We start from the raw sequence: 65,331 nt of genomic DNA, 5'->3' as shown, positions 1-65,331 counted from the left end.
AGGCCTGAGCATCCCTGGGGTGGTCTCAGGAGCATCCCTGGGGTGGTCCAAGGCCTGAGCATCCCGGGGGTGGTCTCAGGAGCATCCCTGGGGTGGTCCCAGGAGCATCCCTGGGGTGGTCCAAGGGCTGAGCATCCCTGGAGTGGTCCCAGGAGCCTCCCTGGGGTTGTCCAAGGGCTGACCCTCCCTGGGGTGCTCCGTGTGGGGACCAAACTGGCCAGTTCCCAGCCCCTCTGGCTGAGATGGACACGTTTCATTAACCAGCCACGTCTGGTCCCTGGCAGAGCCTCGATTTCCCCCGGTGCTGGATGTGGAGCTGCAGGTCGTTGCTGCCTGTGCTGCAGCAGCTTTGCCCTCCCCCAAATCCCATCCCTGCCCCTCCCCCACCAACGGGCACTGGTTTATTTTGGGAGCCTGAAGGCTGCACCCTGGCAGCTGAGGAGCGTATGGCACTCATCCTGCCCTCTATGGCACTCATCCTGTCTGGTGCTCATCCTGCCCTGGCACTCATCCTGCACTGGTGCTCATCCTGTCCTCTATGGCATCCTGCCCAGGGACTCATCCTGCTCTGTATGGCACTCATCCTGCCCAGCACTCATCCTGTTCTGTATGGCACTCATCCTTTCTGGTGCTCATCCTGCCCTCTATGGCACTCATCCTGCCCAGGAACTCATCCTGTTCAGTATGGCACTCATCCTGCCCTGTTTGGCACTCATCCTGCCCAGCACTCATCCTGCCCAGGGACTCATCCTGCTCTATATGGCACCCATCCTGCCCAGCACCCATCCTGCCCCCGAGGTGCTGCTGCTGTGCATTACAGCATCCTTGAGCGAAGGAGGCTCATTGGAGTGGCTGGTGCCCAGCGCTGCCTCGTTGCCTCCCAGGTGCCTGCCACAGGGTGCTACCGGTGCTGAGCACCCCTGGGGCCGTCCCAGTGCTGTGCCATGGCTGTCACTGTGCTGGAAAGGCCCCAGAAGGGGGGTTTGTGTGTGTGTGTGTGTGTGTGTGTGTGTGAGGTGTTTTCCCCCCTTGCACCCTCCCAACAGGCGCTGAAGGACAAGATGACGGAGCTGCTGCCCCTGCTGCCCGTCCTGGACCAGTACAAGGCAGACACCAGGCTGATTGTGCACCTGAAGGACGAGGTGAGGAACCTCTCTGGGAGCTTGTTGGCCATCCAGGAGGAGATGGGTGCCTACGACTACGAGGAGCTGCAGCAGAGGGTGCTGCTGCTGGAGGCGAGGCTGCACGCCTGCATGCAGAAACTGGGTATGATCCCCCTTCCCTGCTGCTCTGGGTGGGCACCTACAAACCCCCCACTCACAGCAATGTCCCCCCACTCACAGCATCACCCCCCAACTCACAGCAGCATCCTTACAGCAGCATCCCCCCACTCACAGCATCACCCCCCAACTCACAGCAGCATCCTCACACAACAACCCCCCACTCACAGCAGCATCCCCTACTCACAGCATCACCCCCCAACTCACAGCAGCATCCTCACACAACAACCCCCCACTCACAGCAGCATCCTCACATAACATCCCCCCACTCACAGCAGCATCCCCCTACTCACAGCATCACCCCCCAACTCACAGCAGCATCCTTACAGCAGCATCCCCCCACTCACAGCAGCATCCTCACACAACAACCCCCCACTCACAGCAGCATCCTCACACAACATCCCCCCACTCACAGCAGCATCCTCACACAACATCCCCCCACTCACAGCATCACCCCCCAACTCACAGCAGCATCCTCACACAACGTCCCCCCACTCACAGCAACGTCCCCCCACTCACAGCAGCATCCTCACAGCATCACCCCCCCACTCACAGCATCACCCCCCAACTCACAGCAGCATCCTCACACAACAACCCCCCACTCACAGCAGCATCCTCACATAACATCCCCCCACTCACAGCATCACCCCCCCACTCACAGCAGCATCCTCACACAACATCCCCCCACTCACAGCATCACCCCCCAACTCACAGCAGCATCCCCTCACATGCAGGGAAGCCCTGAGGTCTCTCCATGGGGTCTCTCCTTGGAGTCTCACCCTGGGATCCCTCCCCAGGCCACTTTCCCCCTATGCAGAGGCCAAAGCATCTCCCCCTCTGCTGCCTCACCTTCCACCCCCTGAGACTTCTAGGGGGGCTCTTTGGGGTTTAAGGGGGTCCCTGCAGGGCTGGGCACTGCCCCAGCTCCCTGGGCAGCCTGGCACAGGGGCTCACACCCCTCTCAGGGACACAGTTCTGCCTCAGCTCCAGTCTCAGCCTCCCCTGGGGCAACTCCAGGCTGCTGCCAGGGAGCTGCAGAGAGGGCTCCTGGCTGCCCTCAGCCTCCTCTTCCCCAGCCCCAACACCCCCATTCCCTCAGCCCCTCCCCAGCCCCCTTGTGCTCCAGCCCCTTCCCTTCCCCAGCTCCAGCCCCTTCCCCAGCTGCAGCCCCTCAGTGTCCCTCTGAGTTCCCCCCTTGCTGCAGAGGGGATTTGGGCCATGGCACGATGCTGGATGCTCAGCCCTTCACTCCAAAGTCTTTCCCCCCTCCAGGCTGTGGGAAGCTGACGGGGGTCAGTAACCCCATCACCATCCGGGCATCGGGCTCCCGCTTCGGCTCCTGGATGACGGACACGATGACGCCCAGCGCCGACAGCAGGGTGAGGGGCACTGCCAGGGGCACTGCCAGGGGGCACAGCCAGGGGGCATTGCCAGGGGGGCACAGCCAGGGGGGCACTGCCAGGGGCACTGCCAGGGGGGCACTGCCAGGGGGGCACTGCCAGGGGGGCACAGACACAGGGCACAGCCAGGCGGGCACAGCCAGGGGGCATTGCCAGGGGGGCACTGCCAGGGGGGCACTGCCAGGGGGCACAGCCAGGGGGGCACTGCCAGGGGCACTGCCAGGGGGCACAGCCAGGGGGGCACTGCCAGGGGCACTGCCAGGGGGCACTGCCAGGGGGGCACTGCCAGGGGCACTGCCAGGGGGCACAGCCAGGGGGGCACTGCCAGGGGCACTGCCAGGGGGCACTGCCAGGGGGGCACAGCCCTGCAGGGGCTTCCTGGGGCTGCCTCCACAAGCAGAGGTGGGTTTGCAGGGGGGAGGTTGTCTCACTGGGGGTGGGAGCCCTGTTTTGGTTCTTACTGAATGTGGGAGCCCTGTTTTTGGTGTCTCACTGTGGGTGGGAGCCCAGTTTTGGCTCTCACTGTGGATGGGAGCCCAGTTTTGGCTCTCACTGTGGGTGGGAGCCCAGTTTTGGCTCTCACTGTGGGTGGGAGCCCAGTTTTGTCTCTCACTGTGGGTGGGAGCCCTGTTTTTGGTGTCTCACTGTGGCTGGGAGCCCAGCTTTAGCTCTCACTGTGGGTGGGAGCCCAGTTTTGGCTCTCACTGTGGCTGGGAGCCCAGTTTTGTCTCTCACTGGGGTTGGGAGCCCAGTTTTTGGTGTCTCACTGTGGCTGGGAGCCCAGCTTTGGCTCTCACTGTGGGTGGGAGCCCAGTTTTTGGTGTCTCACTGTGGCTGGGAGCCCAGTTTTGGCTCTCACTGTGGCTGGGAGCCCAGTTTTGGCTCTCACTGGGGTTGGGAGCCCTGTTTTTGGTGTCTCACTGTGGGTGGGAGCCCAGCTTTGGCTCTCACTGTGGGTGGGAGCCCAGTTTTTGGTGTCTCACTGTGGGTGGGAGCCCAGTTTTGGCTCTCACTGTGGCTGGGAGCCCAGCTTTGGCTCTCACTGTGGGTGGGAGCCCTGTTTTTGGTGTCTCCCTGTGGCTGGGAGCCCAGTTTTGTCTCTTACTGGGATTGGGAGCCCAGCTTTGGCCGAGCATCCCTAACCGAGCGCGCCGCAGGTCTGGTACATGGACGGTTACTACAAAGGTCGCCGAGTCCTGGAGTTTCGCACCCTGAAGGACTTTGTGACGGGGCAGAACTTCGTGCAGCACCTCCTGCCTCAGCCCTGGGCCGGCACAGGCCACGTGGTGTTCAATGGCTCCCTCTATTACAACAAGTACCAGAGCAACGTGGCCGTCAAGTACCACTTTGGCTCGCGCAGCGTGCTGGTGCAGCGCAGCCTGGCCGGCGCCGGCTACAACAACACCTTCCCCTACTCCTGGGGAGGGTTCTCCGACATCGACTTCATGGTGGATGAAAACGGGCTCTGGGCCGTCTACACCACGAACCAGAACGCTGGGAACATCGTGGTGAGCAGGGTGGACCCCCAGAGCCTGGAGGTGCTGCGGAGCTGGGACACGGGTTACCCCAAGCGAAGCGCCGGCGAGTCCTTCATGATCTGCGGCACCCTCTACGTCACCAACTCCCACCTGGCCGGGGCCAAGATCTACTTTGCCTACCACACAAACACTTCCAGCTACGAGTACACAGATATTCCCTTCCACAACCAGTACTCCCACATATCCATGCTGGACTACAACCCGAGGGAGAGGGTGTTGTACACCTGGAACAACGGCCACCAGGTCATCTACAACGTCACGCTCTTCCACGTCATAAAGACGTCGGGGGAGCTGTGACCCCTGCTCTGGACTCCTCTTGCTTCTCCCTCCTCCCCAGCTCTTCTTTTTCTACACTTCAGGCATTGTCCCAAGGGGAAGGAGCCTTCCTCCTCCTCCTCCTCCTCCTCCTGGGTTCTGTTCTGCCATGGCTTTGCTTTCCCGGGCGGTTCGTGGCGCATGGACCTTCTCTCCTGTGCTTTCATCTGAGCTGAACCTGCTCTGGGTTTGGCTTTTTGGGGTGGTTTCTTTTCTGTTGTTGTTGCTTTTCCTTCGGTTTCTCTTTTTCACTTGACACCTTTATTATTTGGATGGCAAATAAAACCAGTCTCTTGGACATTTGGTGCTGCCTGGGGGGTTATTTGGGACGTGTGTGTGTGTGTGTCTGTCTGTGTGTGTCTGTGTGTGTGTGTGTGTGTTCCCCCTCCCTCCTTTTCCTGTCCCCCCTCCCCTTTTCCTGCACCTCCTCTGTCCCCCCTGGCTGTGATCTGCAGCCCCTCTCCAGATGCAGCCAGCAAAGTTGTTTATGGGCATGTTTAATGCATGTGGGTGCAGCACAGGGGAAATGACAGCAGAGCTGGGCAAGGCAGAGAGGAGGAAGGGAAGGGAAATGAGAGTGCAGCTGCGATGAGAGAGGGGGGAGCAGAACCTGCTCAGCCTAAAATGAGCAGCCAGGGAGGCTGGAGCAGCAGGATGCTGGCCCTGAGGGGGAGCAGGAACCTGCTGTTCTGGGGGAAGGGGATGGAGGAGGTGGGGGGAGGGAGGGATGTGGGAGCTGTGGAGGAGATGGAAGGGCTGGAGGAGATGGAAAGGATGGGGGAGGCAGACTGGCAGAGCTGTGTGGGGATGCTGGCAGGATGGGGACAGGCACAGGGTGTGTTAAAGTCTGCAAAGGGCACATCAACCCTCCTGATTCCCTCTCACAGCCCCCAGGACCTTTGCAGGTTATGGGCAAGGAAAAAGGGGTGTGTGTCCAGCCCTGGAGCCACATCCCTGCCCTGGGGACAGCACCATGGCTCCAGCACCTGGGCTGAGAGCATAAAATCAGAGCAAGAAGCACCTTGTCATGTTTATTCTCCTCCAGAGAGAGGAGTGCAGAACAAGAGGATAATCCCTGCTAATCCCATCAGCTGTTTCCATGCAAGAGGAGAGAGTTTGGAGGGCTGTGCAGGTGCTGGGTCTCAGCATCCTCCCCCATGGTGATGTGTTTGGGGGGGCTGGGAAGCTCAGCTCACTCCTGGCTTAGGGGGAGGCATCTTGAGGGAGCAGAAGACCCTCGTGTGCCCCTTCTGCAGAGCCCCTTGGCCCCAGCACTGTCTGGGTGATGGGGATGTGCCTGGGTTCGGCTGCTGAGCTCCCACCCTGTGCAGGCAGCACTTGCTGAAGGACATCCCCGTGTTTTCCAGCTCCGTTCCCTCATCCCGCTCAGGCTGTGGCCGCGGGCAGCGATTAACCCCTCGCTGCCAGCCCCGTCCCGGCTCTGCCTCAGCCCCTGCGAGCAGGGGAGGGGAGGGGAGGGGAGGGGGAGGGTGACGGCCAGCTCGGCCAAACCCCCTCCGGGAGCTTTTGACGCTGTGGCTCGAGTTTCCTATCACGCAGGGAGTTTAATTTGCCGTCGGAAGCACGTGTGGGCCGGCGGCCAAGAGCAAGCACCGGCTTGGCACGGCGAGGATGGGCATTAGCAATGCCAGGAGAGGAGGAGGAGGATGGATGGATGGATGGATGGATGGATGGATGGATGGAGGGCTCTGCACCGTGCAAAACGTGTGCACCCCGCAGCTACACGCCGGGCAGGGGCTGGCAACACCCCCCCTGCGGCGCTTATTGAGCAATTAGTGCCTGAACAAGGCTCCCTGGCTGGATAGAAGAGGCTGTATCCAAGCGACTGAGAGATGAATCCGGGCTGAGCCCAGGGCACGGCTGCTGCTCGTCTGCTCCCGTCTCACCCCATGGCTTTGGGGTGGTTTGGTGGGGTTTTATCCCCCCTCCTCCCTCCCAGCAAGAGGGATTCAGGGACCAGCACAGGGCTGGGAGCAGGAGCCTTCCCACCCCCCCACCCATCCCCATCCCACCCTTGTCCCAACCCTCTCCTCGAGTCCTGGCCCCGCAGTTTCTCTCTAAGACTCTTCTCACTTCTCCCTCCCTCCCCTGGTGCTGCCCACCGTGGTCCCCCCGCCCCAAACTCCTCTTTGGATTCATCTCCCGCAGAGCTCCAGCCGCTGGGCTCGGTGACAGAGACTGATGAGGCTGAGAGAAAGCCCCGGGGAAGGGCTGACAGGGAGGGCAGCACCGCGGAAAATGCCACCGAGTGCCAGGCTGAGACTTTGGTCACCTTCCCCAGCCTCGGGAGGGGTCCTGAGAAGGGGCCTCTGCGTGGGGACAGGACCCGGAGGGACCCCCCGGCACCGCCGGGGCGATGCGGCGAGTGCTGCAGTGCAGCTGCTGCCACCGGCAGCTTCGGTCCGTGCCTGCAGCCGGGCAGGGAGGTGGGGGAAAGCCAGCCCCAGCGCTTTGTGCTGCTGTTTATTAGGCTACAAAAGGAACGGGAGGCCGGAGGGGAGGAGGGGGATGTGGTGCTGGTGGGGGAAATAACAAAGCAGGGCACTGAATGAGCCGACACACGGAGAAAGCGGAGGCAGCCCCTGTCCCTGCCCCACAGCGCTCGTCCTGCGGGCTGGGTTTTTCCAGCTGATTGTCATTCTCGCCAAGGCTCAGCCCTGCGAGGAGGCGAATTGGTTATTCAGCGCGGATCCCGGCTGGGGCTGGAGCTGGGGAGGGGGGAAAACGCAGCGCGATGCCGGCGGCGGCTGCTCGGCCCGGCGTGCCAAAAAACAACCCCCTCACCCCCCCAAATCGACACGATCCCCAAACACGTCTGGCGGGCTCACAGCCTGAGGAACACCCCCGCGAAGGGGCCGCTGAGTGCGGGGGGGAGGGAGACCCCCGTGGGACCCCGAGCCGGGGCTGTGATGGAGCATCGTTCGCTCCCGTTAATAAACTCGCTTCGTCATGAAGCGTCAGCAAATCCACCCCCGCGCCCCGCCGAGCCGGGGCTGAGGCACTCATCCTGATCGTGCGGAGCTCGTTGTGGCGCCCGCAGCCCGGCACGACCCGCCGGGGACTTTCCCCCGCACGAACAAGCAGCGGGAGCTCGGTAATTGAGGCTTATTTATGGAAGGGAGGGCGGTTAGCAGCGGGAACGAGGAGCTGTCGCCGCTAAAATAGGCCAGGGGAAAGGAAAAGCTGAGCTTTAATTCACCGACCCCCCCGCCCCGTCCCTCCCTCCAGCCCCCTCCTCCCCCATCCCTGCCCACGGCACCCGGCGGCCCGGGGAGGGTTTGGTCTGGCTCTCGCCGGGGGGATAATGGAGGGGCTGGAGGGGGGTAATAGAGGGGTTGGGGTCTTCCCCGCAGGCAAATTGCGGCTGCTGGGCGGGGGGTGAGGAGCAGCAGCACGGCCCCGCTCTGGAACGTTACCTGGAGCTGCAGGATGTGCACAGGGGGCTGAGGCTCGGTGTATCCAGCCCGGCTACAGCACATAGACCTGTAAGTTAGAGCACATCCATCCCAGCTGGAATGCAGAGAGCCAAAGCAGCAGCATCCGAGCTGCAATACAGCGAGATCTGAGCTGAAACACACCCGTCCCAGCTAAAATACAGCCAAATCTGAGCCCAAACTGAACCACCTGAGCTGTAATACTGCACAACCTGAGCTAAAACGTACCAATTGTAGCTATCATATAGCAAAATCTGGGCTAAAACAATCATCTGAGCTATAATACAGCCAAATCCCAGCTGAAACACACCAGTTTTAGCTGTAATGTAGCCAAATCTGAGCTAAAACAGAAGCATCCTACCTAAAATATAGAGAATTCTGAGCTAAAACATACCTGTTTTAGCTATAATATAGCAAAATCTGGGCTAAAACAATCATCTAAGCTATAACATAGTCAAATTGAGCTAAAACAGAAGCATCTGAGCTACAATACAGCCAAATCTGAGCTGAAACACACCAATTTTAGCTGTGATGTAGCCAAATCTGAGCTAAACCAGACCCATCCTAGCTAAAATATAGAGAAATCTTGTCTCTAATCTGTATATTAGCTGTAACATACAGAAATCCGAGCTCTAACACACCCACCCTAGCAGAAATCTCAGCCACAGTGTGCATCTGTTAGCTGGAACAGCTAGAAATCTCAGCTGTGGTGGAAATATTGGCTGTTATAGAGAGAAACCTGAGCTGTAAGATAGATACTGGCTGTAAGAGATGGAAATCTGAGCTATAAGGTGCCCATCCTAGCCATAATGCACACAAGTCTTGGCTGTAGTGTGTACACTGGCTGTTGTGCATAGAAATCTCAGCTGCTGGGTGTGTATTGGCTGTTAGAGAGAGAAATCTGAGCTGGAACAGAGGTTTTTTAGCTGTAATATATGGAAGCCTCAGCTGGAATGAAACCTATGAGCCAGGATACGTGTGAATCTGAGGCAGAGGGGGTGTATATTCGGTGTAATACACACAAATCTTCCCTGTTAGATCAATCTGAGCTATTGGGGTAGGAAGCTGAGCTGTAACAGGGGTAGGACCCAGAACAGATAGGAGCCTTATGTGCAGCACATATGGATTGGCCATCATCTACTGGGATCTTCTCTGTGCTGGGCTGTTGTCTGTAGAAACCTGAGCTGTGACCCGTGAATCAGTTACCCCCAGGAGCCCTGGCTCTGCTAAACTCGTGTCGCTGTAACCTGCAGGAGCCTGAGCTCTCGTCCTTGTAGCTCTGCCACATCCACTCCAGGCCTCTGGGATACACAGGGGTTTGTTCTGTAGCCAGTGCTCAGGGCAGGCTTGAAGGGGGGGGGGTGAGCATCCCTCCTCTGATATCAAGGGGGCAAAAGACCCCCCCTAAACCTGCTCATAGCGTCTCAGCTCCTCCCTCCCCCTTCCTCACCCCCAGCCCCGAGGCTGTGGGCTGGGACTGAAATTCCCACTTCAATATTTAACGTGAGATTAAAGACAAGCCCAAAGGGGATTTGGGGAGGGGGGGGAAGGGGGAATTTATTGTATTACTTTATCCCAGGGTACCATAAAAAGCAGCTCTGAATGAAACTTGTGCAGAAGAGGGTTTATTTATGAGTCGGAGCCGCAATTCGCTGGGTGAGAGCCGGGAATGCAGATGAGAGGATGAGATCCCACGTCCTGCCAGCGAGCCTGGGAGCTGGAGGCATCGATCCTCCCTCCCTTAGCCCAGCTCTGCGCCTGCACTTCCTTAATTTGCTCCTATTTCATTCGGATTCTCCCGGAGATATTTGCTCCCCGAGGAAACTCAGCACCGGGGCTCCCTCGCAGGTGCAGAGCCAAACCCCGTTTGAGCAGAGAAATGGTGCCAAGGATGGGGAGAAGGGGAGGGGGAAACCCACCCTCCCTCCTGCCCCTTTGCCACAAATCAGGGAAACCAATTTCCCTTCATCTTTAATTAATTAGCTCACGCTAATGAGCGCATCCCATTTCCATGACGACCCGAGATTCCAGTGCCCAGCCCGGTGCTGCAGCAAGAGCTGGAAACGAAGGTGATAAATAATAGATGCTGGCCGCTAATTAACTCATTGGGATGGAGGTTTTTAAGGTGTTTTTGTTGTTGTTGTTTTAAACTCACAACTTTCTTTCCCTCGGCTCCCGGCAGTTGCCTGGCAGAGGAACAAAGAGGCGGCGAACACCGATCGATTCCCCTCGTGATACCGATGGAGAGGGGCTCGAATCTTTAACAGCTCGTTGGGAAGGAGCCTCAGCAGTGAAACTCGCTCGTCCAAGCCCGGGATCCGATTGCTTTCGGGTACCAACTGAGGGCTGTGGAGGCGGCTGGTGCTCAGGTCATTTCCGAGCCAGCGATGAGCGAGTCTGCGAGGCTTCTGCTGCCCAACGACACTCGGGTGTGTTGCACAATGGCATAAGAAAAAGGGGATTAAACGTGGTCGGGAAACAGCAGGAAAGAGTGGAAACAACTCAGGCTGTGATGGGCTCGTGCTCTGCTCCATCCCAGGGCAGGAGGGGGGGAGACGCCGGGACCCGGCTCTGCCCCAGCCAGGGATGCGGGCGGGATGCTCAGCGAGGTGCGGCAGCTCCTCTGAACCGTCGCCTTCCCCCGGCAGCTGCAGCCCGAAAGAAGCCGCTAGAGATTAGTTAAACGAGGCTAATTGAAGGCTCTGGCGCATCCAAACGAGCTGGGCTGCTTTAGCCTCCCCCTTTTTTCGGAGGGGTGGTGAGAAATGAAAGGGGAGGGGGGGGAGGGGAAGAAAGAGAGAGAGAGAAAAAGACAAATGGGGTCTAATTGGTGTGATGGGGTCTGATTTGTTTTCCAAAGCAGCGTCTCTCCTGAGCCGGGGAGTTGGCAGCGCCTGACAAATACCTGCGGCGTGTGGAGCAGCAGCCCCTCGGTCCATCGCAGCCAGAGCACGGGCAGCTCAGACCTGCCGGGTACCCGCAGCCCCCGCGGGTTGGGGAGGACACTGATGTGCCAGGGCAGGGCGTTTATCCCTCCCTGGGGCAGCGGGGAGAGGTGGAGGGGAGGGGAGATGCCTCCAAACTCCTTTCTGCGCCGTCGGGAGCTGTTTGCTCGGAGCAGAGCTGCTGCCAGCAGCGGTAACTGCCTCGCACCGGCAATTAGTGTCTAATCCACGGCGTGGTTTCATTGCTGGCAACATCCAGCCTGGGGCCAGGGCCCTTCAGAGGAGGCAGGGCAGAGAAGAGGCTTTAATAAACAACCCCCAGCACGCTGAGGGAGGGAAGGAAAAGCGTCTCTGCAGCCTCCTGGGGCAGGGGGAACGGGCATGTGGGGGTGGCACCGGCCACTCTGTGCTTGCACCATCCTGGCCCAGGGAAGGTGAAGCCCAGCACCAGTTTGGGTGGGAAATGAAGGGATTCTGTGGCTTTAAATCACCGGGCTCTGAGGGGACCAGGCTTCAGCATCAGCTCTCGTGGGCACCAGTCACTCAGGGGCACCTGCAGGCATGAAGCTGGGTGCTCCCCATCCATCCCAGCACCCTGCTGAGCACCCATCTCCTCCTCCCCCAGCCCAGGTGAGGCAGAACAAGCCTTTATTAGGAGCTCTGCCCATGCTCAGGGCCCAGGTCTTGCCTGCCCCTCCAGCTGCCTCCCTCCCTCCTCTTCCTCCTCTCAGAAGATGCAGCCAGGCACCAGCAGCTCTCGCCCTTTCAAGCAGAGGAAAAGCCTGGGTGTGTTCCTGAGGCCAAGGGGAGCAGCTGAGCAGACACAGGGCCATGGGCTGTGCTTTCATTGCTCCTTGTTTCTCTCTTCCCCAGCCACCAGGATGCACGAGGTGACCGAGATCAGGGTCAAATACCCCAACAAGATCCCGGTAAGGCCGGTGCTGAAACACAAACTGGAAGAGGCTTTGCCACGAAAGGCTTTCTGGTTTGGTTCTGAAGAGCACAACTCTGCTTCTCCAGCCACACAAGTGGCCCCAAAGCCTCCCAGTCCCTGTTTCCCCCCTCCTCCAGCATCTTCTCCCCACTGCAGGTGGTTGTGGAACGGTATGAGAAGGAGAAGACTTTGCCCCCCCTGCACAGGACCAAGTTCCTGGTGTCTCAGGACCTGCCCCTGTCCCAGTTTGCTGTCACCCTGAGGTGAGTGGTAAGTGACAGAGGGACTTGCTGGGGGTGAGGTGAGGAGTCTGTGGCCTCAGAACACCACAACAGCCCAGTGCTGGTCCTGGGAAGCAGCCTGGCTTGGAAACCACTTTGGCTGCTCCACTGGGCAAGCTGTTTAAGCTCAGGCTCATGGAGTTAATCAGCCACGAGCATTGGTTTGCCACAGCAGGAGCTGCCTTTCAGCAGGATTCCTCCCCCCTTGCTGGGATAAAACGGGAGAATGAGCTCTTTCTTTTTCCCAGGGACCTGCAGCAAAGTGGGAAGTTCCTGGTTGGGCTTTGATGATCTTAAAGATCTTTTCTAACCAAAATGATTCTGTGACTGTTAAAGGCAAATTGCTAATTGGGGGGGAGATGATTAACAGCCCAGGAAACCAGCAGCACTGGGGCAGCTGACTGGAAACCTTTGTGCTCTGCCTGAAACCCCTCCCAAGCAGCAGCAGCATCTCCTGCCAGCATGGTTTGGGATGGAGAGGAGAGCTGCTGGCTGGGGCTTGGCTCCCCCTGAGGTTTTGGGGAGCAGCCAGATGAGGAGGCTGAGGGGGAGACACGATCACTCCCTGCAGCTCCCTGACAGGAGGCTGTAGGAAACAGCCTGGGGTTGCCCCAGGGGAGGGTGAGCTGGGAGCTGAGGGAGAAATGTGTCCCTGAGAGGGGTGTGAGCCCTGTGCCAGGCTGCCCAGGGAGCTGGGGCAGTGCCCAGCCCTGCAGGGACCCCAGAGCCGTGGGGCTGAGGGCTCAGTGGTGGATGAGGCAGGGTGAGGGCTCAGAGCTGGGCTCCAGCAGCTCCAGGGGCTTTTCCCTACCCAGATGCTTCTCTGATTTGCCTGAGCATCTGAGCCAGCCCTGTGTCCCTTGGAGGGGGGAGGCCCCACACTGCCCAGAGCTGAGTGATGCTCACCCATGTGCTGCCTCCTCTTCCTCCCCAGGACCCGACTCTGCCTGACCTCCTCCCAGACCTTCTACCTGCTGGTGAACAACAGAGGGCTGCCAAACATGGCCATCACCATGCAGGAGCTCTACCAGGACAGCAAGGATGAGGATGGCTTCCTCTACCTGACCTATGCCTCCCAGGAGATGTTTGGCAGCTCTTCCCCCTGCAAATCAGAGGCTGCTTGACCCCAAAACCCACCTGCCAGTGTCCTCATGGCTGCCCAGCTCTGGACTCCAGTGCTGATGAGATTTGAGACATATGTCCCCAAACATGACTTAAAACCCAGTGGGGACTCCTGAATTGTGGCTGCACCAAACCTCCCCCTTTCTCTCTGTCTGTAGCTTGACAGGCTCAGCTTGGTACCAGCCTTAAAAGCTCTGCTTGACATCTCCTTAATCTTGTGGCTTTAGACAGAATTGGTTCTCCCTGCAGCCCAGCAGCAGCAGAAGATGGTGTTTGGTTCATTCTGAGCCACAGGAAGGTGTTTTTGCTTCTCCTGGGCCCTTTCTAAAGGGCTTTACAGCCCTGTGCTGACAATGAAGGTCCCTCTAAAGGCCTCAGCTGCCAGGGCTGGGGAGTTTCAGGGCTCCTGCAGGTTTGTGTTAAGCCCTGTGGCTGTTCCAGCTGCTGCTTGAGATGTGGAGTAAAGACAATTTGGCCTTTTGGTCATCTAAATGCAGCTCATCCCTTGGATCTGAAGCCAGTTCTTGACCTTGGGGCTTTGTCTGGCTGCCAGCAGCTGAGGTGGAGGGGGGGGGGAGCCAGGGGAGCATCAGGGGACAGGACTCTGCTCCCTTCATCCATGGAGAGAGCCTCCTCCTCCCTCCCCTCTGCAAAGCAATGGGGTTGATTTCCTTCCCCCCACCACCCCAGCTCCAGCCAGCACCCCAAGGACAAGGGCTACATGGCTCAAACCCAGGGCAGAGCTGAGCTGAGCTCAGAGTGCTGCTGTGAGTCAGACAAGAGCTGATCCTGCAACACACCTCTTAAATATTTAAGGCTTCCCTGGCCACCAAGAGCATTGTCACTCTGGGTGAATATTTCATGCAGGGCTCCAGTTCAGCTGGTAATAAATAAGCCCTATAATTAGCTGCCACAGCAGCAGCAGCAGAATTGTCACTGATGCTCTGGGGGAGTCTCACAAATCTCCCTTCAGCCCAGGGAAAGGGGTTGGGGAGATGGGGTTGATCCTGTGCCCTCCTCCCCCAAACTGGGTCCAGCAGCTTTCCTCCCGAGGCTTTGGGCTGGCTGAAGGCTGAGCTGAGGGGATGGGGGTGCTGTGGGGGGTGACAGGGCTGTGCAGAGGGGAGTCCTGGTGAGGCTGGTTTAGCAGCTCAGGGGTGCTCCCGGCTGCCTGATGCAGCTGCTGGAGGCACAGGGAAGGCTCGTGGAGGGCTGGGGCAGAGAGGAGAGGATCAGACCTGATTTCCCCACGGGCAGGAGCTCACCCACCCCTCCCGAACCCGGCGCTGCTGAGCTGTGGGTCCCGCTCGCTCCGTGCCGCAGGGGCTGTCTCTGCCCTGGGAGCGGAGGATGCCGCCGCCTGCTCCCTCCCCTTCCCCCCCCGGCTCCATCCTCTTCCATCCCCCCTCCCCATCCTTTTCCCCTAACCTCAGCTTCCCAGCAGCTGCCGGAGACTCTGACATCTTCCTCCCCGACTGTTTCGTTGTTAACAACCTTGTATTTACCTCGTCAGCCTGCAGCCGGTCCCTTTCCAGCCCAACTCACCTCCCCGCCCAAGGAAGCGGCTTGCAAAGCCGCCCGTGTTTGCACACACACAGTCTCCACCCTGCTGTTACCTCCAGGCACCCTGCAATTAAAGCTGAGCTCTGTCTGGGACAAGGGCTCTGTGTGTGATTGCTCAGGGTCCCTCAGAGCAGCGCAAAGCTCCTTCCACAAAGCCGAGTGTGTTGTTTTCCGCGGGAGCATCCCTCAGATGCCCGAAACGCAGCTGCAAACCCTCGGGCTGCAAAGCAGAAAGGAGAAGCTTCGTGTCATGGAGTTGAGGTGGGGGGTGGGGTGGTGGAAAGGGGAAGCCTTCCCTCCATCCATCCTCCCCAGTCCCAGGCTGGTGTCAGAGCAGGATGGATGGGCTTGGCATTTGGTAGATGAAAGCCAATTTCTCAGCAGCACCAGAGAATTGCTGCTCACAAAGCTGCTGCTGCCTTCAGAAGGAGAGGGGGGTGAAAGCAAACTCACTGCTTCCCCCTCAGAGCTTCACCTGCAGCTGGTGCCTGAGGGAAGGGGCTGCCTGGTCCTGACAGGGGGAAGAGAAGGGGGAAAAGTCTCAATTACAAGTGGAATTAACGCTGAAGGCTCCCAGAGCTGGAAGAGGTGGCACTTGATGGGTTCAGAGCCAGGTCCGGCCCTTTAATTAGCTGGCAGTGGGGACTAAGTGTGAAATGAGGGGGGTTGGAGCAGAGGGAGGGGAGTTAAAGGAGGAGAGGTGCAGCCCAGGAAAGCCCCAGGCTCTGGTTTTCTGGGAAGCAAATGTGTTCTCTCACACAGCCAACCCAACCTCCTCCTTTCTCATCCCAGGGAGGGAGGAGAAGCCCCACGAGCTGCCTCCTTGCAGATGAAGGTGATTCCTGTGAGGGTTTCCCATCACCCAGCCCAGTCTAGAACGACCCAGGACCGACTTGGATGGGGGTGAAGTGTGGTGGAAACCTCGGGGTGCTTGGGAAGGGCTTTGCTGATGCTGCCCAGGCTCTTTGCTGATGCCCCTGAGGCTCTTTGCTGATGCTCCCCAGGCTCTTTGCTGATGCTCCCCAGGCTCTTTGCTGATCCTTCCCAGGCTCTTTGGTGCTTTCCAGAGTCTTTGCTCAACCAAACCTGGGTCCTCACAGGTTGCAGCAGAGCTGGGCAGAAGCTGCTTCTGCAGGGGGTTGTGCTGGGTGAGCTCTGCAGGTCCTTTCCCATCTCAGGAGGTTCCCAACCCCCCCTGGCCACGTCCCTGAGCCCCCTGAGCCAGGGGCAGCAGCTTTAGCAGGGGGTTGTGCTGGAGCAGCTCTGCAGGGCCCTTCCAGCCCCCCTCGTTCCATGACTATGAAAATAAAGGATGCCAAGCAGCATTTTATAGGGCTCTTTGCTGCTTCATTAATTCTGCTGAGCCCAGACCCCAGCAAGTGTAACCACACACCTATAGCTGGGAATTACACAGCCCCTCAGCAGGGGCTCACAGGAGCTGGGTGGGAAGGGGGTGAATGTCTCAGCACTGCTCCCACCTCTTCATTTCCTCTTCCCCCCTTCCTCCATGAAACTTTTCTCTCAGGAGGCACCTAAAGGAGAGTTTTCCCACAGCACCCAGATGTCCTGAGGCAGCACCAGGCAGGATTTCACCTCTTTGCTCCTCATTACCATTCCCTTCACAGTTTGTGTGTTCATTACTGGCTGAATCTTCCTCCCCAGCCTCTTTCTTTTATCAGTGGGGAGAGCTGCCATCCCTCTGCTTTGGTAAATTGCTCTTTCATCTCCCATTTGTGTGGAAAAGGCTGCTCAACACACTGGCTCCTGATTAGGCTCTGGGGATGCCTTTTGTTTAGCCCTTGAATGGATGTTTTCCACGAGAGCCATCACATGAAGCCATCACCAGATTGAGGTGATTAAACCCTGCTTCTTGTCCTGTGGCTCCCCACCTGGCTTGTTGTCACCCAAAGTGTCTGCTTTTCATTTCACTCCTGCAGCTGGAGGGGTCAGAGCCCTCACTTGGCTGTTCAGTGATGAGGAAGGTACCTAAATGGTACCCAAATGGTATCCAAATGCTGCTTAAATGGTTCCAGTTGTTTGTTTGCTGGTGCCAGGGCTTCAAGATCTTTCCCAGCCTCAGCGATTTTATTACTCTGATGCTGGTTTTTTCCCCTCAAAACCTCTGCAAGGTGGGTTTTTTCCTGCACCCTATTGCTGCAGCTGGAGTTTGGATGATCCCATTTCAACAGCCTCAAGGTGCTTCGTGAGCTGCCCAAGTCCTGATGCTCCTGGAAGTCGCTGGGACCTGAACCCAGCCAGATGCAAGCCAAGCCCTGCTGTCACCTCAGACTGTGGCACAGCTGAGAAAGGTGGTTTTAAACCTGTTTAGGGGCAACCACTCAGCTTTATCCCTCCCAAAGGCTGCCAGAAAGAGCAGCCAGCACCTCTTGCCTTGCTGCCTCAGCCCTGCCTTGATGGCAGCTCCTCTCCAGAGCTGATAAAGGTGGGTTTTAAACCTGTTTAGGGGCAACCACTCAGCTTCACTCCTCCCAAAGCTTGCCAGAAAGAGCAGCCAGCACCTCTTGCCTTGCTGCCTCAGCCCAGCTCCTCTCCAGAGCCATTTGTTCACCTTCCTTTAGCCCAGGATCCCCTGAGGCTGGTGAATTTCAGAGCTGAATCCAGGTTGATGTGGCAGCGGTGAGATTTCCTGCCTCCATCCCTCCTCTGCTCATTACTTTGTATTAAAGTGATTTCCCTTGCAGACACAGCCCACACTGCTTATAATGCACGAGGGTTTGGGAGCAGAGCAGGTATCTGATGGCTGTGACTGCACCAGGGGCTGAGGAGTGCCCCAGGAGTCCTGTCAGCTCAGCATCCTCACACAAAGGGATGGAACAGTGGAACAAACACAGGAGCTGCTGCGCACCCGCATCTCCCCAGGCTCCCTCAGCCCCCCGGGCTCACCCTGCAGCGTCCCGGCAGCAGCCAAAAGGCTGGAGTTTTGTTTTGGCTGGTCCAATGAGTAAAGAACAGCTTGGGGATGACTCACCTTCCCCAGCAGGCAATTAGCGGCAGATTTGCGCTAATGAGCTGTCCTGGCCCTCACCGGGCAGAGGCAGGACGTGTATTTAAAGAGACAGTGGCAAGAGCAGGACAAAACACCCCCCTCATTCCCCCCCCGGGTCATGGTGCAGGATCCTTTAACGACTCATGGAGGGAGCTGGATGCTCAGGACCCCCACAGGCTCCCCCGTCCTCCCTCCACTCCAGGAGCCACGGGTGGCCCCAGGCTGAAGGTGTTGCCTCCTCCAGAAGCACCCTCAGTGCCTCCACTGCTGTGCCCAAGAGCTGCTGGTTGTGTTCCTGGGGGTTTTTGGATGAGGAACTTCTGATTGATGCTGGGAATAGAATAAAAACCTGGGAGGGATCTTCTTCCTCCCCCCTGGCTGCTTCCTGAACCCTTCACCGTGGTTTAGAAGTGATGTGGGGGCAGGGAGGGGGATGCACCAGCTCCATTCAAGGGGTTATTTGCTGCTGGCCATGAGAAGGGAGAGGTGAGGGATAAGAGGAGGGCAGAGCAGAGGAGGAGCAGCTCCAAAGCTCTCCCTTAGCTGCTAATTGTGCTCCTGCTGCTCAGCAGCAGCCAAGGGCTGGAATCAGCCAGGAACTGGGACTCCAGTCAGGCAGGGAAAAGGGTTCAGGGGGTGCCAAAGGTGAAGCCACTGAGATGCCACCACACAGCTGGGAAACTGGTGAGCTCAGCCAGGTTCCACAGGCCTGGAAATGCTCTGGGCAGCTCCTCCAGCGAGCCCTGCTCCACCTGGACTGAGGAAGGACCTGCTGGAGGTGGCAGCCCAGCCAAAAGGCAACCAGGGGCTTATTTAAGGAAGGAACAAGCCCCTGCATGCTCCTGAGGACACTCTTGAGCTTGGTGGGTCACCTGGAAGAGCTGTTTTCTCCCCTCTGATGCACAGAGGGTGGGTGGGATGTCCCTGAGTGGGACCTGGTTGCTGGCAGATGCTTCTGTTTGGCTCTCAGGGTCTCTTTTTGGGTGCTCTTCACCACAAGCTGGTGGCAAACAGGAGCAGGAGCCTGGGTGAGGATCAAAGGAAGGCAGAGCAGAGCAGATCCAGGCAGAGCAGGGCAGATCCAGTCCCAGGGAAGAGCTGTCAGCAGGTTTCCACCCTGCTGTCCCCAACCAGCAGGAGCAGCTTGGTCTGGCTGGAGATTTCCCTGCTCGTGGTGGAAGGGTTGGGCCAGGTGACTTTTACAGCTCCTTTCCAACCCAGAGCAGTTGATGTTGCTGTGAGGGAGGCAGAAGCCTCACAATCAACATTCCCCCTGCCCAAATGGGCAGGATCCATCCCCAGACTCCACTGAGGGAGCTGCTGGATGATGGTGACTTGTTTCTAACCTCACCCACGTGTTCCTGGTTGCCAAACGAAGCGGCTCCTGAGCCAGCCCAAGTGGAAAAGGTGCCTCCCATTGCCAAAAAGCCCCTCAGTTCAAGCCCCTCGCTGCTTTTGCCCAGCCAGGGCCTCAGCCTGACACCCATTCTTGCAGCAGCAGCACATTCCCTGGCAGCAGGACCAGCCCCTCGGGTCATTAACATGGAAATGTATTGGATTGGCAGCCCTGGATGCAGCGGGGCCATTCCAGCCTCCCCTGACAATGGGGATGATTTCCCTTCCCTCCTGATGAATAGGCTGCCAGAAATAGGCTCTGATTAATTGCTGCTGCACTGGGGAGGGTGGGAAATGCATCCTTTGCTGCTGTGGATTGGGATAATGGTCATCATCTGCCTTTTGAGTGCCATTCAGAGGGAGAGGGGGGCTCAGCTCTGCTGCAGAGCCAGGTGCCTGCTTGCCACGTTGGTTTTGTGCCAGACTGAGTCTTGCTCACACATGTGGCTCCCCATAAAGGGCTCTGGTGCCCCATGGAACGTTTGGCCACCAGCTCATCACCAACCTCTCTCATTTCCACTCTCCAAGGAGGGGCACAAGAGCCTGTAGGAGGCAGAGATGGGCCCAGCGAGCCAAACCTGAGTCTCAGGGAGGGCTGAGACCTGCCCAGAAGTGTCTTTGCACAGCTGAGTGTGCACCAGGAGTGCAAAAGGCACAACACTGCCCTGGTGAAGCTCTGCTCTTCTGGGATCACCCTCCTGGTGCCCAAAATGCCCCCAGCCCCCTCCCCAGAGGCTCCCCCTGAGCTGCACAGGACACAGAACTGAATGTCTGTGACTGACACAGAAACCCAGGAGAGATGGGTGTGTGCAAACAATGGGCAAAGGTCTGGGCACGTCCAGAAAGCTGCTCAGCACCCCTGAGCACAGGCAGGGGAGGCAGCAGCAGCAGCAGGAGGGATGCTCAGGGGGTTGCCATGGAGACCACAGGGCCTCAGGATGCAGCTGAGCATCAGCAGGGGCTCCAGGGCTGGGGGCTGCAGGGGATGAGCAGCTCCTGGGTCCCTCTGCTCAAGAGATGCCACTTCTGTCACCCCCTCACCCCCACCCACCAGCTTCATTTGCGTCTCACCTCGTTAAAGGAGGCTGAAACGATCATCTGGGGGGGAGTCTGTGTGTGAATTCCATCTCCCCACCCTCTCTGGGGGGCTTCTGTGGCTTAACACCATCTCCCCATCCCCTTTGGAGGGATATTTGTATATTAACACCATTCTCCCACACTTCTGGGGGCTTTTTCTGCATTAACATCACCTCCCCATCCCTCTGGGGGGGTTGTGGATCAATACCATCTCCTCATCCCTTCCTGGGGGCTCTGTCTGTGTTAACTCCACCTCCCCACCCTTCCTCTGGCCAGGTGCTGCAGCCCAAGTGCAGGATCCCCCAGCAGAGCAGGGGGCTGGAACTGAGCCCCGTGGGAAGGAGTTAACAGGATTATGAGGCTGAGGGGAGGCAAAGCAGGGCTCAGCCACTAAAGGATGTAAGTAAATTACAGCGAGACGGCTGCAGAGGCAGCACAGAGCCGGGAGCATGGGGAGGGAAAAGGGCTGAAGCAGCCCCAGAGACGCTGGTTTGGGAGCCCCAGAGCTCCCCCAGCAGCTGAGCACCTCCCCTGGTGTCAGCACCCTGAGGGAGGCTCTGAGGGTGGCTACAGACACGACAAGCAAAGTTGCCAAGCTTCCTGACCCAGCAAGAACAGAGTCTGGCCAAACCACCCCTGGGGAGCTTCTGAGGGCCAGGGGCTGCTGGCCCATGAGCCAGAGTGAAACCCAGGGAGGAGGAGCAGGAGCAGCCTGAAACAAAGGCCACCAGAGCTGGTCACATTTCAATGTTCCTGGAGCTCTTTCAGGGCAACAAACACCCAAAAACCTGCTGGTGCTGGTGGGGATGAATGAACGGTGCTGAGCTCAGGGGCTGCTCACAGGGCTGGGCTGATGCCTGGAGGAATCTGGCCCCAGCTGAGAGAATCCCCCTCCTCAAATCCATCCCCGGGGGGAAACCTCCTGCAGACCACCCATGGCTTCCCTCCCCACGCCCCTGGGCTGCAGCAGCTCAGCCCCTTCCAGCCACGGCTCTCATTTAAGAGTGCCTTTAATTAGCAGCGAAGGTCACGGAGGGGCAGAGCTGGAGGCTCCAGCCCCAGCATCGTCTCCCAGCCCCGGTAATGAACCGTGGCGAGGTAAACACGGCGAATCAGCCGCAGCAGCCGATCCGATGCAGGATCCGTTTGCAGAGCCGTGGACGCAAAAGCCGCTCCGTGGGCTGATGCCAGGCGGGGAGGCAGCGCAGCACCGTCCTGCGGGAGCGAGGGGAGGGGAGGGGATGCGGCTGCTTTGGGTTTGGTACAACAGCTCACCAGCTACACCTAGAGGTGCGGGCAGCAGCCTCCCAGCTCAGCTCTGCACAGTCACAGCGTGCTGGGGCTGGAAGGGACCTGCAGAGCTCACCCAGCCCTAAAGCAGCTGCCCCTGGCTCAGGGGGCTCAGGGATGTGTCCAGGGGGGGTTGGGAACCTCCTGAGGAGCCTCCACAGCCTCCCTGGCCTCTCTCCAGCCCTTCCCTGTGTGTCTGGAGCTGGGGGAGCCCAGCACTGGGCACAGGACCCCAGCTGAGGCCTCCCCAGGGCAGAGCAGAGGGAGGCTGGAGCCAGGGATGGGGTCAGACAGAGCTGCAGCTCCGTGCCCCAGGCAGGGAGGGACCCGAATCCCAGCCCTGCCTGTGCCCCAGGGGATGGGCAGGAGCCCAAAGCAGCTGCTGCTTGTGACAAACGGGGCTGGGGCTGCTTTGGTGGCTCTTTGGGCAGAGCTGAACCCAAATCCTGAGGCACCTGATGCCAGAGCTGTGGCAACACCTGAACCCTCCCCTGAGCACTCACCCTTCACCTTCTCATGGCCACAGCCACCTCATCCACCTTCCACTGTGCTCAGAGGGTGCTTCTCCCCCCCTTGTCCCGTGGAGAGCAAAGGCTCTGCAGCCCTGGGCTGCTGCTGCTTCCCAGGCCGTGCTCACACCCCCCTCTGCCTCCACTCACCTTGGCTCCCACTTCCCTGAGCCACAGACTTCTCTGAGGCACTTTTATCCCCCCCTGAAGTTCTCACCCACTTGTCACCCTGCACTGGGTGTCTCCTCCACGTGGGGTGGGCTGCTCGAGGTGGGTGTGTGCCCATGGAAACCAACCCTCAGCCAACCTGCCAGAGCAGAGCCACGGGCCAAGGCTCCCAGCTTTGCTGGCTGCAGGGACACACAGAGCTGCTGCCTTTGCCCAGGCAAAGCTGGGAGTGTTGAGGGGGAAAGACCCCCAAGTCCTCATGCTGAGGAGTCCCCCTGGAACAGCCCCTTTCAGCCCCCAGCCTGGGGAGCAGCCATGAACACACACAGGCTCAGCCCTGGCTGCAGGGCTCCAGCAGCAGCTGGACACACACAGCACCAGAAGGGAAGGAGGAATATTCACCTCGAGCTTTCAAAGGTGGGGAAGCTGCTTGTTGCCAGCACACAGCCACTGCTGGGCTCGAGCCAGAGGCTTCCAGCTTGTCCTGAGGGAAGCCAGGAGCTGGCTGCAGCCAGGGGAGGAGGAAGCACCAAACCTGGGCGAGTTTCACAGGACAGGGCTTTATTTTCTGCTTCAACTGGAACTACACAGCTGCTCTGTGCCTGGGGGCTTCCAGCCTTCACCCCCCTGTCCCTCTGGCTCAAGGGAAGCAAACGCAGCTGGGAGACAACAACTGAGGGGCTCAAACCACAGGTGCATGGAGAGGAAGGTGAGGGGAAAGAAAAAGAAACCCTCCCCCCAAACCCACCCCAAACAGCCTCCCTAAAGTGATCCCTCCCCCCACACACACCCCACTGAGAGCCCGGCCCTGCGGGGCAGCACAGCGGAGCGAGGCCGGGCCCGTGGCACAGCTCAGGCCGGCTCCTGCCTGCTCTGGGGCTTCACCAGCCCCTCTCCCCTCTCTCCGTGCTCAGAACCAAACGGCATCTGCGAGTGCGAGAGCTGGGAGCAGCGAGGGAGGGCTGAGGCTCGGGGGCGGGGCGGGACGGGCAGAGCCGAGGGCTGGGCTCTGGGTGGCTGCCGGGCAGCGGCTCTGCAGAGCCAGGGCTGTGCCAGCCAAAGGCTCCTTCCTCCTGCAGAGGGGCTGAAACAAACATGCAGAGGCCTCGGGGGAGAGGCAGGGAGGGGGGATCCCGTCCTAGCACCAGTTCCCAAACCGGCCCCGGCAATAAATACTCTAGCGGCTGGGGGTGGGGGAAGCGCTGCAGGGTGACCCCGAGCCCGGCTCAGCGCCGGGGAAGCGCTGCAGGGTGACCCCGAGCCCGGCTCAGCTCCGGGGAAGCGCTGCAGGGTGACCCCGAGCCCGGCTCAGCGCCGGGGAAGCGCTGCAGGGTGACCCCGAGCCCGGCTCAGCGCCGGGGAAGCGCTGCAGGGTGACCCCGAGCCCGGCTCAGCTCCGGGGAAGCGCTGCAGGGTGACCCCGAGCCCGGCTCAGCTCTGGGGAAGCGCTGCAGGGTGACCCCGAGCCCGGCTCAGCGCCGGGGGACGCGTCCTCACGCAGCCCGGGGCAGCTGCCGAGGCTCCGGAGGGGCCACACGGCGCCGGGGGCTGAGAGCGAGTCAAAGGGGTGGAACCTGGCCGCGGAGCTCCGGGGGAGGGGAGGGGGGGAGGGCGGGGGCTGGAGCAGGTTTGGGCTCGGCTCTGGGTTGTCGCTTTCCCGTCCCTCCCCCTCCCCCGGCACAAGGCACTTCACTCCGTGCGCAGGATGATGTGGATCCCTGACTCTGTGAACACGGGGCCGCTCATCTCTCCGGCCCTCAGAGCGAAGGAGGCGTCTTCGAACGGCTTCTGCATCTGACCTGCGGGGACCAAAACACACACAGACACACAGACACACAGAGCCGGATTAAAAGCCCAGCCAGGCCCGCAGGTCCCTCCCCCCGCGGGTCCCTCCCCCAGCGGCCAGAGCAAACAACAAAAGCCCCAATTAGCAGCTTGCAGGGGCAGGGGGGTGTTTGTTTTCATCAGCTCGTGGCCGCAGCTCCGGGCGCCCGAAGGCACCGGCACAGGGGGAGCTGCTGCACGGAGAGGAACGAGCTCTGCAGCGGCCCCAGCGGCGCACACCCAGCCCGGCTCCGAGCAGCAGAACCGAGGGAGGGGGAGCAATCCCAACCCAAACCTCCTGCAGGTTGCTGTCTCTGAGCTCTGCAGCCCCTTAGGAGGTGGCTGCAGGAGCTTCCCAAGCTCCCCCACCCCAAAACACATCACCCCCAGCCAGCAGCACCTCCAGAACCTGTGTGTCAGCCCCAGCCCTCCACCCCTCCTCCAAGCAAGGCAGTGAGATGGAGCCCAGCTCCTCCCTCTCAGCATCAGCCAGGGCTCCAGCTCCATACCCTTCAGCTCCACACCCCTCTTTCAGCTCCATACCCTTCCCTCAGCTCCACACCCTTCCCTCAGCTCCATACCCCTCCCTCAGCTCCATACCCTTCAGCTCCACACCCTTCCCTCAGCTCCACACCCTTCCCTCAGCTCCACACCCTTCCCTCAGCTCCATACCCCTCCTTCAGCTCCATACCCTTCCCTCAGCTCCATACCCTTCCCTCAGCTCCACACCCTTCCCTCAGCTCCATACCCTTCCCTCAGCTCCATACCCTTCCCTCAGCTCCATACCCTTCAGCTCCACACCCTTCCCTCAGCTCCATACCCCTCCTTCAGCTCCATACCCTTCAGCTCCACACCCTTCCCTCAGCTCCATACCCCTCCTTCAGCTCCACACCCTTCCCTCAGCTCCACACCCTGGTGCTTTGTGGCTGAAGTGGCCCCGAGCCCGTGGTGCCCCAGCAGTGCTGCAGGAGGGGTGAGCAGCTCACCCAGCTCTGCCTGCAAAGCCACCGTTGCTCTGATCTGCCTTTTCCTTCGAGGGAGGGGGAGTTGTTCTCCCCCAGGAGCCACAGCTTGCCCTCAGCTGAGGTAAGCAGCCTCTGGCTTGTTGAGAGCTCTCAGGGAGACAAGTGGAAATGGTTTGAATCACTTCAGCTCCGGAGCAACCGGGGCTCAGCCTTCCAACGGGTTACATCTGCAGCCCGGGAAAAGGGAGGGAAAAACCCCAACACCAGCCCCAAACCAGAGCCCAAAGGGGCTGAAAAGGGAAGGGGGTGGAGTGAGAGCTCCGGGGCTTGGGCACCACGAAGGGCGCCGGTGCCATCTAGTGGGAGCCGCCTCTTGCAGCAGCTCCTGACGGGTTTTGCTGCAGCCAGGAGGAGAAATAAACCCACCCACACGTGAGATCTCTCTGCATCCGTCTCCGAAGAGCGCGGTGAGAGAAGCCACCGGAGCAGATGCAGCACTTCGGGGTTAATGCTTCGCGTGGGAGGGACATGGAAGGGGCTGGAGCTGGGGAAGGGGCTGGAGCTGGGGAAGGGGCTGGAGCTGGGGAAGGGGCTGGGGCACAAGTGCTGTGAGGAGATGCTGAGGGAATTTGGGGGCTCAGGCTGGAGGAGGCTGAGCACTGACCCCTGCACAGTCACCTCAGCAGCAGCAGAGCCAGCAGGAGCCTTTCCTGACCTTCTTGGAATGAAATATTGAAGAGCTTTTGGCTATAAAAAGCTCCTGGTTCCTCCTTTGGATGCTGCAGCTGTGCCCACCACAGCACTGCTTTCCACCTCCCTCCTCCTCCTGGCGACTACTGCAAGCAGCAGCAGCTAAAGCCAAGCACAGGAGGCTCCAGGGTTGTGCTTTCCCCATCCCAGAGGCTCTTCCTGCCACACCAGCCACTCCCAGTGAGGAGGGAGCTCTTTGCTCCCTGCCCTGAGCCCCCAGCCTGTGAGGAAACCTCTCCCTTCATTCCCAGTGGGCTGCAAATCGTTCTTGCTCCTGCACTTTAGGAGTGAAGGTGAGTGTGGCCAGACCCTTCCCTGGCATGGCCTTGGCAGGACTGACCCCTCTTCCTCCCTGCTCACAGCTCTGCAGCTGCATTTCCCCTCAGGGCAGCTGGCAAAAAGCCTTTTCCAGGGGGAGAGCCCCAGTTTGACCCCGGGGTGTTTGCTCAGCATGGCCCCTCTGCCTGGGCTCAGCCCTGGGCACCGAGCTCCATCTCCCCCAGAGCAGGCCCCTCAGCCACCCTCACTGCCCCCAGCAGTGGGGTGCATGAAATCCCCCTGGGGAGATGGGCATCACCCCACTCACCCCTTCCAAACACTCCCAGGTCCCCTCCTGCTTTGGCAGAGCTGCAGTCGCTGAACTGGGAAGCCAGAGACTCAAATTCCTCCTCTCCTGATTTGATCTTCTGGATGTAGCCTGGAAATGGAGGGAAGAACTCGGTCAGGGAGGGGGAAACTAAGAGGGGGGAACCCCCTTCCCACCTCAGAACCTCAGCTTAAGCTCCCACCTCATGGCAAGAAGGGCACAAACACCCCTTGAGGCTTTGGGACCTCCTGGATGGACACAGAGCCAGACCTGAGCTTCCCTCACAGCCCCACGGGCTGGGAGGCTTCTGCCTGGCCACCCTGGCAGCTCAGCACATCCATTCAACCCCCTGAACCAAGCTGAGGCTGCCCAGCACAAGCCCTGAAGCACAGGAATGTGTGAGAGGGCTCAGGAAGGAGCTGCTGATCTCACCCCAGCAGGAGGAATCCCTGAGCAGTGAATTATTGAGGGCAGCTCTTGCAAAGGTCACTGAAGTGTGCTCAGTGTGAAGCCAGAGCTCTGCTTTGCCTGGGGGAATCCTCCCAGCCCGGTGCCACCTCTCACCAAGGCACACTTTAGCCCCAGAAACGTGCTGGTGTGGGAGCTGGAGGAGCAGCCTGGCTCCTGCCACTCTGTGCACCACATGCACATGAAATTCAACCCCAGCCTCCCCTCTCCTCCATCCCTGGGACATCTGAGCAGCTCCCAGGGGTCCCCACCTCCATGTGCCAACCCACAGCAGCCCAAATCCACCTCAGCTCGTGCCACACAAGGGGTTTTTTGCCCTCATTCTCAAGCCCTTCTCTCCTCAGGAGCTCCCTGGGGAACACAGAGCCTTCCACTTCTGACCCAAGCAGCCTCCCACCTGCAGGGAGGAGCACTGAGGAGCAGCTCATTTCCTTGCAAGGAAAGATCTGGAGGTAAATGTTGCTCCCCTTCCCCTCTGCAAGCTGCCAGCCCTCCTGGCTCCCTGCTGCAGGTCTCTCCCACATGCACAGAGCCCCTGCAGCTCCCCAGGCAAAGCCCCCAAAGCACAGAGAGCTGGGCTGAGGCTCTTCTCAGCCCCTAAATAAAGGATGACACACACGATGCCAGAGCCAGGCTCTGTGGGCTGGGACTGGATCTTAAAGCCCCCTTGGAGCTGGAATGCTTCTATGTGTCAGGATGCCCTGGTGCAGGATGAGGGAATGAGCATCCTCCAGCCTGTTTTTGCTGCCTCCCTTTGCCCACACCTGGGAGGGCAGCAGGCAGGGAGGGAGGGAGGAAAACACCCTTCCATGAGTGGAGGAGGTTGTTCTCCAGCAGTGAAGGGAAAAGCATCCCCTCAGCTCTCGAATGAGCTCCTCCACAGCAGCTTAACACTGGCCAGACCAAAACAGAGGCACTGTAAGTCTCCAGGTTAACTCTTCTACCCTTCCAGCTCATTTTCCCCCTCATCAGCTGCCACTAAAGCTCCAGGACAGGGAGGTTTCCTCCTCCAGCCAGGAGAGAAAGCTGCCAAAAGAGATGGGGAGGGGAGACTGAGCACCTCTGGGGGTAGGATGGCTTCATTTTGTTGGGTATCAAGCAGGGCTCCTGGGTATAAGCTCACAGACAGCTCCCTCCACCCCTAAAGTGCCTGAGCATAAACCCCCATGAGCTGACTCACATCCACCCCACCCCCTGCAGCCTCAAACCTCTGGCACAACCAGCATTAGAAAGAGGAGGGAGGGGAAAAAAGGGGTTATTGATGTGTTTTAGGGATGAAAGCAGCTGGTTAAAGAGAGGTGCTGGAGCACAGACAGTGTGCTACTGATGGAACAGAGCTCATGCTAAAAGACACACCAGGAGGGGGGATGTGAGTGGCCAGAGCTGCCCATCCCCAGCACTTGTCACACCTCACACCAGCAGCCACAGCTCTGAGCAATAAAGCAGCCAGGCTGTGGGCACTCAGAGCACAAACTGCCTGGTCCTGCTTCCAGTGGGGGTTTGAAAGGGCTCCCTGTGGGTGCAGAGCAAAGCTTGGGCTCAGTTTGACACACCAACACAGGGTCTAGTTATGAAAAGCTCCTGGTTTTCTGCTGGAGACCAACCCAAGAGCAAAATGCACCTGAGGAGGGAAACAGCTGGGTGTTTGGAGCCACCTCTGCCACAACAATCAACCTGCAGCCTGGGCTGTGTGGGGTGGGACCCAGGAGCCTTTTCCCCCACCCAGCTGACCTGGGTTGCTCAGGAGAAATGCAGCAGCTGAGGCACTGCCTGGCTTTTAATGAACCTCCCCCTGCAAAACCCCCAGGTGTGGGGGAAGATGAGTGAAGGGGGAGGGCAAAGAGAGCAAGGAAGAGGGCTGTGCTGAAATGGGGACTTGTTGGGGAAGGGAAGTGTCCCAGGGCTGAGCTTTGGGATGAATCCTGCAAGAGGAAAGAGAGGTGAGAATGTGCCAAGGAGGAGCTGGAGGGGGAAGGGAGGAGGATCAGAACCAGCAAGGTCCAAGCTCTCACACACCTTTACAAAGGCAAGAAAGGAAGAGAAACACCTGCAGAGAGCTGCAGCAGGAAGGGGAGGCACAAAGATGGGGTGAGAAATAACTCCAGAGTGGCTTTTAAAGCAAGAGAAAGCTGAAGCTGAGGCCTTGGTGTGCTGGGGGGTAAATGGCAGAGCCAGGAGCTGAGCTGGGACACTGCCCAGTGCCACAAAGCCACGCTCAGAGATGAGCTGGAGGTGAAGAGCACAGGCTGGGAGCAGCAGAAGGGGTGACCTACATGCAAGCAGGCTGCTGAGGAGCAGGGCTCCCACGCTGTGGTGATGCCAGGGTGAGGAGCAGGGCTCTCACTCAGAGCTCAGCACGGGGCAGGAATCACACCTCAGCCAGCAGCTGACACAAGAAGCTCTGGGTTAAGATCAGGAGCAGCATCCAGCTGGAAAACGGGGTTCTAGACATCAGAGAGGGTCTGGAAGAACCTTCAGAGCAGATGCAGAGCCTTCAGCAGCACCTGGTAGAGGGGGAAATAGCCTGAGCCCCACGGGGTGACCCCAAACAGCGACCTGACTTCAAGCAGAGGCTGGGGAGGACTCAGCTGCTGCTCAGGGCAAGGGCTTAGGTGGCATCAAGTCCAAAGAAATGGTTGAAGAACGTTTGTTTTCAGCTTCAAATGGTTTTATTTCTTAATTGGAGGTGAAAGAAATACACATTTACAAAGGAAAACACAAACCACACCCCCCTGGGAGCTCAGAAACACAACCAGGGAGGGGGAGAGACACGTGGGCTGGGACCTGCCTTGGGCTCCCCACAGCAGAATCCCTCCTCTGAGGGGCTGAGCACCAGGAAAGTCCAAGTTCCAACCCCTTGGGCTCCAGCCACTCCCTGACCCCCCAGGGAGGTTGATTCTGCCCTGAAAGATCCTTTCCCCCCCCTCCAACAGCATCATCTCTCCCTCTCCTGTTTATTTACTTGCCATTTATAAGCTCCAGAGCCTCGTCTTTGGTCCTGGTGATCTTCTCCTGCCTCCAGGACGAGGGTCTGCGGGACTGGTTGTGTTTGACCAGCAGGTGGGAGCAGCGAACGCGGCTGGGCTCGCCGGGGCCGTTCCTGCCGCCGCTCGGTCGCTCCCACTGACTGGCGTTGGTGATGTGGTTGAAGTAATAAACGCGGCCTGGGGAGGGCGGAGAGAGGGGCCGGGGGTCACCGCAGCTCCTCACAGACCCCACACGACCTGCTCTGGGCGCCCAGGAGCAGCTTCTCGAGCCCCAGAATGGCCTCGTGCCTCTCAGAAGCAGCTTTGGGAGCCCCAGAATCATCTCTTAGAGCCCCAGAATCAACCTCTCAACCCCAAAATCAGCTTTTGGAGCCCCAGAATCAACCACTCAGCCCCCAAATCAGCATTTTGAGCCCCAAAATCAACCTCCCAACCCCAAAATCAGCTTTTGGAGCCCCAGAATCAACCACTCAGCCCCAAAATCGGCTTTTGGAGCCCCAGAATCAACCACTCAGCCCCCAAATCAGCATTTTGAGCCCCAGAATCAACTACTCAACCCCAAAATCAGCTTTTGGAGCCCCAGAATCAACCACTCAACCCCCAAATCAGCTTTTGGAGCCACAGAACGAGCCTCCCAAGCCCCAAATCAGCTTTTGGAGCCCCAGAACGAGCCTCCCAAGCCCCAGGACACACAGGGCTGGGTTCCTGCCAGTGCTTGGCCACAGCCACCCCATCAGCTCCAGAAATCCCAGCCCCACACAGCAGAGACCCCCCGCTCCCTGACACGGCCAGAGCCAAGCCCCCCCTTCCCCAGCAGCGCCAGTGCCGAGGCTCCCCGCTGAGCGCCTCCTGACAACCCAGGGGCTGCAGAGGCCCCATCTTTGGCCTGAGCACACTCTTCCTGCCCCCCCATCGCCTTCCCTCCCCGCGATGAGCCTCGGGGGGCTCCGATCGCTTCTCGCCGCGCTCAGGCCCCTCAGACCCGCCCCCCCCCCCCCCATCACCTCGGCCCAGGCCGGGCCGGGCCCGCGCTGCCCCACCCGCCGCCGCTCCCGCCGCCTCCCCGGCCGCTCCCTCAGCTCCCCCCGCGCCCCCGGGCCGCTCCCCGGCCCCGGCTCGTACCGGAGCTGCGGCTCATCCGCTTCTCCCAGCCCGGCGGCAGCTTCTCCTCCTCCGCCATCTTTCCCCTCAGCCGCGCCTCCTGCCCCCGCCGCCCGTCCGCGCCTCCTATTGGCCCAGCGGGAGGAGGGGGCGGGAGCAACGCGCCCAATTCCCCGTTCCTATTGGCTGCAGGGAAAGCGGCGCCCCCCCGACCCCGCACGCTGATTGGCGGAGCCGCCCCGTCCTTCAAGCGCTCTGCGGGCGCGGAGCCGCATTGAAGCCGGAAGCGACGCGACGTGTTGTTTTCACTTTCTCACGTGACGCAGGAGCGCGACGGCGGCTGGCGGGGGACAAAACACGCAGGAACGCGATGGTTGCGACCACCGCCCCAATTTCCCTGTGCGCCCCCCGCAAGGAGCCGCACAACGCCCCAGCCTCCAGAAACACGTTTATTAGAAACCAATTCAACACTCCAGGGCTGCAACAGCAGGGTCGGAGCCTCTACGTGGCTCCAGCTCAGATACACTGAGGAGGGGGAGAGGAGGGGGAGGGTAAAGGGGAATTGGGGGGGGTCCCACGGGGGGCATCGGGGGGCGGGGGGGGGGCAGCAACGGCTGCGGCGGCTGTTACTGGTAATAGAGCTCCAGGTTCATGCCGTCGTGGATCTCATCTGGAGATGGGAGTTAAGGGGGGGGGGGGGGGTGAAAAGGGGAGTGAATCCGAAGCCCCCTCCCCCCAAAAAACACCCCCAAACCCCCCCAACAACCCCCCCCCAACAACCCCCCCCCAACAACCCCCCCACCACCAACAACCCCCCACCAACAACAGCCGCTGGCAGGAGCAGGATACAGTCGCCCAGAGTGACGTGGTCCTTGAAGATGGTGTACCTGTGGGCAGGGGGTCAGACGGGGCGGGAGGGGGAGGGGGAGGGGGTGGTCGGGACCCCCAGCCCCGCGGCGCCCCCACTCACCACTTCTTGAGCACGATCTTGTCCCAGCGGGTGCCGGTCTGCGCCGCGATCAGCTTCTTCAGGTCGCGGATGGAATCCTCGGTGCTGGCGCGGCCGTTAAGGAACCCAACGGACCGCGGCGGGGGCCCTCCCCGAGCCCCCCATCCCCGAGCCCCCAGACCCTCCCCGAGCCCCATCCCCCATCCCCGAGCCCCCAAACCCCCATCCCCGAGCCCCCCATCCCCGAGCCCCCCATCCCCGAGCCCCCCAGACCCCCCCCCGAGCCCCCATCCCCGAGCCCCCAGGCCCTGCCCTGAGCCCCCCATCCCCCATCCCCGAACCCCCAGACCCTCCCCGAGCCCCCCAAACCCTCCCTGAGCCCCCAGGCCCTGCCCCGAGCCCCCAGGCCCTGCCCTGAGCCCCTATCCCCCATCCCCGAGCCCCTCAAACCCCCCCGAGCCCCCCATCCCTCATCCCCGAGCCCCCCAAACCCCCCCGAGCCCCTCAGACCCTCCCCGAGCCCCCAGATCCATCCCCGAGCCCCCAGGCCCTGCCCTGAGCCGCCCATCCCTGAGCTCCTCAGACCCCCCCTGAGCCCCCCAGACTATCCCCCAGCCCCCATCCCCGAGCCCCCAGACCCTGCCCCGCCGCCCATCCCCCATCCCCGAGCCCCCAAACCCTCCCGAGCCCCCGGGCCCTGCCCCGAGCCCCCCATCCCTCATCCCCGAGCCCCCCAGACCCTCCCGGAGCCCCCAGACCCCCCCCGAGTCCCCAGGCCCTGCCCTGAGCCCCCATCCCCGAGCCCCAGCCCCCCGGGCCCGTAGCTGCGGGTACTTGCATTTCACACGCACCTTCTTGCCCAGACGGTCGTTGCACACGACTTCGATCATGGCTGGCTGCAGGGGGAGGGGGGGTGAGCGCCGGGGCTCGGGGGGCACAGAGGAGACCCCCCGGGAGCGAGGGACGAGGGGCGCGGACGGGGACTCACCCACCCGTGTGCCCAGGCGCGTCCCGACCAGACAAACCGCGAGCGCTCCGGAACCGGAAGTGACGCGGCCGCAAAGATGGAGGCGGGCGGGGCGGTGCGGCGGGGCACAGGGCTGCGGGGTGCGGGACACGGGGTGCGGGACACGGCGCTGCGAGGTGCGGGGCTGCGGGGTGCGGGGCTGCGGGGTGCGGGACACGGACAGGGTGCTGAGGCGGCGCCGCGGGGTGCGGACACGGACACGGCGCTGCGGGGCGCGGACAGGGTGCTGAGGCGGCGCTGCGGGGTGCGGGGTGCGGGACACGGCGCTGCGGGGCGCGGACAGGGTGCTGAGGCGGCGCTGCGGGGTGCGGGACACGGCGCTGCGGGACACGGCGCTGCGAGCTGCGGGGCTGCGGGGTGCGGGACACGGACAGGGTGCTGAGGCGGCGCCGCGGGGTGCGGACACGGACACGGCGCTGCGGGGCGCGGACAGGGTGCTGAGGCGGCGCTGCGGGGTGCGGGGTGCGGGACACGGCGCTGCGGGGCGCGGACAGGGTGCTGAGGCGGCGCTGCGGGGTGCGGGACACGGCGCTGCGGGACACGGCGCTGCGAGCTGCGGGGCTGCGGGGTGCGGGGCTGCGGGGTGCGGGACACGGACAGGGTGCTGAGGCGGCGCTGCGGGGTGCGGACACGGACACGGCGCTGCGGGACACGGCGCTGCGGGGCGCGGACAGGGTGCTGAGGCGGTGCTGCGGGGTGCGGGGTGCGGGACACGGCGCTGCGGGGCGCGGACAGGGTGCTGAGGCGGCGCTGCGGGACACGGTGCGGACACGGGGCTGCGGGACACCGGGCTGCGAGGTGCGGGGTGCTGCTGCGGCGCTGCGGGGTGCGGGGCTGCGGGACAGAGGGATGTGGGACACGGGGATGCGGGACACGGGGATGCGGGACACGGGGATGCAGGACACGGAGCTGTCGATGCTGCGGGACACAGGGATGCGGGACACGGACACGGTGCTGCGGGATGCGGAGCCGTCGGTGCTGCCGGACTTGGTGCTGTGGGACACGGTGATGCCGGACACGGTGCTGCGGGACACAGGGCTGCAGGACACGGAGCCGTCGGTGCTGTCTGACATGGTGCTGCCAGACACGGTGCTGCTGCGGATCCTGGCGCTGCTATCGCCGAGGGACCGGCTGCGAGCGGCCCGGTGCGACCCCGGCACGACCCTGCACGACCCTGCCCTGACCCGACCCTGCACCCTCCAGCCTCCCCCGACCCGCGGGGTCTGAGCCTCTCCCCTCTCCCCGCAGGGTGTCCCGGCGCTGGCGGCGGCTGGCGCGGGACAGGGAGGTCTGGAGACACGTGGATCTGAGTGAGGAGAGGGTACGGAACGGGCAGAGGGTGGGAATCACCCCACTGAGGGCAGGGGATGGGATGGGATGGGATGGGATGGGGTGGGATGGGATGGGATGAATGGGATGGGATGGGATGGGATGAATGGGATGGGATGGGATGGGATGAATGGGATGGGATGGGGTGGGGTGGGATGGGATGGGATGGGATGAATGGGATGGGATGGGATGAATGGGATGGGATGGGATGGGATGAATGGGATGGGATGGGGTGGGGTGGGATGGGATGGGATGGGATGAATGGGATGGGATGGGATGGGATGGGATGGGATGGGATGGGGTGGATGGGATGGGATGAATGGGGTGGGATGGGATGGGATGGGATGGGATGGGATGGGATGAATGGGGTGGGATGGGATGGGATGGGATGGGATGAATGGGATGGGATGGGATGGGATGGGATGAATGGGGTGGGATGGGATGGGATGGGATGGGATGAATGGGATGGGATGGGATGGGATGAATGGGGTGGGATGGGATGGGATGGGATGGGATGGGATGGGATGAATGGGGTGGGATGGGATGGGATGGGATGGGATGGGATGGGATGAATGGGGTGGGATGGGATGGGATGGGATGAATGGGGTGGGATGGGATGGGATGGGATGAATGGGATGGGATGGGATGGGATGAATGGGGTGGGATGGGATGGGATGGGATGAATGGGGTGGGATGGGATGGGATGGGATGAATGGGATGGGATGGGATGAATGGGGTGGGATGGGATGGGATTGATGGGGGGAAATCACCCCACTAAGGGCAGGGGGATGCATTTGGGGAGCTGTGGGAGTTCCCCTCACTGTGTGCAAGGACCCGAGGCCGGGTGGGTGAATCCCCCCATCCCTGGGCAGCACCAGACCCCGCCCCCTCTCCTCTCTCTCTCTGCCCCCCTCAGCTGACCCCCCGGGCTCTGTGGGCGCTGGCTCGGGGGCCGCTGCTGCCGCCCGCGCGGGGGCTCCGGCTCCGGGGGTCTCTGTGCTCCGGCAGCCGCCTCCCGCCGCTGCTGTCCCCGGCTCTGGCGGCCGCGCTGGCTCGGAGCTGCCCCTTCCTCAGCAGCCTGTGGCTGAGCGAAGCCGACCTCAGGAAGGTCCCTTTCGCCTCGCTGCCCCCGACCCTGCGGACTCTGGAGCTGCAGAGATGCGAGATCCCGGCCGCGTGGTTCCGCGGCCCCGCGCGGCTGCGGCGCCTCGAGCTGTCGGACGTGCCGGCGTTCTCGGACCGGCACCTGCTGGCCGCGTCCTGCCACAGCCCCCTGAGCAGCCTGAGCCTGGCGGGGACCTACAGGCTGACGGACGAGGGGGTGACACGAGCAGCTCCTCACCTGCGGGGCCTGGAGCGGCTGCGCCTGAGCCGCTGCCCCCTGGGCGACGCCGCCATCGCCGCCGTCTCGCGGCTCCCGCGGCTGCGGCACCTGGACATCGGCGGCGCCGCCGCGGTGACGGCGCACGGCCTGGCCTCGGTGGCCGCGCTGCGGGAGCTGCGGGAGCTGCGGCTGGCGCTGAGCCCACGGCTGCCCCCGGGCTCGCTGCTGGCCGTGTGCCACGCGCTGCCGCGGCTGCGGCGCCTCGGCCTGGCGGGGGACGGCGTGAGCGACGGCGTCCTGGACACGCTGCGGGCGGCTTTCCCCCTGTGCAGCGTCTCACACGCAGCGTGAGGCGGGAGCTCGGCTGCTCCTCTCCTGGGGGCTCCCCTTTGCCTGCAGGGGGGGGTTTGGGCACTGGGTTTCTCTTCAGGCCAAACCAGCCACTGAGAGACAGAGCCCAGAGCACAAAGCTCGGTCAACACCCAGCTCCCAGCGCCCCCCGGCCCGTTGCAGACCCTGCCTGGGGGTGGAACCCCCCCTCACCCCGGCTCAGAGCTCGGGTGCCACTGTCCCAGGCAGCCAGGGTTGAGTGCAGCATCTCACCTCCCTTCTCCATCCCCCTTCTCCTTCCCTCCAGACCCACTTGGAAGTTATTCTTGGGAATGGTTTCCCCCACACCCCCAAGAGCCACAAGTGTTGCCTTTGCTTTTGTTGTGCTTCCTCATCAGCTTTTATCCTCCTCTTCCTCCCCCTCTGGCAGCAGAACCCCCCTGAGCCTCGTGGCTGTGCTCAGGCCCTGGAGCCAGCCCAGGGAGGGAGGGATGAGGGTGACACAAAAAGTTGTGGGTATTGAATAATAAATGGCTTTTCCTAAAGGGAAACGTGTGGTGCTGTGGGTGAGCCCGTGCCTGTGAGGAGAGAGCATGTGGCTTCTGCTGCTGCTGCCCTGGGATGGGGCCACAGCAGTCCCACGGGTTCACCCCTGTGTTTAATCCCCCTCCAGGCCCTGCAAAGCTTCTCCCTTCCACAACACAGGGAGATAAAGAGCTCAAACGCCCCCAAGTCCCAGACCCACCACACATCCCTTCCCTGAGGGGCTCTCTGTCGTTCTTTGCCTCCTCCCTGATGCAGACCAAGGGGGTTGTGACCTGTGGGGGGGGGTTTCCCCCTTCCCAGGAGGCTGAGCACAGGATCAGCCTCTCCCCCAGCCTCTTCAGGGCTCTTTTCCCCCCTCACTCTGCCTCCCCTTGAGCTTATGCAACGAGCCAGTGGCTCAGGCAGCCCTGGATGGCAGTGACTCGTGATGAAATCCCCTGCCCTCGTTTCTCTCCCCACTCCCCATCTCTTTGGGGCAAATAAAGGGGAGTGAAACGCTCCCAGCGCTGCCTTGGCAGCCAGCCCAAGGCTCTTGGCTCCATCACCAGCCTGATGTGTTCATCACGGGCCCAGAGTCATTAGTTGTTATTAAAGCTTGAAGCTCTCTCTGTCCCAGCACTCCCTGGGCTCAGAGTGAAGATAAAGCAGCAGTTGGAAGGTGCCACGGTGCAGAGGGGGCTGAGGGGAGGGTGGGAGGGGGAGGAGGGGCTGGGAAAGCAGATGGTCACAGGCAAAGAAGGGAGTGAAGGACTGAGAGGGTCGTTTTGAAGGGTCTGCTGTGTGCCTGCCCCACTAGAACAGCAGCTCACACGCTGCCTGCAGCTCCCTGAGGGCTCTTCCCGACCCTGAGAGCTCCTAAATCCCCAATTCGCAGCATCATTAAGGTTGGGGAAGGACTTGAAGCTTCCAGCTCCCCCAGTAAGCCCTGTCCCCCAGCCCCACAGCTATGGGGCATCTCCAAGGGTGAGGATTCCCCTCTGGGGCTGGTTTTCCATCGAGTTTCCTTTAACCTGGATGCTTTTTCCCCCCCTAAGCTCACCTTCCAGCTGTGTGCACAGCAGCACAGCCCAGCCCAACCTCTTCAAAGGCACAGGGTAAGAGACTCAGGGTCAGCCCAACCCTCAGAGGCAGTTTCCTCCCGTCCAGAGCTGCTCCTTCCCAGCCCTGTCTCTTACCTCTGGAGGAAACACCTTCAGGAACACGAGGGTTTGTCCCTTCTGTGTTCCCAAAGGGATGGCAAAGGGCACCCAGCTGTAGCTGGAGGAAAAGCCTCCAGGCCAAGCTTGACCTGTTGGAAGTGGCCACGCTCCAGAGTGTTGCTTCTGAGAGGCCAAACCGAGGTGACACGTCCCGAGAACACGCTGGTTAAAGTATAACCCCTGGGCTTGAGCATCCCTCAAAGGTCTCTGCTCCACAAACCCTGGTGGGAAAAAGCTTCTGCTGGCTGGGTCTGAAGCTTCAGCCCCAGCCCCAGCTCAGCAGGATGGATGAGGAACATCTCCAGGATGACCTGCAGGTGTTTGGAGGTAAAGCCTCAGCCCATCAGCCCTTCCAGCACCTTCCACCTCGAGGAGATGGGGCAGGAGCAAAGAGCCTGGAGCTTGTAGGACTGGCCTTTGCCACCGTGCTTAGATTCTGAGGGAGGGAAAGGTCCCTGCCCTTCCCCTCTGATGCAGCTCAGCTCTAATGGGGTTGATGGGTTGGGGTGGGGGGAATCCCACCCTGAGGAGTTTGGGGGGAGGTTTGGGTGGAAGATGAGGGAGAGGGACGTTGCTGCAGGTGTGGGGATGAAGCTCCTGTGGTGGTGTGAAGCTGGTGGAGCCCAGACAGCAACATCAGAGAGGGTTCAGCCTCAGAAATGTCCCAGACTGGAGGAAAACGAGGCTTTCCCTGGAGCTTTCCCTTTTGAAAAGGGTTCCAAGGCAGCTGGGGGGGGGGGTTCAAAACACATCACACGTGGTGTAAACTCCTAACTCCTTCTCATTTTGCTGCTGTGGTCCCTGAACCCACCTGCCCCGACTTTTGGCTCCAGCAGCAGCCCCCTGCGCTGTGAGCTCACTGCTCTGGGGGGGCTGAAAGCCACAGGCAGAGCAGGAACCCTCCTCCAAACCTGGGCTCCTGTGGCAAACACTCAGGTTATTTATTAACCCTTCTATAAATGGAACCAGAGGAGCTGTGAGCAAACCCCGGTGACACCAGGGCAGCAACTTCACATCTCGTTTGTTGTTCTTCTAAAGACAGAAACTTCACCCAGAGGCTGAGATCCTTCCTCACCATCTACTTGCTCCTGGCGCTCTCCTTCCTGCTCATCATCGTCCTGTTTGCTGTGTCGCTCTCCAGAGGTACCGGGTCACCTTTAAGCTAATTAAAGGGTAGGGCTGAGAGATGCGTCAGGTCTGAGCTCACACCCACATGGGAGGGCTCTGTAGGTGCTAATGCCACCAGGCAGAGTGCCCAGAGGAGATCCCAGCCTGTCTGCGCCGCCGGCACTGCCCGGTCCAAGCCACGAGCCACGATTTCACGTTGCCTGGGATGTTCTTTTGCCCTGGAGGCTGCTGCAAAAGTCAAACCGTGTCCCTGTGGCGAGGTGCTGGCGGGCACGGGAGGGCAGCACCACCCACAGCCCGGCGTCTCTCTTGTCTCTCTCTTCACAGTTTCAGCCATTTCTTCTAAACTCAACGAAGTGAGCAAGGACCAGAAGCACAACTTTTCTGACAGGGACATTCTCTGTAAGTCCTGGCTGCTGCCCAAAGCCACGAGCTTTGCTTTCCCTCTGAAGCCTCCCCAAGCTGCTGTGGGTCGCTTTGCCCAGTGGCTGCATCCATCCCTGGCTGGCTTTGCTGCTCTGCCAGCAGCAGACACTTTGCTGTTTCCCAAAGAACCGTTTTTGGGGGCAGGGGGGTGAGTTGCTGCTCTCGTGGCGAATCCAACCTACAGCAAGCTCCAGGGCCACACCACCACACGAGTTTTGGCGCTGGGAAAACCCTCTGGCTGGGGTGAGCCCGGCGAGGAGCAGCTCCACAACCCCGTCTGCCTTTCCTCAGTGTTTCCCTGCGGCCCCAGCTCCAGGGAGTGGGAATACTTCGGTGGGAAATGCTACTACTTCTCCCTGAGCAGAACGAGCTGGCACGAGGCGAAGGCTCGGTGCGAGGAGATGCACTCACACCTGGCCGTCATCGACAGCCACGCCAAGCAGGTAACGAGCCCGTGTCCAGGGGGACAGCCCCAGCCTGGCCCCGAGCCCTGCCCGCTGCCCCCGGCCCCCGCAGAACCCCCTTGTCCCGGTACCCCCCTCCCGCTGCCGCCCTGCACGTCCCGACCTGGGCAGCGCGGAGCGGGTGCCTGTTATCCTTTGCATCAGCCAGCAGAGAGCAGGCAGGACCCGCTCTGCCTCCCCCCAAGGCTTCCCTCGGAACGGCTGCGGGATGCTCAGACGTAGCACCAGCACCCATCCTGCTCCCCCAGCCGAGGGGGAGCTGAAGCTGCTGCGGCTCCTCCAGCTGAGGCTGCCCCGAGCCCGCTGGATCCAGGAGCCTCTTCCCGGTGCTTTTTTCCCCCCCCGCCTGATCCTTCTCCCCGCTGCAGAATTTTGTCACGTTCAGGACAAGGAACGAGCGTTTCTGGATCGGGCTCACGGATGAGAACGCGGAGGGGGAATGGGAATGGGTGGACGGGACCGACTACAAAACCACCTTCACGTGAGTGCCCATCGCCCCAAAACAGCGGCTGTTTGCCCTTGCCCCTGGGGTCAGGCACCCACACGAGCTGCAGAGCCAAGAATCAGCGTCTCGACCCATCTAAACCCAGGCAGATTCAGGCAATCCCTGCCCTTGCCCCAGCTGCTCCCCTCAGCTTCGTGCCCTCGCTTCCCTCTGACCCTCCTCCTCCTCCCTCCTCTTCCCTCTCTCAACCCCTTATGACTCTTCTGCCCAGATTTTGGAAGGAGGGAGAACCCAACAACAGCGGCAGCAACGAAGACTGTGCCCACGTGTGGGTGTCTGGGGAGTGGAACGACGTCCACTGCACCTTCAAGTGTTATTACATCTGCCAGAAGCCTCTGCCCCGCTGAGCCCCGCGGCCCATGCTCTGGCACCCCAAAACCTCCCTTTTCCCTCCCTAATTTATACTTTCCCCCGTTTCCCCATCCCCACCGGGCTGTCCCGAGGAAGAGCAGCGCTGGATCTGGACGGTTCTAAGCAATCCAGGCAGGAATCTGGGCTCTCCGTGGGGAGCTCAGCTCAATAAAGGACGATTATCGCTCTGGTTAACGAAGCTTCTGTGTCTCTGGGCGTGTGTGCAGGGCTTGGGGGCGAGCCTGGGCTGCGGGAGCGGTGCGGGACGGGCACAAACGGGGCAGATTTGCTGTGCCGGGAGCAGGATGAGGCCATCTGCCGCGGTAGCAGCGGGGAGAGGAGGATTGGATGGAGCACAGCAGAGCCAGAGCCGCGTCCCAGAGGATTCGGTGCCTCCTTCCTGCTCCTACAGGGGTTTGGTGCTGCTGGTGGGTCTGTGGCTCCGAGAGCAGCCCCTCTGCCCGTGGGCATCTGCCCGAGCTCGGGGCTGCCCGTGCCCCCTCCTCCTGTGCCCGTGCCCCCTCCTCCTGCCTCCAGTCCCCGCAGGGAGCAGAGGATGCGGGTCACGCAGCCGCGGGACGGCTCCAAAGGCGGCTCCGGAGCTGGGAAGGAGGTTTGGTTGGGTTTTCCTACCGAGAGGAGAAAAAGCCTCCCATCATTTCCATAACTTTTCCCCTTTTTTTTGGTCGTGGTTTCAATTCGGATCCCACACGACGAAACGGCCCGAAATTACACGAAACTCAGCCGTGGTTCGGTTCTGCATCGCTTCGGTCACCGAGGGTGTCCCTGAGCTGCGGGTCCCCGCAGGAATCGGCCTCTCCCCCGTTTTCCATCCTTCAAAAAGACCCCCCCCCAAAAACAATCTCCTGTGGGGGCAGGTCGGGCCAACCTCGAGCTCCCCACGCGGGTTTGAGGCCAAGCCACGGCCACGTGCGTGTGCACACTGCAAGGGGGGTGAGATGAATCCACTCCCCGCCTCGCAGCTCGGGGCCGGGACCCCCCGGGACACCCCCCCGGCTGCGGCCTCTTCGGGCTCTGCCGGCGCCGACCCCCCTCCCCGGGGGGAACGGGGAAAAGGGGGGGAGTGTTTGGACAGGGATGCGGGGTGTGGGGTGGGTTGGGGGGGGTCCCAGCCACCGTGGGGCCCCCGCCGCGCTCCCGGCTCAGGCGCGCTCCCGGGGGAGGCGGGGGGCGGCGGCGGCGCTCACGGGCGCGGGCGCGGACACGGGCGGGGGCTGCGCGTTCTGCCCCGCGCACAGTCGCGCCCCGTTCCCTTCCCTGCCGGTACCGTCGCCGGTATCGTTGTCCCGGTAAGTGCCCGAGCGTGGACGGGGCGGGAGGGGACGCGGCGCCCGGGAACCGACCGGCCGGGGGACGCTCCGTGGGGTGGTGGGAGGGGAGGGGAGGGGAGGGGAGGGGGCACACGGACGCGGGTGTCCGTGGGCAGAGACACCCGCAGCGGCGACGCGGGGACACCGTATCCCGACAGGACGAGACGAGACGGGGCGGGAGGGGGAGCTCCGCGGCCGCAGCCCCCCCGCAGCTCCCGGGGTGGGCTCCGGTGATGCCGGGGGCAAGGTCGGTCTCACCCCCAACGGGGCCGGGGGGAGCGGGGCGGGTGGAAGCCGCCGCTGCAGCGATTTCGTTGCCGTTCGTTAATCGGAGCTGCGGGGCGCGGAAAACGACACCGGGCGGCCCCGACCGAGGCGGGGAGCGGCGGGTCCCGGTCCCTAAACGCTCGTCTCCGCCCGCAGCCCCCGCGCTGGCCGCCGGCATGAAGACAGAAGAGGCTCCGTCCTGCCTGCAGCAGCCGACGCCGGTCCTGGGCTTCGGTGAGTACCGGGGGGACGGCGAGCTGCTGCCGCTCGTGGGGAGAGACCCCCGGCCACCCTCCCCAGCACGGGCTTCCCCATCCTCATCCTCCCCGGGGCCGCTCCGGGGGGGGTCTCGGGGTGTCCCCAAGTTGCAGCGGCACCAGCCGGCCCCGCGCTGCCCGTTTTTGTCGCCCACCGCAGCATCCCGGCGCGTCTCCCGCTCCTCTGCGGGGTTTATTTCCCACTCGGGAAGGAGATTCCTTCTCCCCGCGGCTTGTCGGGGCGCCCAGCGAAGGGGCAGAACCCCCCCGTCTCAGCCCGGCTTTGTGCTTTGCCAATTTTGAGGCAGCAAAAGCCCCGGAGGGATGTTGGCACGGTGCAAAAATGCCACCGAGAGACCCCCGAAGCAGCTGCTGCTCTGCGGGACGAGCTTGTCCCGAACGGCGGGCAGCCGGGGAGGGACACGGACCCCTCCAGCACCCGGCCCTTGTCCGCTCCGGCCTCCCGCCTCTGCCCCCAGGAGCCCCCGGTTTGCCCCTTCGCTGATTTTGGGGAGGGGGCTCTCGGCCCAGCCCCGGGGCCATCGCTGACCCCCGATTTACATCACACCGTGGGGAGGAGCCGGGGCCACCCGGAGCGGGGCAAGTCCAAGGGCCTGGCCTCGGGGGGTTGATTCTGGCTCGGGCTGGGGTGAAGCAGCCGGGAGCTGAGCTCCTCCTCGCCGCCAGCCCGGGGGTCGCGTCCCCCTCCTCACCCCTTTTCCCTTTCCCAGAGAGCCACGGCACGGGGGGTCCGAGGTTGTTCCTCCTCCACCGATTCGCGGGGCCGAGCTGTTGCGGTTTTGCCGCTCCGATGCTTTTTAGGGCAGAATCTCCTTCACTTTCAGTTTTGCCTCCCCCTCCCGGGCGGCTGCGGTGGGATTCAGGCGAGATGATCGTCTGCCCGGGGGGATTTCACCTCCCCTCTGCTCCCCCACCCGGAGCTCGGGGTCTCTCCCTCATCTCCTGTTGTGTTTCAGCGTCGTGACCTTGTGCTGAGTGAGGCTCAAGTGTGACTTGTTGCTGGGCAGCAGCCTCTGCTCCAGGCCCAGCCTGAGCATCCTGAGCTGGGCATCAGGATCCTGCTGCCTCCCTGAGTCCCAGACCCCTGACACCCTCCTGCCTGAGTCCCAGACTCCTGACACCCTCCTGCCTTCCCCAACCCCTGACACCCTCCTGCCTTCCCCAACCCCTGACACCCTCCTGCCTTCCCCAACCCCTGACACCCTCCTGCCTCAGTCCCAGACCCCTGACACCCTCCTGCCTGAGTCCCAGACCCCTGACACCCTCCTGCCTTCCCCAACCCCTGACACCCTCCTGCCTGAGTCCCAGACCCCTGACACCCTCCTGCCTGAGTCCCAGACCCCTGACACCCTCCTGCCTGCTCATGGAGTGAGAGGGAGGGAGGGACAACCATCCCTGGGGCTGCAGTTTCGTGTCTCTCCCTTTCAGACTGATCCCACACTCCCAGAGCTCACTGGTGACCTCACTGTCTGTCCTCAGGCCAACTCCCTATTCCATTATTCCCTGCTTTTTTCCTGGGGGTTTTCAGTCCCAGCTGCCTCTGACCCACCAGAGCTTTGGCTGGGCCCAGGGTCACACACAGCCCACGGGGTCTGAGGCAAGAAGGGTGGAAATATCTGACTCCAGCAGTAAACAACGTGGGGAAAAGTGAGAAGTGGAGGCTCAGCATGGGATAAACGCCCACGGAGAGGCTGTGCCCGTGCCCACAGCCCCTGGGACGTGGCTGCTTCTTGCCTTGGCCCTCCACACCACGCTGCTCTGTGTGTCCCAGCGCTTCTCCTGCCATTTCCCACCCCTCCTTGTTGGCTTTGACCCCTTGTCCCTCAGGCATCCCCGAATCAGAGCTGGGCTCAGCGTCCCCCCTCACCTCGGTGGCCCCTTGGCGGCTTGGCCTTTGGAAGCAGCCCTAAGCTTCACCCACGGGATGCCATCGTCCCCCTCCAAGCCTCAGCCAGGGCCCAGGCAGGTGTTCCACAAGCTCCCAGGAGGATAAAAGCATCGAGAGGCTGGAGAGGACAGAGATAAGTGGTTGTAAAAGCCAAGGAGCTTGGCAGGGTGGAGGCTGTGGCCACGCAGAGGGTGCCGCCGCCTGGCTCAGCCCGCAGCCCAGATCCAGAGCAGCAGATAGTGTGTTTATTACTCACTCCTTCACCTTGAAGTTCTCCTGACAGAGCCTTTGAAGAGCAGCCACAGATTTACGTGTTGATAACACTGAGGAAGGGGGGGGAAGGGGAAAAAAAACCCCTTCCCAAAGCTCTGGAGCCTTTTCCAACAGCTCTTAGCACCAAATCTGGGGTGAAACTGGAGCCAAGTCAGATGTGGGTCTGTCCCCTGGCCTTGTTTCCGACGAGCTCAGCGTCTGAGACACAAACACGTTTGCTGTCTGCTTCCCGAAGGTGTGTTCCCCACGTCCCCTGTGCCAGAGCCACGGGCTCAGGCTTCCCCAGGAACCTCAACCCCAGAACGTGCTGCTTGTGCAGCGCCGGCTGTGACAGGGCTGAGGCTGCCCCGGCAGCCCCTGTGCTGAGCCCCCCCTTCGCCCTCCCAACCCGCACAGAAACCACGCAGAGCCCCAAAGGTGGCGACTGCAGGGAGCTCTGAGGCTGAGCCGCCAGGGCAGGGAACACCCCGCTCACACGGCCCTTCCCCTTTCCCTGGGTGCAGGTTCAGAGCCCAAGCTGCGGGATGTGCGTGCCGGCTGCGGGAGCTGTGTGCCGGCTGCGGGAGCTGTGTGCCGGCTGCGGGATGTGTGTGCCGGCTGAGGCTGAGCCGCCAGGGCAGGGAACACCCTGCTCACACTGCCCTTGCCCATTTTTGTGGGTGCAGGTTCAGAGCCCAAGCTGCGGGATGTGTGTGCCGGCTGCGGGATGTGTGTGCCGGCTGCGGGATGTGTGTGCCGGCTGCGGGATGTGTGTGCCGGCTGAGGCTGAGCTCCGCGGGCACTGAACACCCCGCTCACACGACCCTTCCCCTTTCTGTGGGTGCAGGTTCAGAGCCGAAGCTGCGGGATGTGTGTGCCGGCTGCGGGATGTGTGTGCCGGCTGCGGGATGTGTGTGCCGGCTGCGGGATGTGTGTGCCGGCTGTGGGATGTGTGTGCCGGCTGAGGCTGAGCTCCCAGGGCACTGAACACCCCGCTCACACTGCCCTTGCCCGTTTTTGTGGGTGCAGGTTCAGAGCCCAAGCTGCAGGAGATGCGTGCCGGCTGCGGGATGTGTGTGCCGGCTGCGGGATGTGTGTGCGTGTGCCGGCTGCGGGATGTGTGTGCCGGCTGCGGGATGTGTGTGCCGGCTGAGGCTGAGCTCCCAGGGCACTGAACACCCCGCTCACACGACCCTTCCCCTTTCTCCGGGTGCAGGTTCAGAGCCCAAGCTGCGGGAGGTCTGTGCCGGCTGCGACACCCCCATCGCCGATCGCTTCCTGCTGCGGGTCAACGAGCGCTCGTGGCACGAGACCTGCGTGAAATGCGCCGCGTGTCTGCAGCCGCTCTCGGGCACCTGCTACTGCCGCAACCGGCAGCTCTACTGCAAGCACGACTACGAGAAGTAAGCGCTGTCCCGCTCTTCCCCTTCCCCCGCCCCCCTCTCGTCTCTTTCGGCTGCTGTTGGAGGTGCGGGGTGGGGGGTTCTGCCAAAGGGCATCGTCGCGGCGTCGCAGGGGCTGGTGAGGAGCAGTGGAGATGATCTGGAGAGCCTGCAAAGGGATGCTGTCCAAGCAGAGAGCTTTGGTTTCCCTTGGTGATGTGGGATGAAGAGGTACAAGGGATGAGCTGGTGGCTGAGGAGCAGGGGAGATGATCTGGAGAGCCTGCAAAGGGATGCTGTCCAAGCAGAGAGCTTTGGTTTCCCTTGGTGATGTGGGATGAAGAGGTACAAGGGATGAGCTGGTGGCTGAGGAGCAGGGGAGATGATCTGGAGAGCCTGCAAAGGGATGCTGTCCAAGCAGAGCGCTTTGGTTGCTCTTGGTGATGTGGGATGAAGAGGCAGAAGGGATGTTGGGATGCTTTTCAGAGCTTGCTGGCTGTTGGGATGCTTTTCAGAGCCACGTGGGATGTCCAGGAGGTGACAGCACTCGGTGCTTTGTCCTTGTGGGCCGGCAGATTTGAGCTGAGGAGCTTTGTGAAGGTTCCCATGAGCCTGGTGTGCAGTGGGACAGCCCCTCCTTGGTGTGAGGGGGCACAGGCCGGGTCAGAACAGGGCAGAGGGGCTGCAGAAGGCTGTGGAGCACAAGTCCTGTGAGACAGAGAGACTGTGAGTGCTGAGAGGCTTGGGAGGAGCATGGAGTGATCCTGCAGCAGGCAGGAGCCCAGCCTGAGGCACTTCCATGGCCAGAGCCCTCGGCCTCCAGTTGCCTTTTTGCTGTGGAGCTGGTGGCAGGACAGTGTTGTTTTCTGGGCAGGGTTTTGGGCTGTTTCCCCCCAGCACCATCCTTGCTGCAATCAGACACAGCTCCAGGGCTGCAGACCCTTTGCTCTGAAGCAAGAGGCTGCTCCTACAAACACCCCTCCAGGGTCTCCATCTCCTCCAGGTGCCTTTGCAAGTCACCTCAGGCGCCTGGGCTCAGCACCTCGGTGCTCCCAGCTATGGGAATTTCCAGGGAGGCAAACTCTCAGTCCTCCTGTTTGGAAATCTCATCCCCCTGGAGTATTTGTTCTTGGCCTTGACTTCCCAAAGCTCGTGCTTTTGGCCAGGGATGAATCCCAGGCTGCTGCAGGCAGCGTCGCCCCGGGGCTGTGGTGGAGACCGGGGCCCGCGGCGCGGTGACCTGCAGGGGAGACCCCATCTGGCATTGATCCCTTCTCATGTGAAACTCAGCAAGGAGAGGAAAATGCTTTAATGGAGAGATAAGCCAGCAGCTGCAGCTGAACGTGGGGGGGGAAGGAACGGGCTGTTGATCTAGAGATGAAATGTTAAGCCTGAAGATGGATGTTGTTCTGCAGTCCCAGTCATATAAAACCACAAGCTGAGGGCTTTGCTGAAGCTCTCCTCTTCCCCTTTCGCCTGGGGCCCAGGAGGCTCTGCTGAGCTCTGCTCAGGCACCTGCCCTGTAAACCCAGCTCTGGGCAGCCTGTGGAAACACAACTGCTGAGGAGGAGGAGGAGGAGGAAGGAGGAATACTCCTGGAGGATGATAGAGTGGCTGCAGCGGCCGGGTCCTGGGCGCCTTGTTTACTTTGAAGTTTGTTGTGTGGAATGACAGGCCATGTGGGGGCTGCAGAGGAGCTGTCAGGAGGGATCTGAACCGCAGCCTCGCGCTGGCAGCCTTCCCCTCTCCTCCACACTCTCCTTTTGCCCATGTGGAGATGATTTGCTCGTCCTCTGGGGAAGATACGGGCTGAACTCGGCTCGAACCTGACTTGCAGCGGCCGCCGGCACGTGACTGGCACAGCTGGGCACAGGCTGAGCCCCTCGAGAGCCCCCTGTGCCCCCATCACTGGGGCTGGGGAGGAGAGAGGGCTGGGGAGGGGCTGACTGAGCACACCCCAGCTCCAGGCTCTGCCCATGTCCACGCTGAGCCCCTCCTGGAGCTCCCCCCACCCCGTCACGCCTTTGAACAACGATCCCCAGCCACGAGGGCTCTGGGGACGCAGCAAAAGGGTGGCCAAGGTCCAGGGAGCTCTCTCTTTCCTTTGCCTTTGAAAGCCCTCCTCAGCCAGCCCCGTGTGTGGAGCAGGGATGTTGAGGGAGCAGCCATGGGAAAGCCAGGCTCTGACACCAGACCTGAGGCTGCCAAAGTGCTGTGGCACCCTGCAGTGACACCAGCATCGGCCCTGACCTGTCTTTGGATGGTTTTCTGGGTGATGGCAGGTTAGGGAGAGCTCAGAAGAGAGTGGTGCATGAGACAGAGGCTGTAGGAGCTGGTTTTGTCCCTAGGGTGAGGTGGTGTGTGGGCTCTGGTGACAGCTGGGGTGAGGAGGGAGGGCACAGGGGACCAAAAGCGGTTGGTGGATGCAGAGAAGCAGCGTTGGTGCAGCCCAGGAGCAGCCAGCAGCCCTGCTCCTCCTTGCTGAAGAGGTGGGGAGCGAGGCACTGACCCTCCCTGCCCCATCCTGGGTGACTGACCCAGACCCAGCACTTTGGCAGCTCTTCTGAGCGAGCTGGTTAATGTTTAGAACCATGTGGGAGGGAGCAGAGATCTCCTGGGCAGGAGGAGCTGCGACAGGACTTGGACAGCAGCGAGCCCAGGCCCTGTGTGCAGACCCAGCTGCATTCCAGGAGCAGGAGTCAGGCCCTAGAAATGATGAAACTGGTGTTGAAACCACGAGGATTTGCTGGTTTTTCTTCCTCTTGTGGTGGGATTTTTTCTGTCTGTTTTGGTCTTTTAAGTACAAAAGTTTCTCCTCCCCCTTTGCTGCACTTGGGACGTTTGGTCACAGGCAGCTCAGGAAGCTCCAGAGCTCTTCCTGGGCACAAGGACATGAAAAAGTGGTGCTGGAGATGTTATTTATAACCTGGGAAACAGGGGAAAGGTGTTCAAATGGGAAGGACTGCAAGAGCTGATGGTGGCTACTGCCCTTAGAAAGGGGCTTCTGGTTGCCCCTCTAACTTTGTTTTACCAAGCACCACTGTCCCTGATGTGCTGAAGATCCTGGTTCTCCTGCTGCAAAGGCAGCAGGAGGGGATCCATCCTTCCATCCATCCATCCTTCCATCCATCCATCCATCCTTCCATCCTTCTATCCATCCATCCTTCCATCCATCCATCCATCATCCATCCATCTATCCATCCTTCCATCCATCCATCCATCCTTCTATCCATCCATCCATCCTTCCATCCATCCATCCATCCTTCTATCCATCCATCCATCATCCATCCATCTTTCCATCCATCCATCAATCATCCATCCTTCCATCCATCCATCCATCCATCCATCCATCCTTCCATCCATCCATCCATCCATCCATCCTTCATCCATCCATCCTCCCATCCTTCTATCCATCCATCCATCCATCCATCATCCATCACCCACCCTTCTGCCCCTCTTGCCCCTGTGCAGCTTCTCTATCTGCTGAGCACCAGGGTCCCCCCCAGGCCAAGTGTGTTGTGCCGTGCTGCCCTGTGGGGCTGGGGGCAGTTAATGAGCAGGGACAGTGCCCTGGGAGGGAGCAAACGGATGAGATGAGGAGCTCCCTGACTCGAACGGAGCTGAAGGAGGAACCATCATCTTCTGGCTCATGGGACTGAGATGCCCTTTGGTAGCAAGCTGTGGCTCTGAGGAGCAGCCACTGCTCCTGTCTCGAGGCACTTTGCTCCTCCAGGCTGGGGAGGTGGCTGTGGCAGGAGCTCAGCAGCTCAGACCCGGGCAGGAGCTTTTCGGGCCGATCCCAGCGGGTTCTGCAGCTTTCCCTCTCCATCAGATGCAGCAGGACCAGTATCCCAAAGCTTCAGCAGGACAACCCCACAGCAGAAACAGCCCCTCCTGGCCTCTCCCCCCAGCCTGTGCACCTCCTCCCTCGCCGGAGCCCGATGATTAACGGCGCTAATTACCCGCAGCTCTCCCGTCCCCTCGCGGTGGCTCGTTCCCAGGAAATGAAACACTAACGCTGTAACCGCTGGGAAATGAAGGGAATATGCAGATGTGCCTCGAGCACGACGCAGGAGCAGCCTCCACGTGCTGCCTGTCCTCTCCCCAGGCTGGGGGTCGTTATTCTGGGGGGGAGGAAGAACTTTTGTGTGTGTGCAGCACGTGATCTTTCCCCTGGCTTCAAGAGGTGCAGCTGACTCTGAGAGATGCTCTTTCCCCCTTTTTTTTTGGGGGGGTGAGGGGTTTTTTGCCTGCCACATTTGTGTCACAGGGCTTTGAGTCTCTCCTGGATCACCCCCAGCACCAACTTTCACTCTGTTACTGGGCAGAGTTCTCTGAACCTGGAGCCCAGAGTCTGGTGTCAGCTCTGAGTGCAGCACCAGCACAAATCATCTGCTTTCTCCTCTGATGAGGAAAAGGGAAATATCAACCCCAAAAAGCTTGGATGTCAAAGCAAACAACCAGGATCCAAGGCAGCAGCTTGGCCCAGCACAGCCCCAGCTGCTGGGCTCCTGCCCTGAGAGAAGCTGGGTGAGGAGAGCTGGGTGCTGCAGGCCAGGGGCAGGGTTAGAGCTCTGGGTGCTGTTCCCACCCCAGCACCTCTGTTTCCCCTCTGTTTCCCCTCCAGCACCACTTACCCCGCCAGCAGCAGGGTCTGGGTGTTACCTGCAGGCTCTGAGCGCCGCAGCTCCCCTGCAGCAAAGCCCCGGCGCCAGCTCCCAGAGCAGCAGCCCCAGGGAGCGCTCCGGGGCGGGGGCTGAGGGTCTGCAAGGTGCTGGAGGCTCAGAGGCTGTACCACACGCCTCAGCAGCTCTCAGCCGAGGACAGGGACCAGCAGAGGGCAGCCGCGAAGGTGCCCGAGAGGATGCTGCGGGAGCCGGTGCGGCGGTGCCGGGGGCTGCAGCACGGCCCCAGGGCAGCCCTTCCCTGCCCCTGCGCTGGGAAACCACCACACTGCAGCAGCATTGCAGCTGGAAAAGGCCTTTAAGACCATCGTGTCCAGGCGTTTCACAACCACTTCATAAAGCCCAAGTGTCCAGCCTCTGCCAGGCTGGAAGATCCCCGGGGCAAAGGGAGCCCAGGCTCTGCTCTTCTCTCACAACCAGCAGCGGTTTAGAGAGGATTCAGCTGAAGGGATCTGCTTGAAGGGATGGACCCGAGGGGCCCCGGGTGTCAGCACAGGGTTTGCAGCCCGTGGCTGGTGGCAGTGAGGGAAAGGGCTTGGAGAAGCACAGAGTGCTGCTGTGCTGCTGTTACCCCCTCAGCTCTCATCTCCAAACTCATCTAAAGCTGCAAGTGCAGCACTGACAGGCCAGTGCTCAGCTCCTCCACCCTCTGTTCCCTTCTAGGAGAGGTCTGTGTGGAACCAGGTGCTGGCAATGTGGTGTCACACTGTGCCCTCCAAACGGGACCCTCCTCCCAGCCATCAGGGAGGGCTGAAGTTCCTCCTTCCCCCTGGTTCCTCTCGAGGTGTTTTCCTGCTTCCCACCCCTCCCTCTCCTTCCCTCTGCTCTCTGATCCTCTCTGGAGCCCTGGTAGCTCCATTCCCTTTTGTTGCACAAATTGAATTACAAGGCAGATCCATATTCTCCTTCCAGCTTTCATTTCCACCTCCCTCTTAATGCAATTACTCTGAAATGTGGTTAATTACCTCGTATCCCGACCGTCTCAGTGGCAGCTTCACACATCTCTGGCTGCTCACACCCCTCTTCCCCAGCCCTGCTGGAACTGGAGCTGCTCAGCTGAGAAGCAGCATCTCAAATCCCTGACTCCTGGGTGGGTTTTGCTGGTGGCAGAAGGTGAAGAGGGGAAGAAACCTGGTCTGGAGAAAAAAAAACCCACAGAGATGCACAAGTTTAATCACCAAAGTGCCTGCAAAGGGGCTCCATCATTAACAATGTGCTTGTAAGGGGCTGCAACAAACCCCCAGAGCAGAGACAACCCCTCTCAGTGCTGCTGTAAACTTAGGGCCATGGGGGTTTTTCCCCCTCTCTTCTTCCCTCTCACTTCTCCTTTCCCTTCTCTCTCCTCTCTCCACCACGAGCCAGCACAGGCAGGTCTCCCTTGCTGTTAATCCAGCCAGTTCTGGAGTTAAGTGGGCTCCTGTTCAGTGGCTGCAGCTTTTACCAGCCAAAAGAAGAGAGAATCGATTCAGATGTTCTAAATCTGGATGCTGCTTCACTCCAGAGCCTCCACAGAGAGGGATTTGGGAGCTGGGGGTGTCAGCTGGCTGTAGCAGATCGCTCTGAGGCAGCCTCCCCCTCCACTGTTGCTCCCCAAGGCTGCTGTTAGCAGATGCACCTCAGCTCTGCTCGAGCCTCCTCAGCCCAGTTTGAGGCTGAAACACCAGCTCCTGGGCCACAGCTGCTTTGCAGCAGCAGGTCAGCTCTCCATGCCACCAGCCCTGCTTCGAGGGAGGATTTCTGCTCAGCCCCTGCAGTGAGGATGCTCTGCTGCTCCTGACCCTCAGTGGCACAGAGAGGACGTGCCCAGAGCGACCCAGAAAGTCTATAGCAGGGTGCTAAAGTCTATTGCCAGGTGCTTGCCCACTTCAGCCCCGGGGTGCAGAGCTCTGACACCCCTCCAGAGGCTTGTTGCCAGGAGCACGGGCTCCAGTGGCCACGCTGGGACGGGACAGGGCTCAGTGTCGCTCGGGGTGGGAGGCAGCAGGCTCTGAACCAGCCCCTGCAAGGCCCCTTCCTCCCTTGGAACAGCAGAAGGAGGCAGAGCAGAGAGTTTAATTTAAATCACATCTCCCAAGCTTGTTCTTTTCTCAATCAATATTGCTTTTTACATCATATCTAATCTCTCCCCCCCCCCCCAAAGTAAAATCTAATGAAATAATTCTAATGAATGTTTAATGATGTTCTTTTGTCATTATTAAATCTGTAATAAAAGTGTCTGCAGCCCTCCTCCTCCTCCCCTGCTCATACCCCCTCTGCCAGCCCTCCCTCTCCCCTGCACACCCCTCGCTGCTGTCTCTCCTGTCCCCTCCTGGCTGTGACAACGGCGGCTCCAGACCTGCAAACAGGAAATGAGAAAAGGAGAAACAGGATATTGAGTTTTGGATGCTATCTGGATGGGTAATATCACCCCTAGCTACTGAGCAGAGCAGCCCTTCTCCTGCCAGGCATACTAATGGAGGCTTCCTGGAGCCAGGCAATAAGGCAGGACAAAATCAATATGAATTGATAACTCCCAACTTGCAGCCTGACGACCTGGAGAGAGAGAGGCTTTGTTTTGGGGGGGGTTGTGTCTTGTTGGAACAAGAGGAGAGAGAAAGGAGCTGCTGGTTCCTTTCTCAGGGGAAGGCACGGAGGAGCTGCTTTGCTGGTTCAGCACCAGGACACATCTCTCCCCAGAGGGGTGGAAGCCTCGTGGAGATGCAGTTCTGGGCTTTCCAAGAGCTCAGGGTGGAGTTGAGGGGCAGCCTGAGCCCTGACTTGGGGCAGCTCGCCAAGGCTTGGAGGAGAAAATCATGTCAAAGCAGCAGAGGGCAATGCCATTCTCTGGGCAGGAGCCCCCCTTCTCCCTCCTGCACAAGAGGCTTTGCCCCCCTGTTCTGGCAGCTCACACAACATCCTGGGGGAAGCACCAAGTGCAGGAGCCCACAGGAGCTGCTGAATTCCAGCAGGAACTTCACAGGGGCTCCAGGAGGAACAATCCTGCACCAGCCCCCACCAGCCCTGCCCGGCCCTGCTCAGCTCAGGGGGAAGCTGGGGGATCCCCACAGCCTCCTCTGGAGATATTAGCCAACAAAAAGCATCCAGGGCACACTCTGGAGAGCCCAAAGCTGCAGCCCAGTTCCAGTCCAGTGCAGGTCTGTGGCGGTTCAGCAGCTGAATCCCACCTTCCTACAGCTCTGAGACAGCCTGAAATGTGGGATCAGTGCTGGGCAGGAACGTTTTAGCCTGTGCTGTGCAGAGCTGAGGGGGCTGGCAGGGGCCGAAGCCCCCAGCACGCTGCCCCAGTGACAGGGAGCGTTCTCAGCCCAGGAGGGCTCTCACAGGGCTGTGGTGTGAGGCAGCTGGGATGGGGTCAGGCAGGGTGTTGAAGGGCAGCAGGGGAGTGCTCAGGGTCCCTGTGCTGCTGCCATCCCTCTGCTCTGGGGGGTCTGGAAGGGCTCTGCTGGCTTTTGCTCCTCAGGAGCAGCAGTAAGTGCTGGCTGCACTCCCTGCAGGCGTGGACCTGCCGTGCTCTCCCCCTGCACAAACCCCCTGCCTGGGCCACTCACCACCCCTCCAGCCCCAGCAGGTCCCTGTGGGGACACAGACAAGTCAGCCTCCCGTTTTGAGACCTGCTTTCAGCACCACCAGAGCTCTATGTGCAGGGAGCTGCTGTGGGGTGCAGAGTGGGATGGTTTGGGACAGGGGGTAAGGTGCAGCAAACGCACCCAGCCCCCCTTCACACACACCCCCCCCTCCCCTGGCAGTGGGAGAAGAAGGGGCTGGGGAGGCTTGGGGGCCCACACTGTTTTGTTAACATTCAGCAGTGATATGACAGGCACCCTCTGAATTCTGGGAGATTTTAATAAAGAAGACAGGCCTGTGAAATTTAATAAGAGAGTTCATCAGATTATATGGTGATGGCTCAGTGCCACCGTGCTGGCAGCAATATCCTCACCGTGGGGGGGTTTAACCCCTTGAGGGACAGAGCAGCAGCAACCTATTAAATCTTTCAGCAGCATTTCACTCGTGTCACTTCAATATTTATGAAGCTCTCAGGCTTTGGGAACCTCTTGGTGTAGCTTTGGGAGCCTCTCTGGTGTAGCTTTGGGAGCCTCTTGGTGTAGCTTTGGGAGCCTCTTGGTGTAGCTTTGGGAGCTTCTCTGGTGTAGCTTTGGGAGCCTCTTGGTGTCACTTTGGGAGCCTCTTGGTGTAGCTTTGGGAGCTTCTCTGGTGTAGCTTTGGGAGCCTCTTGGTGTAGCTTTGGGAACCTCTTGGTGTAGCTTTGGGAACCTCTTGGTGTAGCTTTGGGAACCTCTCTGGTGTAGCTTTGGGAGCTTCTCTGGTGTAGCTTTGGGAGTCTCTTGGTGTAGCTTTGGGAACCTCTCTGGTGTAGCTTTGGGAGCCTCTCTGGTGTAGCTTTGGGAGCCTCTCTGGTGTCACTTTGGGAACCTCTCTGGTGTTGCTTTGGGAACCTCTCTGGTGGTGGTTTTGCTCTTTTGCCCCTGGTTGGGGTTTTTGGCAGTGCTGGTGCTTTGGTTGGGTGCTTTGGGGGGGTTTTTCCCCCCTTCCCCAGCGTTGTGTTGTTGCTGATATGAAGTGAATGAAGAGCCTGTAACCCCTCCTGAGTGGCTGCTGGGGGTGGTTATAGGGGCTGGCCAAGCAGAGCCACACTTAGGTGCAGGGTTTTTTGGGGGTTACATGAAATGCTGCGCAAGGTGCTGGATGCAGAACCCTGGGGGAGATCTCCCTGCTGCATGCTCCATCCCCAAACCCTTCTGTTCTGCTCCACTCACCCCTGTGTGCCCAGCAATGGATGGAGAAGGCCAGGCCACCCCCAAACTGTGAAGCTGCTTTGGCTCCCAACCCCTCCTCCTGCCTTCCAGGGAAGCATTTAAGGGAGATGCCCAACACTTGTCCTTTTAAAGGTGCCTTTTCTCTGCTCCTGGGGGAGCACTCTGCAGGCAGTTTGGCTTTGCCAAGCTCTGACTTGGGAAGGTTTCTGCACCCCTGCTCACATCAGAGCTTCAGAGGGAAGGGAGAGCAAAGGCAACTTGCCCCTAAATTACTCCTCCCCTCTCTGCCCCCGAAGTTGCTGGGAGAAGCCAGGAGGCAGCAGAAGGGCTTTGTCCCCCCCAGCCCCGCGGTGCCAGCCCGTGTGCCGCGCTGGGGCCTGGAGGAGCCCGTTGTGCCGCTGCCCCCGGCTCCCTGGAGTGTCCCTTGGCCCGTCACACGCGCTCAGCCCCCGGCCCCAGGCCTGGAGAAGGGGCTTTGCCGGTTCCACTTCAGTATTTCAGACGGCTACGATGGATTTTGCAGCTCGGTGTTAAGCAAACAGACCTCGCTTGAGCCTGGACCGCTTCATTTTGGCTAAACCCTAACTAAACAGGGCAGCTTCACCAAGCACAGGCCTCCCAGCTTATCCCTTGCTTCGTTAACACCTTCTAATCCCACCGAGGCCGTCGTTGCTCCCCTCAAATTACCCTTCCCAGGCCAGGGTTCGGTGCCACAGCAGAGCAGAGACAGCTCGCTGCTCAGCGCATCCCCATCCGCTGCGGCTGGGAGAGCCTTGGCCCCGGCTCCCATGGGGACCCAGCAGGGATTCACGGGCAGCTGGGCCTTGGGGTGTTCCACCAGGGCTAAGGGCTGGGGAATGAACCCCTTGGGATGTCTGGGGAGGGGTCTGGGGGCTGCTGAGGCACGTGCAGAGGCAGAGAGATGCTGTGCTGCAGCTCCTCTCCCACTGCCCCGCGCTGGGAGCTGCCCTGGGACCAGCTCTGGCTCCTGGTGGGAGCTGCCCTGGGACCAGCTCTGGCTCCTGATGGGCTCTCCCTGCTGGGAGCTGCCCTGGTACCAGCTCTGGATCCTGGTGGGCTCTCCCTGCTGGGAGCTGCCCTGGGACTGGCTCTGGCTCCTGGTGGGCTCTCCCTGCTGGGAGCTGCCCTGGTACCAGCTCTGGATCCTGGTGGGCTCTCCCTGGTGGGAGCTGCCCTGGGACCAGCTCTGGCTCCTGGTGGGCTCTCCCTGCTGGGAGCTGCCCTGGTACCAGCTCTGGATCCTGGTGGGCTCTCCCTGGTGGGAGCTGCCCTGGGACTGGCTCTGGCTCCTGGTGGGCTCTCCCTGCTGGGAGCTGCCCTGGGACCGGCTCTGGCTCCTGGTGGGCTCTCCCTGCTTGTTGTGCTCCTATAAACCAGTGGCAAACGGCAAGAGACAGCGAAGCTGCAGGAGGGATGAGGGATGGCCAATAACTGTGTAGCTCCTCGCCTCAGGGTGCTGCAGGGACTGGGGTTTTGGGCAGATGTTGGGCATCGCTGTAGAGTCCAGGCATGAAGAAGCAGCGGGGGTGGGATGTGGGGGCTCAGGCAGGCAGCACCCGGCTCCCTCCACAGCCCCACACACCTCGCAGCGGGTCTGGCCTCCAGCCTGGCATCAGAGCTCTCCTGAGACCTCCTGGATCTCCCCCGTGCCTGGGGGATGAGCTGCCCCCGAGCTGCCCGCGGGTGCTGCCAGGCTGCTCCCCTGCCCCCAGCAGCGCTGCTCTGGCCCCACACGTCCTCCAGAGCGAGGGAAGCGCTGCCAGAGCCTGTCCCCGCGGCCCCCAGCCCCTCTCCCGGCGCTGACCCGCGAGGGACCGTCCCGCTCCTCCAGAGCCGGCTCCGCGGCTCCCGGGGCCGTTCCCAGCCGCAGCCCTCCCCAGCGCCGGGATCCGAGGCTGCGGACCCCGGGGAGCGCCTGCCCCTGCCCGCTGGGCGCCTTCCACACGCCCCCAGCGACGAGGAAGCCTCAACGCACCGTCTGCGGGGCAAATCTCAACCTCCGAGGGGTTGCGAGGAGACAAAGCGCGCTCAGGAGGGGATGGGGAGACCCGGCCGGCCCCTGGTGGGTGCTGGGGCTGGGGAGTGCTGCTGCCGAGGCTGCTCTCTGCATGTCACCGTGGCTGCTGCTCCTCAGAGCACCGTCCCCGTGAGCTTTGGGAACCCGCTGCCTTGCGGGACCGGCGCTGGGAGCGGCTCTGCGCTCGCAGCCTCCCCCCGCCCGCAGCCCAGACGTGCTCCTGTTCCCATGGCAACGCAAACAATATTACCTCGCCTTAAACGGATTCGGGCAATATTAAAACCAGGCTCTTTAGGAATTCCTGCTGTTGGAGGGGCTGAGAATTTTAATCTAGTGTAATGTGAGCTGACACCGTGTTTATGAGCCGCTCGCCCCGTGTTTGCTTCAATTAGCGCGGAGCGGAGAGGATCCGTGTCGGGGGCAGCAGCCTGATTGAGTTACAGCACAGCCCCTCGCAGGCTCCCTGCGCCTCCAACCAGCCCCTTCCACAGCAACCGGCGAGTGACAGCGCCCCCGGGGCTCCTCAACCGCCCGGTGCCCGCCGCAGGGCGCCTCTGCCTGGCGAGGAGCTGGCTGGGTGACAGAGCCCAGAGCGGGGTGAGCAGTGCCACGGAGCCCGGTGTGAGGCTGTGGCCAGGGCAGTTCCACAGGGATGGGCTCTGGGGCCACTCTGGTTCAGCATCAACCACCTGGGTGAGGGGACAGAGGGACCCTCAGCAATGGCACCAAACTGGGAGCACTGGCTGATTGCCCAGAGGCTCCCGGGGTCAGGCACCAGTATCCTCCCACCCCAGCCTGAAGGGCGGGAGCGTTGGCAGCTCCACGTCAGCGCCGCGTCGCCGTCCCTGCGTGACCCCAGGCAGCTGTGCCTCGGCTCCATCCTTGGCTCTGCTTCTCTTGACTGTTTCAGTTCTGTACCAGAAGGATGTCGGGGCTGGAGAGGGAGAGATTTGGACTGGGCTGAGGGTCGGGCTGGGGTTGTGCCTGGAACCCTCTCCCGGTTCCCTCCTTCGTGGAGACGGCGAGGGGTTGTGGCTAGAGGCTGCTCTTTCCTCCAGCTTCTCCAACCCTGCTCCCATGATTATTTTCCAAGTGTGAATCACACAAAGGGGAAGAAGGGGGAGAGAGAAAGGAGGATGCATGCAAACACAGCGCCACAAAGCAGAGAGAAACCCCACACCACTCCAGCTGGAGTGTCCCAGGCACTTCAGCCGGGAGCCACCGCACCGCACAAATCCACGCTGGTATTTGGAAGGGCTGAGCCCACCCCTGTAAAGCCTCTTCATCCTGCTCCACAGAGTTTGCCAGGAGGATTAACCCAGTCTTGTTCTCAATCCCAGTTTATGAGTTCCCTGCTGGTGGGGAAGATCCTGTGTGTTTAAACAACAGCCTAATTAATCCCCATTTTATTACTTTCTCTTGTCAAGTGGCTAAATAGAAGCTGTCAGCCGGCAGCCACCACCGCTCACATTTGTTTAGATCCCAAATTACTTCATCAGAACCATCTGCTCTGCGTGTGGGGCACACAGCACTTGTTTATCCCTCTCTCTGGACGCAGCGTGGGGCACAAGCCGCCTCCCCCACGGGACTCCCCGTGCAAGGCTCCCCCGGGCCCCGGGGCCCGTCCTGGAGGGGTCCGTGGAGGGCTCTGGCCAGCAGCAACCGAACAAAGGCAGGCAGGGAGGAGCAGGGGCCACTTGCCTGGCAAGTCTGTGTTGCCCCTGGTACCCTGCAGGGTGAGAAAGCCCCAGAACACAGCTGGGACGGATGCTGTTCGCTGGGCCGTGTCAGCACGGCTCCAAACATCCCGCTCCTTCGTCCCCGGGCTTCCCCAGCCCCAGGGCTGAGCTTCCCTGCGCCGGTGCCTGAGCCGCAGGGCCCTTGTTTGCAGGCTGTTCCAGACCAAGTGCAGCAGCTGCCTGAAGGCCATCGGCCCCTCCGAGCTCATCATGCGGGTGCTGGAGAACGTCTACCACGTGCACTGCTTCTGCTGCTGCGAGTGCGAGCGGCGGCTGCAGCGCGGAGACGAGTTTGTGCTCAAAGAGGGGCAGCTCCTGTGCCGCAGCGACTACGAGAAGGAGAAGGAGATGCTGAGCGCCATCAGCCCAGCGCCCACCGAGTCGGGTGAGGGGCTGGAGCCGTGCTGAGGGGGGAGCAGAGCCAGCCTGCTCCTTGGTTAGTGTTAGGGGTCTTCAGAGGGAGGTGCAGGCAGGTTGGGGGTTGTACATCCTCTGCCTTTGGGAAACAGCTCCTTCCACGGGGAACAGATCTTCAGGGGGCTCTGGCCAGGCTGCAGCAATGGGATGAAGGGCCAGGTCCTGCACTTGGGCCACACCAGCCCCAGGCAATGCCACAGGCTGGGGCAGAGGGGCTGGAAAGCTGCCCAGAGGGAAAGGCCCCTGATGGGCACTGAAAGGAGCCAGCAGCGTGCCCAGGGGGAGGCCGAGAATGGAGCCGAGGGAGAAATGGAGCCCTGAGAGGGGTGTGAGCCCCTGTGCCAGGCTGCCCAGGGAGCTGGGGCAGTGCCCAGCCCTGCAGGGACCCCAGAGCCGTGGGGCTGAGGGAGAAATGGAGCCCTGAGAGGGGTGTGAGCCCTGTGCCAGGCTGCCCAGGGAGCTGGGGCAGTGCCCAGCCCTGCAGGGACCCCAGAGCCGTGGGGCTGAGGGCTCAGTGGTGGCCGTGGCAGGGGGAGGGCTCAGAGCTGGGCTCCAGCAGCTCCAGGGGCTTTCCCAACCCGAGTGACTCCATGAACTGACAGCGTTGCCCTGAGCCCTCAGTCTGTGAGCTCCCCTGGCTTCACTCTGCCCTTCAAAAGGCTCACAGGGAAGCCCTGCCCTGGGAGATGGCCCAGGAGGGCCCCTCTCCGCTGCAGCCCCGTGTTCCCCCGCAGTGAAAAGCGAGGACGAGGACGGCGGCCACTCGCACGGCAAAGGCAACGAGGAGAGCAAAGACCACAAGCGCTCCAAGCGCCCGCGCACCATCCTGACCACGCAGCAGCGCCGCGCCTTCAAGGCCTCCTTCGAGGTGTCCTCCAAGCCCTGCAGAAAGGTACCAGGAGGCCTCTCAGCACAGCCCCTCCCTCGGATCCTTTCCGAGGTTCTGATGGAGCTTCTCTGTGGACAGGTGAGAGAGACCCTGGCGGCCGAGACGGGCCTGACCGTGCGGGTGGTGCAGGTGTGGTTCCAGAACCAAAGAGCTAAGGTGAGCGAGGTTTCTCGGGACACAGCCGGGTCTCGCCTGCCCGTGGGGTGCCACAGATGCTCACACAAGGACGAGGCAACGGAGGAATTGCTTGGAAGGTGGCTAGAACAGCGCAGGCCCAGCCCCACCTAGTCCTACAGCTCGAATCCAGCAGCAGCGAGCACAGAAACACGAGAACCGATGAATTCTAGGTGTCTGCAGGATGATTTGTTTGGGTTTGGGTTTGGTTTGGTTTATTTCTCACTTGCTTTCCCCACTCCCACTAGAGACTGGAGGGATCCCCCACTTCCTTCTTCCAGGAGTAGGAACGTCGCCAATTTTGCCAAATTTCAGGTGTAAAACCAGGAAATGTGTGGCTCAAAACCCCTGTTAGCAAGGCAAAGCCCCGTGGCCTGTCAACTGCAAATGGCATCTCCCACAAAGGCTTCTCAAGCAGGGGCAGAGGAGTCACCCCGAGGAGCCCGAGCAGGCCCTGCTGTGTTAAACCCAACCCACTGCTCTCCCCTCCCAGTCAGAACTCAAATCCAGGGTCTGGGTCTCCTTGCAGATGAAGAAGATTGCTCGAAGGCAACAACAGCAGCAGCAGCAGCAGCAGGAGCAGGACCAGCTGGGCAACCCTCGCCTGGGGACCGGGAGAGGGACGGGGCGCAGCAGCCGGCAGAGCAACGACGACAGCGAAGGTGAGGAGCCCGGGCAGGGGCTGCGGGCTGGGCTGGGGGAGGCACTCAGAGAGGGAATGTGTGCAAGGACAGAGCAGCCAGAAACATGCAGCCTGGCTTGGAACTGGTGTGTACGAGCTGGAATGAGCGGGGAGCCTTCAGACTCAGCTTGCTGGAGAGACTCAGCTTGCTGGAGAGCAGCTCTGTGGATACAGCTCTGGTGGGCAGCAAACCAAACGTGGGCCAGAAGGAGCTCTGTGTGTGTGTGTGTGGAGCTGCTCCACTTGGGCCACCAACCACTCAGAGCAGGGTGAATTTTTGCGAGGGTGCTCTGCCCTGTCGCCCAGCCTCTGCTCCAACACACCCTCCCCGGTTGTGTCCTCAGACGGCGCCAGCGTTCACGGCCTGGATGGGCTCCTGGTGCCCTACCCCCGGCTGCCCCAGCAGCAGCTGCTGCCCCTGGAGCAGAACGGCTACAGCACAGACCTGTACAGACAAGGGCTGACGCCACCTCAGCTGCCCGGAGACCACCTGCACCCCTACGGTAGGGGACTGGCGCGGGGTTGTCCCCCCCCTGCGCCGAGCCCGCCCGGAGCCCTCCGAGGCGCCGGGAGCCAACCGTGCCGCGGCTGCTGATGGGGGCAGTGGGGAATCCACATACAGCCCTTGGACCTTGGTGCTGAGGCTTTCTCAGGCCACAGCCTCTGCCTGGGCTCTGCGAGGGGCAGGGCCTTCCCTCCACCCCACACAAAATACCCGGGGAGGGAGGAAAGGGTTGGGGCTTCCCCTCTGCTCCAGGAAAGCCACAGCTGAAGCACAGCGTCCAGTCCTGGGCTCCCCCGGCTCCAGAGAGACAAGGAACTGCTGGAGAGAGGCCAGCAAAGGGCTACCCTGATGCTGAGGGAACTGGAGCGCCTCCCTGATGGGGAAAAGGCTGCGGGAGCTGGGGCTGGGATTCTGTGAGGCTGCCCCCGCGTGTGGCCAGCCCGCTGCCCGTTGCTGAGGGTGGGACACGGCCCTGCCCTCACCCTCACTCGGCTCCTTTTCCCTCCCCTCTCCTAGACTCAGAAGGAGTTTTCCACGATATGGACAGTGACAGCATCAGCCACCTGGGAGACTGCCTGCTGTCCACAGCCGAGGCCAACCTCCTCCAAGCCCGCGTGGGCAACCCCATCGACCGACTCTACTCCATGCAGAGCTCCTACTTCACGTCCTGACCTCAGACAAGCTCCCCAGACTCTGCACGAGCGCTCTCGGATGGATGGATGCTGCTCCCGACTCAGAACAAGGGCGGGGGGAGAGGAAACAAGACCGAGACCTTCAGAGACGTTCCCCGAGCGCTGCACCCCGGAGCAGGCGACTGGGCTCCGCCACGCTCTCAGCGGGGACTCGTGGGGACCCTTCGCAGCCTGAAGGACTTTGGATCACCTCTCTCCCCCCTTGTTTCTTCCCTAGCCACGAGTAGATGGATGGTATGATGTTGTTTAGCTGTAACTTTAGCAGTTTGTCCAGTGTTGAAGCTTTTGAGCATTTTGTCCTGCAAGCAAAGACTGGCCAAAGCTGAGCAGAGCTGCCCCTGGGAGGAGGAGCTGCCCTCCCTTTATTTAAGCCTCGGTCGCAGCCGAGCTGCTCGCTGTGCTGCTTCCCCTCGTTCCCCAGCCCAGGGGAAGGGGACAAGGGACAAGGCTCACTTTCATCAGTAAAACCCCAGGTCCTGAGGCGTCCCTACGGGCTGCTGCTGCCTCAGATGTGTCCCACGTGGCTCAGCCCAGGGCAGTTCGTTAACGTCTGACATTTCAGCAATGCCCAGCGCTTGGGGCCCCGACTGAAACGTCCCTGCTGCGAGAAACAACACGAGAGTCATCCCCTGTGGCATCCCAGGGGAGTGTAACACACTCCCAGCGAGCTCCCCATCGCCTCTGTGTCTGCCTGTCTCGACAAGACCTGTTTCACTCCCTTCATGGACAGAAGGAGTTGTTCTTCCTACACGACACACCGATTTCCATTCGTTTCCTTTTAAACCAGCAAAGTGACAGCAGGACTCAGCCAAGAGAACCTCCTCGAGCTGTGTGTTACTTGTAGAGGCTCTTGCACTAGAGATGGTCTCAGTTTAGATGGAGTTTTGAGAGAATGTTACAGTGAACCACGTGCAAATCGATGTTTCTCCCAAATACCAGAGACAGCTTCACCTGCTGACATCCCCCCTCCTCTTCCTCGTGATCTAGTGCTGTGATGTGCTGATGGTTTGGGGGCTTGGGGTTGGGGTTTTTTTTGCATGTACCTTTGAAAATAAACAAAAACCAGAATAACTGGGGAAAAAGCAAAAGGACAGAGTTGCTTTGAGCATCCCCAGGCAGGTGTCAGGGGTGAATCTGCTCCCCACTGTATCGTGCAGAGGGAGAATATAGCCCTTGCAGCAACTCTCATAGCAATGAGGGGCTTGGAGGGGGCACATGGCAGAAGTGCCAGTGAGCATGAAGGGGGAAGAGGCTGAAGTAGCTTTGTGTGGGTGCACAGAAGGGATGTGACCCTTTGGCAGGCTCAGGCCACCCCCGTGCACCCCAACCACCCACAGACAGCAGTGAATGGAGCCCGAGTTCCACCACCCTTGAGGAAACTCTGCTTGGGGGTGGGGGGAAGGAGCAGGAAGAGGCTGAGCTGGCTCTGTGGCACAGCAAGGAACAGAATCCCACGCACCTCAGGCAACACCCACACTTTTTGGCTCTCCCTTTTTGCTCTGCACAGTCCAGAGGCAGAACAATTGCTCTCCTGGAGCAGGGAGGCAGAGGCCCTTGGCTGGGAGGGAACTGCTCAGGAGGGTTTGGGGATGCCCACTGCTCTCTGGAGGAGAATAAAGGTGAATAAAAGCCAGTGGAGGTGACAGAGGGACCAAGGAGGTGAAAAACGCTCCCCTGTGCCCACACAATTTCCCTCAGAGAGTCACCTGGCCAGCAGCCAAGCCAAGCAAACGTGTGTGTGGCTGGAATGTGGCTCCCTACAGCTCCCTGCCCTCCGTGGCTGCCAGTTTCAGACCCAGCCCTGCCAGCAGCACTAAATCTCTCCCCGTGGCTGCGGACACCAAAGGAACAAACTGATTTATGGCTCCTTTAAGTAAGAGAAGCAGAGTGTAAAACGAGAGTATTTTCTGGATGAGAAATTAAAGGGATGTTTTTGTCAAGTTCCTCATTCTAGGGCCGTGTGTAATTTACCTTCTTGGTTTTACAAGTTCCACTTGAAAGGAAAAGTGGCATCAACAAGGAGTTAAAGCAACAGGCTGAAGAAAGGCCCGACACACTCAACTTCACAGCCTGAGAGATCTAAACCATGAAGAAACTGAGGGAAAACAAAGCAGAGCATTAACTAACCTAATGATCCTTGGCCCTCTCGTACCTCAGAACTCTTTGCATGTATTAATTAATTATCCCTCATTACCCCCCAGCCCAGGAGGAGTTATTTCAGAGATGAGTAAACAGAGGCATAGAGTATGTCAGGACTAGGTTCTAGGGCCACAGGGAAAGACAAGGGGTAAGACAGAAAAGAGATAAGTTAAAACAGAACCGCCCCTGACATCCAGTTTGCTCAATGCCAACCAAACTGCACGTGTGCCTGAGATCAGGAGCCAAGGAGAACGAACAGTGGAGAAAACACAGAACCAGGAGATGGAAACGTGCAGAGGCTGGGAAAGCCCACGCCAGAGACTGGTTTCACTCTCAGGTTTACAGAGGCTCCCTTGCAGGTTTAGACCTTGTGAAGGGTTGTGGAGCAGCCTCTGCTCCTTTTAGCTTTTATGGATAAGTAAGTTTCCAGTGACAGGACCAAAACACTTTGAACCAGCCAAGACAGTCCCTGATTAAGCTGATTAATCACAGAACACTGCAAATACAGATATGGACTCCTTTGGGGCCAAGAGGAAAGCAAGGGAATAGTCCCTGGCTTCTTCTAGCACAGGACAGCAAACTGTTGCTGCTCATTTTTCACAAGGAATGTGCCCAATCTGCCAGGGTTACAAGTTGATTTCCTCCAGAAACTCTTCCCAGG

The 65,331-nt window shown here is 60.8% G+C and overlaps 7 protein-coding genes across 11 annotated transcripts in view; 5 read left to right on the top strand and 2 right to left on the bottom strand.

Annotated features, from left to right (window-relative positions):
- OLFM2 (olfactomedin 2) overlaps positions 1–4,831 on the top strand; it is a 10,938-nt gene extending 6,107 nt beyond the window's left edge. The window contains exons 4-6 of the mRNA XM_062015577.1: positions 1,047–1,266; positions 2,553–2,659; positions 3,838–4,831. Of these exons, the coding sequence (XP_061871561.1) occupies positions 1,047–1,266; positions 2,553–2,659; positions 3,838–4,515 (1,005 nt within the window). The 3' untranslated portion in view covers positions 4,516–4,831. The remainder of the gene's footprint in view (positions 1–1,046; positions 1,267–2,552; positions 2,660–3,837) is intronic.
- A 6,836-nt stretch (positions 4,832–11,667) lies between these two features.
- On the top strand, positions 11,668–13,272 carry LOC104560583 (microtubule-associated proteins 1A/1B light chain 3C). Its single transcript, XM_010205980.2, has 4 exons — positions 11,668–11,719; positions 11,807–11,862; positions 12,024–12,130; positions 13,083–13,272. The coding sequence occupies exons 1-4, from the start codon at positions 11,668–11,670 to the stop codon at positions 13,270–13,272; spliced, it is 405 nt and encodes a 134-aa protein (XP_010204282.2).
- A 9,771-nt stretch (positions 13,273–23,043) lies between these two features.
- On the bottom strand, positions 23,044–31,211 carry PIN1 (peptidylprolyl cis/trans isomerase, NIMA-interacting 1). Its single transcript, XM_062015637.1, has 4 exons — positions 30,982–31,211; positions 29,839–30,036; positions 26,405–26,515; positions 23,044–24,078 (listed from the first exon to the last, which is right to left on the bottom strand). Exons 1-4 carry the CDS (start codon positions 31,037–31,039, stop codon positions 23,969–23,971), a joined length of 477 nt encoding a protein of 158 aa, XP_061871621.1. The 5' UTR covers positions 31,040–31,211; the 3' UTR covers positions 23,044–23,968.
- Positions 31,212–31,395: 184 nt separating this feature from the next.
- On the bottom strand, positions 31,396–32,977 carry UBL5 (ubiquitin like 5). Of its 2 annotated transcripts, none has more exons than XM_062015639.1 (5): positions 32,898–32,977; positions 32,744–32,805; positions 31,931–32,014; positions 31,810–31,847; positions 31,396–31,630 (listed from the first exon to the last, which is right to left on the bottom strand). In XM_062015639.1, the coding sequence occupies exons 2-5, from the start codon at positions 32,797–32,799 to the stop codon at positions 31,587–31,589; spliced, it is 222 nt and encodes a 73-aa protein (XP_061871623.1). In that variant the 5' UTR covers positions 32,800–32,805; positions 32,898–32,977; the 3' UTR covers positions 31,396–31,586. The 2 variants fall into 2 exon arrangements, with proteins under 2 accessions (XP_061871623.1, XP_061871622.1); XM_062015638.1 differs by having other exon boundaries at positions 32,902–32,957.
- Positions 32,972–36,464, top strand: FBXL12 (F-box and leucine rich repeat protein 12). Of its 4 annotated transcripts, none has more exons than XM_062015636.1 (4): positions 32,972–32,991; positions 33,868–34,081; positions 34,185–34,257; positions 35,182–36,464. In XM_062015636.1, the coding sequence occupies exons 2-4, from the start codon at positions 33,870–33,872 to the stop codon at positions 35,938–35,940; spliced, it is 1,044 nt and encodes a 347-aa protein (XP_061871620.1). In that variant the 5' UTR covers positions 32,972–32,991; positions 33,868–33,869; the 3' UTR covers positions 35,941–36,464. The 4 variants fall into 4 exon arrangements, with proteins under 4 accessions (XP_061871620.1, XP_061871618.1, XP_061871619.1 ...); XM_062015634.1 differs by lacking the exon at positions 32,972–32,991 and adding an exon at positions 33,010–33,052; XM_062015635.1 differs by lacking the exon at positions 32,972–32,991 and adding an exon at positions 33,093–33,734.
- Positions 36,465–37,948: 1,484 nt separating this feature from the next.
- On the top strand, positions 37,949–40,709 carry LOC133627902 (hepatic lectin-like). Its single transcript, XM_062015344.1, has 6 exons — positions 37,949–37,991; positions 38,646–38,807; positions 39,120–39,194; positions 39,510–39,661; positions 40,051–40,163; positions 40,399–40,709. Exons 1-6 carry the CDS (start codon positions 37,949–37,951, stop codon positions 40,532–40,534), a joined length of 681 nt encoding a protein of 226 aa, XP_061871328.1. The 3' UTR covers positions 40,535–40,709.
- Positions 40,710–42,312: 1,603 nt separating this feature from the next.
- LOC133627984 (LIM homeobox transcription factor 1-alpha-like) lies at positions 42,313–62,510 on the top strand. The gene is made up of 8 exons (XM_062015640.1): positions 42,313–42,370; positions 45,771–45,957; positions 59,325–59,557; positions 60,324–60,481; positions 60,557–60,634; positions 61,182–61,314; positions 61,679–61,837; positions 62,356–62,510. The coding sequence occupies exons 1-8, from the start codon at positions 42,313–42,315 to the stop codon at positions 62,508–62,510; spliced, it is 1,161 nt and encodes a 386-aa protein (XP_061871624.1).
- Positions 62,511–65,331: the final 2,821 nt, after the last annotated feature.

This window comes from Colius striatus, chromosome 26 (assembly GCF_028858725.1).
Source record: "Colius striatus isolate bColStr4 chromosome 26, bColStr4.1.hap1, whole genome shotgun sequence".
NCBI classification, from domain to species: Eukaryota; Metazoa; Chordata; class Aves; order Coliiformes; family Coliidae; genus Colius; species Colius striatus.
This window is presented reverse-complemented; position numbering and strand designations above follow the sequence as displayed.

Coding starts and splice junctions, on each gene's coding strand:
- UBL5 (XM_062015639.1), bottom strand. CDS start 32,799: ATGATCGAAGTCGTGTGCAACGACCGTCTGGGCAAGAAGGTGCGTGTG. Junction 32,015..32,743: donor AAGGTGCGTGTGAAATGCAA/GTACCCGCAGCT, acceptor CGGCCGCGCCAG/CACCGAGGATTCCATCCGCG. Junction 31,631..31,809: donor CCACGTCACTCTGGGCGACT/GTATCCTGCTCC, acceptor TCCCATCTCCAG/ATGAGATCCACGACGGCATG.
- FBXL12 (XM_062015633.1), top strand. CDS start 33,786: ATGTGGGACACGGGGATGCGGGACACGGGGATGCGGGACACGGGGATG. Junction 34,082..34,184: donor GACCGGCTGCGAGCGGCCCG/GTGCGACCCCGG, acceptor CTCTCCCCGCAG/GGTGTCCCGGCGCTGGCGGC. Junction 34,258..35,181: donor TGGATCTGAGTGAGGAGAGG/GTACGGAACGGG, acceptor TGCCCCCCTCAG/CTGACCCCCCGGGCTCTGTG.
- LOC133627984 (XM_062015640.1), top strand. CDS start 42,313: ATGAAGACAGAAGAGGCTCCGTCCTGCCTGCAGCAGCCGACGCCGGTC. Junction 60,635..61,181: donor TCCAGAACCAAAGAGCTAAG/GTGAGCGAGGTT, acceptor GTCTCCTTGCAG/ATGAAGAAGATTGCTCGAAG. Junction 61,838..62,355: donor AGACCACCTGCACCCCTACG/GTAGGGGACTGG, acceptor CCCCTCTCCTAG/ACTCAGAAGGAGTTTTCCAC.
- LOC104560583 (XM_010205980.2), top strand. CDS start 11,668: ATGCAGCCAGGCACCAGCAGCTCTCGCCCTTTCAAGCAGAGGAAAAGC. Junction 11,720..11,806: donor CAAGCAGAGGAAAAGCCTGG/GTGTGTTCCTGA, acceptor TCTCTTCCCCAG/CCACCAGGATGCACGAGGTG. Junction 11,863..12,023: donor AATACCCCAACAAGATCCCG/GTAAGGCCGGTG, acceptor TCCCCACTGCAG/GTGGTTGTGGAACGGTATGA.
- PIN1 (XM_062015637.1), bottom strand. CDS start 31,039: ATGGCGGAGGAGGAGAAGCTGCCGCCGGGCTGGGAGAAGCGGATGAGC. Junction 30,037..30,981: donor GCGGATGAGCCGCAGCTCCG/GTACGAGCCGGG, acceptor CGCCCTCCCCAG/GCCGCGTTTATTACTTCAAC. Junction 24,079..26,404: donor CCTGGGAGTGTTTGGAAGGG/GTGAGTGGGGTG, acceptor TGGTCCCCGCAG/GTCAGATGCAGAAGCCGTTC.
- LOC133627902 (XM_062015344.1), top strand. CDS start 37,949: ATGGATGAGGAACATCTCCAGGATGACCTGCAGGTGTTTGGAG. Junction 37,992..38,645: donor TGACCTGCAGGTGTTTGGAG/GTAAAGCCTCAG, acceptor AGGAGCTGTGAG/CAAACCCCGGTGACACCAGG. Junction 38,808..39,119: donor TGCTGTGTCGCTCTCCAGAG/GTACCGGGTCAC, acceptor CTCTCTTCACAG/TTTCAGCCATTTCTTCTAAA.